This window comes from Carlito syrichta, unplaced genomic scaffold, assembly GCF_000164805.1.
Source record: "Carlito syrichta isolate Samal-C Ts95f unplaced genomic scaffold, Tarsius_syrichta-2.0.1 Scaffold314544, whole genome shotgun sequence".
NCBI classification, from domain to species: Eukaryota; Metazoa; Chordata; class Mammalia; order Primates; family Tarsiidae; genus Carlito; species Carlito syrichta.
In genome coordinates, this window is record NW_007258640.1 from 578,797 (window position 1) to 650,885 (window position 72,089).

General features: G+C 42.4%; 1 protein-coding gene across 1 annotated transcript; it reads left to right on the top strand.

Moving 5' to 3' along the window:
• Positions 1-5,597: 5,597 nt before the first annotated feature.
• Positions 5,598-27,367, top strand: APCDD1 (APC down-regulated 1). The gene is made up of 4 exons (XM_008071611.1): positions 5,598-5,780; positions 8,954-9,485; positions 22,927-23,248; positions 24,911-27,367. The coding sequence occupies exons 1-4, from the start codon at positions 5,701-5,703 to the stop codon at positions 25,357-25,359; spliced, it is 1,383 nt and encodes a 460-aa protein (XP_008069802.1). The 5' UTR covers positions 5,598-5,700; the 3' UTR covers positions 25,360-27,367.
• The last annotated feature ends 44,722 nt before the right edge of the window (positions 27,368-72,089 follow it).

Below are 72,089 nucleotides of genomic sequence, written 5' to 3' on the forward strand. Positions count from 1 at the left end.
GAACGTGCTGTGTCCTCTGCCTAGCCCACTTCTGTACAGTCTTCAAGGTATAGATGCCTGTCCATGAATCCCCCCCAAGGAAGAATTCAGACGCTGCTCCCTCTGTATAGAGTCTCTTTACAAGCCCATCTGGTTTCTCACTCAGTTGAAACTCGTGGGATATAATATTTGTAGCTGCTGTGCCTAAAACTGTACCCTGCCCTTCGGAGCCTTATTGATTGTTTGAATGACTTGCTAGTTCCAGTCCCAAAGTTGGAGCTGACATACTCCAGGAAATGCAGTGAAGGGGCGGGGAGGGGTGGCTGGGTTGACCAGAAATCTAAAGCTGGTCTCCTTGCAGGACACATGATGGCTGACCCTTGAGAAGGAAGCCTTGGGGCACACAAATATAGCTTAGATGCTTGGCCTCTGCTGCAGCTGAAATGGGTGCTTCTAGTGACTTTTTAATGCCCAGCCATTTGACAGAAGTAGTGCTCACAAGAAGGCCATCCACATTTGCCACATCTGACAAGCCAAGTAAATATCGGAGACGACATGGAGTGGTGGACTGAGGCCTAAGAGACAACATCTTCTGCTTTACAGCAACTTCTTTCACACGACCCATTTCATTTTGCTCCTTAAGAGTCATCAAAGTGGTGGGTATTTTGAAAGGAAAAGATACAAAGGGAATAAATACCAGTCTCATTTTTTTTCCATCCTAAAAGTGTAATACACCCTAGAGTATGAACCTAAATCTCCCTGTCCTTGGGGAACTGGGCCAGCAAGAGAGTTCCTCTCCATGTGGCTGCTCACGTGGGTGCTTTTGCTGCTCTGACAGCCTTGCCAGCTTCCTGAGCTTTGCTCATTGGCAAATAAGAGCCATAGCAACATGGATGGTATTGTCTCCAGAAACCCCAAGCAGTTTATGGGCAGTTTTTAAATTTTTTTCCTGTTTTCTAATGCCTTGAATATTGGAGTTTCTTGGATTTTATTTCTTCCACCGCTGGTTAAAAAGCATAACTGTAGGCTTCCTTCCGTGTGGCTCTAGTCTTATGAATGGCCCATACAAACGCTAACCACCTCTTCCTCTTCCTCTGCCTTTGAACTCCCAGTTTCCTTCCCAGAGCCCTCCTTCATCATCTACACCCTTGTCCTTTGACATTCATCCCAGGAAGACCTAAAGAGCCTTAAGGTAAAAACAAAAACAAAAACACATTATTCATGTTTATGCTTCAGGTGCCCCAAATATACAAAATAATAGTTAATAAGTCTTCATTAAACTGAGTAGAACTTGCCAACAACCAGAGTCTGGCACTCTGGGCCCCACGTTTCTGCATCAGAGTCATCCTTTAACTTTGCCTGGGAGCCCCTGTGTCTTTATATTATACTTTGCCCTCTCACTGCTCGGAGTGCCTTTATTTTAACTGTTCTGCTAGTTAGAAGGTTCTCTTTCAGGGTACTCTAAAAGCCTTGTTCTTATTTGAAATAAGAACAACTAACATGTAATGAAAGGCATGATGCTAAGCTGAGACCAACCTTGAGAAGTGAGTGATGCCATTATCCCCTCATTACAGATGAGTACAGTGAAGCTTGGAGAGGTTAAATAATATGTTTAAGGTCACATGCTAATAGTGTATTTTATCAATTGCATGATATCCATTTTTTTTTAATACACTAAGATCTTTGCAGTAGGTGTGCATCTCCCAGTCAATGGGGGTTCCAGTCCTGAGGGGTGACATTGCTTTGCCTGTGTGAGCCTGGACACAAATGCTCACTGACCTCATGCCACTTCCTTTATGTGTATCCTTGATACTCGCTTCTTGAGTTTAGTTGCAACGTGTTTGTTTTGAAATTCAAGAGGGTAAACGTTTAAGGCAGCATGCCTGTTTTTTTTTTTTTTCCTCCAACACTCATTTAGACATTTACGCTCTCATCACTGAAAAGAAAAAAAATCACTGTGGAAAACCAGACAGATCTCGTAGTAGAGCAGTGGAGTGTGAGTTTGACGTTAGTGAAGCAAACATTTATCGCTGGAAGAATAACTGCAATTCCATATTTTCTCACCCAGTATCAATTAACTACTTGGAAAGGGGAATACCCGCAAAAGGATGAGGCTGTGTTTGTGTTCTGTTGCTGAGATAACATGCAGAGCAAACGGATTAGTTGTCACACGTGAAGCAATGCCACAGAATGCAAGAGAAATTGCTAAATCTCTTTGAATAGATAAAAGAAATGTCAGGGCATTCAGAGGCTGCTGTGAGTGATTCATGGGTATCTCAGGACTGTTGTTAAGGCATTGTGTCATCGTTTAAATGCACGTGTTTTGTCATTGCTAATAAAATAATGATGCATCTTAACGATCATTGATGTCTTGGATTCTATGAAATCCTTCAAGTGGCTGATCAAGTTTCAAACCCAAGCAGGCTAGCTACAGAGATTTCATCCAATCCGTACAACTCCTGGCTTTTATTATCTCTACAGTAAAACACTTGCAGGGTATAAAGGGGCTTACACATCAAGTTTTAGAACCCAGCTTTGCCAATAGTGAGAGCATGAATTCTTTATTGAATGCTTAGAGTCCTCTTTAAAGCAGAATCTCCCCCAACTCTCAATACCCTGTGACTTTAGTTAAATCTATTTTAAGTTAGACACCTTATAATTGATTACACCATTGACACCAGACAGCAGATTGTACTATGTTCCTTTCTTCCATGCCTAACAGAGACATTAAGGAAAGACTTATGGTCACCAAGATAACTGCAATTTTGGGGGTTGGTGGAGATATTCTAGTTCAGAACTAACTGAGAGCGCCATGGGTGCCAGAAAAATGGTGATGAAAATCCTAAAATAGTGATAAATAATCAGAAGACACAGCGTGGATGTATGTCCACTACAAGGGTGCTAAAGTTCACCCTTGAATGTTTCTTTTTTTTTTTTTTTGAGTTGGAGTCTCACTCTGTCGCCCAGACTAGAGTGCAGTGGCCGCTCCAGGCAGCCTCGACCTGCTGGGCTCTGGCGATCCTTCCGCTTCAGCCTTCCAAGTAGCCGGAACTACAGGCATGCGCTACCACGGCCGGCTGATTTTTTGATTTATTGTAGAGATGAGGTCTCCGTGCCCAGGCGGATCTCGAACCCGCGGGCTCAGGCAATCCACTCACCTCAGCCTCCCAAAGGCGTGGGATTACAGGCTGAGCCACCGAGCCCAGCTCCTTGAATGTTTCATACTTTCTACCTGGCCCAGTGCCACAGCTGAACAGCTGAGGGGGCAGGGTCTTTACTACAAGGGGAGCTGATCTAAATGCTTGTGTTTTGTAAATAGGCTGGTTTTGAAAAGAGAAAGGGAAAGATGACAAGTGAGGCATGCTTGCTTCCTTCTCTGCGACTCTCACTGCTTCACCTGGGGAAGGTTGAGTGAGCAATGGGGAGGGAATGCCTAGGCACATCACATCACTCTCCTGGAGATCCCTTCTCCGGATAGAAATCAAGGCCTCAGGAAAAGAGGCTCTCAATAACCACAACCATGAATAAGGACACCACCAGCCATAAAGTTCATGTTTAGAGTTTCCCTCATTCTAGCTCAGGCCTGAATCAGTAGACTTGGCTATGTGAGGCAGTGGTGAGGCTGCACTTAATTTGAACACAGCACAGTCCTCTTTTGTCTAGAATTCCTTTTTACAATTTTCATTTAGTTGGATAGTACCCATAGGTACCTTGGCCTCATCAGTCTTCATAACATGAAAAATCTGCAAGAATGAGCAGAAGCTGTTGTTCTATCCCAAAGCCAGCATTTTACTTAGAAGAAAACTTGAAAGTGCAGATACGGAAGCTTCTCTCTTCTCAATACCAAGACTTTTCATCAGAAAAAAACGGTCGCCAGGCATGGTGGCTCAAGTCTGTAATCCCAGCACTTTGGGAGGCTGAGGCAAGAGGATTGCCTGAGCCCAGGGGTTCGAGACCAGCCTGGGCAAGTTGGCGAGACCTTGTTTCTATAATAAATCAAAAAAATTAGCCGGGCATGGTGGTGCATGCCTGTAGCTCCAGCTACTTGGAAGGCTGAGGCGGAAGGATCACCTGAGCCCAGCAGGTCGAGGCTGCTGTGAGTATGCCACTGCACTACAGCCTGCGCAACAGAGTGAGACTCCAACTCAAAAAAAGAAAAAAAGGTCAATCTTCTGAATATTTTGGCATGTGATGGCAAATATCTGAATATTTTACAGATATGAGTATTATCAACCTGCAAGTCTGAATTTATCCATGTAGCTTTGCATTATATTGCTTGTATGTCACTATATATTCTGGATCTAACTTTTCATTTTCAACTGATCTCTCATAACCCATGATTTCTCTCTGAAGTTATTCAAGTGTTGACTTAAAAATACATAATTACCGCCTTGTAAGTAGCACTCTACAGGTGCATTTTATTTTGTGTATTTTGAGTTATTAGAGAGATGAGGTCTCACCATGTTACCCAGGCTGGTCTCAAGCCTGTGGGCTCAGGCAGTCCTCTCACCTCCACCTCCCAAAGTACTGGGATTACAGGTGTGAGCCACCACATCCAGCTAATTTTGTGTGTTTTAAAAATATTTGTACATTTGTCTAACTAGTGTCCTTTTGTTACCACGGTGCTGAATACATAATAAATCCACTATAAAGACCTATCAATTGGTTAATCACTTCAGAACTGCAACTCAAAAGAGACAGTGGGCTTTCATTTGTTTTTATTGTTTTATTCTGAACATTAGACTGGTGGTAGTTTTGCATGGATAGATTTTGGCGAATCAGTTCTTGAACTGAAGATGAACTCAGGACTAGTATTCCCGTGCTCCTGGAAATAAAAATATGCAATCTTCTTATCATTATTCTTAATTGAAAAACCTATATTGTATGTTTAGCTTGTTTCTGGCTTTGTGGGGGCAAGTGGCTGGACTTGGAAGGTAATTGAGGAGAAAGGTCATGCTGTGGCCCCATGTAGGAGGGTGTAGGGCTTACACCCCGGTGAGCAGCACTGTAAGGGGCATCCATTTGAAGACAGAGAACCAGAAGGTGCATGACTTGGTGTGAGCAGTTCCCAGCAGGGAGTCTTCTTCCATCGCTGCCCAGGCTGCGTTTTCACTGAGGCTGGTTTCCTTCTTCTTTCCTTTCCTCCCCTCAATGTGTCATTGTGCATGTCCGCCCCTCCTGATGACACCTCTCCTTTCAACCCCACAACCTCCTCTTTGGTGATTCCAGAACATGTTCATTTCTGTCTTCCACAACAGCTGTGAAACTCACTTGCCTGCACGGCACAACCACTCATTCAGATGCACGACCTTCTTTGCTATTGTCGTAGATAGATGCGTGCATCTGAGCTCTGACTTTGCCAGGAACTAGCAAGTGACCTTAAGCGAGCTGTTTGTTATTTCTGGTACCTCAGTCTTCTCACCGGGGGAATGATCTCCAAGGTCACTTCTGACTTTGGGATGTGCATCCTATGAGAGCATGCACCATGATAAAACGTTGTGGAGTGAGCAAGCAGTCCCCACCTGCAGCCTCTCCCTCCCGCAGAGGCAGTTGTTCAGCCTGACTCATGTCTGCTGCCAGCTCTTCTTTTGGCTAACTCTCTACTTTTCTTTTTCAGGGCTGGGAGAAGGTTCTGCCCTCCTTCATCCAGACAGCAGATCCCATCCTAGGTCCTTAGAGAAAAGTGCTTGGAGGGCTTTCAAGGAGTCACAGTGTCATCACATGCTCAAACATCTGCACAATGGCGCGCGGATCACTGTGCAGATGCCGCCTACAATCGAGGGCCACTGGGTCTCTGCTGGGTAAGAGCAGCGAGGGTGGGAGGGGTCTGGGAGGGACAAGAGAGCAAACTGCTATGGAAGACCCATCTTATGGGTTCTCAGATGCATACAGACTTTATATAATCTACAGTGATTTCAGTGCTATCTAAATTCTAGCTAAGAACCAAGCCCTTCTTTGAAATTATGGTTAGTTAAGAAACAGAGCTAAGTACTGTAGAAATCTTACTCTAAAGCAGAGATTATATTGTACTCCTGTTAACCACACAGTATGAGTGAATAGATCCTTGTTTACTGAACTCTATGGGACCACTTGTGTATAAAAAGAAACCATTAGCAAGTGAAATTAAGAGTCTGTGTTTCACCAACCCTGAAACATGACTTGCAAGCTCCTTATGGCCTAAATATTCTAGCCATATTCTGGTAATTTAATATATGGCTTCAGGGTTCTAAAAGTAAGTTAAAAGCTACCTCTACTAGCCAGGGCGTAGAGCTTGGATTCTTTTCCATGCTGTGAAGCTGAGATTTATCCCAGTTTGAGCTCTGGCTTATCTTCCATTAGAGCTTTTAAAAATAGCCTAGAGGCAGATCTGTGATTTTTTTTTCTACCCATTAAATTGTTGAGAATTAACAAGACTAACTCTGGGATCTGATCACTTCTCCCTGTACACTATTCCTGGGATATGGATAGCAGCCTTCAAGTACCTTGGGGAGGGATCAAATGAACATGGAGAAGAGAAAAAAAGAAATTTTATAAGATGAGGAGGACTCAGAATTTTTTTTTCTAAAAATGAGATCTCTCAAAATAACCACATGATAAACAACTTGCATCAACAATCTTAATGGTATGTACTTTATAATTATTTATCATTTTATTCACCAAATATTTATTGAGTGCCTACTGTGTGCTAAGCACTATTTTAGATTTTGTGTATACAGCAGTGGGCAACACAGTCATGATGGCTATCTTCAGGGATTTTGCAAATAGACACACAGAGAAGTACCATGAGAGTTGGGGGGGTGGGCAACAGGTGCCAAAGGAGAATGCCAAAGGGCCCTATTTTAAGAGCAGGGTGGGGTCCAGAAAGTACCAAAGAAAGGGGCCCTTGACTTGAGGCACTGTTGGCTGTACAGATACTGTGAGAAGAGATTTCTATCAGAAGAACTGGCTAGATTGGAAGGCTGGCTGACCTAGAGCCCTGTGGTAGGGGCATGATAAACCAAGGAGAATAAGATAAGGCTGTGGGGGAGGGTGGGCCAGCGCTGAGAACACCTTGCAGACCAGGTCTTCTTCTGACCTAAAAACCTAGAAAGTCATTACAGAGTTTTCAGCAGTAGCCATGCTTAAAACATGATTCAACCTATGAAAGGTCACTCTGGCTAGTGTGTGGCAAATGGATTAAAGGAAAAGTGATTTGGGGATGATGAGTTAAAAGACCATTGCAACTGTTCTGGCTAGAGAGGATAGCAGCTTAGGTAAGAGGATTGCGGGGTGATTGAGAAGTGACGGGGCCTGAGAGCTGCCAGATATGGGAGGCAGAATAAACAGACTGTCGAGGCACAGATTAAAAATTAAAATAAGGGACTGTCTTTTCTAATCCTCAACTGACACGAATCACTCCTTACATTAAACTTTTCTTTCCTCAGGGGAGAGATCTGAGCTGTTTTTTCTTTTTTTCTTCTCAGATTATAGGTGCTCTGAGTACTGCTGAGTGCTCTACGTCCATAGGGTTTTACATGATATCAGTTGTCAAACTTTACCTGGCGACAGACACCCCTTTTAAATGATGCTTCTATTTCACCAATCTGTTAACCACAAAATTAAAGAATTAGCAATTTTAAGACCCATTAGTGTTTGGGATTTCAGCCCAACTGCTTGATTCAGCAATGCTATTTCAGCTGAAATCAGAATCTCTGTTCAGGTTATAGACGTGAGCAGGCTTAGAAAGCCAAAACTGATGAGCTGAAAGTCATGGCATAACTGAGACTAAGATCTAACAGAAGATTATTTGGTCAGTGCTTTAAGAACTTCCCCTGGAGCAGTCTCTGCTGGTTATATATGAATCGATGACAAGTAGAACAGTGTGAGAACGTCCCTGAATTAAAGTCCACTCCTACGGATTTTATCTGTAGAGTGAGTCTAGATGTTTCCACTTTGGGAATCTGGTATGGCTCTACTTACACATTGTCAACCAGCACAAACAAAAAGAACCCTTATTCCTTTTGTTGTGGTAGCTTTACTCTCGCTTAATTGCTCCTTTATTTTTCTGCTGGAGGGAAAATTAATTTTGAACGGACCCAAGGGTGAGTTTTCATTGGCTATTAGGGGACTAGATTTGGGTTCAGGATGATGGACATTTCACACCTGCTTACTGTAGACAAGGCCCATAAATTGAAAGTGTTCAGGAAGTCAACTGTTTCCAGATCAGCATAAGGGAACTTCTTTATAGGCCAGCACTACACTCTTCTTCCTTATCTAGAAAGAAGGATGTGTCTGTGTAAGTTAGGCCCACGGGTAGAGCTGGGGGCAGCAGGTATTTTCTCTCTTGGCCTATTCATGAAATGAATGGAGGATTTTCTGGTATAGAGTGATTAGGAGCGCAGCATTGGAGCCAGACTCCCTGGGTTTATGATGTGGCTCTGATACTTGCTGGTTTGGGCGCACACTCTAACCTTGTGCCTCTATTTCTCCATCTGTAAAAAGATAGGTTATAATAATACCTAATTCAATAATACCTAATTCCTAGGTTGCTGTGAAGAGTCAATGCGTTGGTTACAACAGTGTCTAGCCCATCATCAGCATTTTGTTATCATTTCTGCAATTTCTTTTTTTTTGAGTTGGAGTCTCACTCTTTCGCCCAGACTGGAGTGCAGTGGCCGCTCCCGGCCACCACAGCCTCGACCTGCTGGGCTCCGGCGATCCTTCCGCCTCAGCCTTCCGAGTAGCTGGAACTACAGGCGCGTGCTACCACGCCTGCCTAATTTTTTTTTTTTTTTATTGTAGAGATGAGGTCTCGCCAAGTTGCCCAGGCAGGTCTTCAACCCACGGGCTCAGGCAATCCACTCACCTTAGCCTCCCAAAGGCGCGGGATTATAGGCGGAGCCACCAAAATTCTGCAATTTCTTAACACGACGGTGAATCTTTTCCTCATGCCTTTGTGCTTAAAAAGGACTTTCCTTCCTTTTTTCTTCTTCAGCTGTGAAGTAAGGTCAGGCCCAGAGTTCATCACAAGGTCCTACAGATTCTACCACAATAACACCTTCAAGGCCTACCAGTTTTATTATGGCAGCAACCGGTGCACAAATCCCACCTACACACTCCTCGTCCGGGGCAAGATTCGCCTTCGCCAAGCCTCCTGGATCATCCGAGGGGGCACTGAAGCCGACTATCAGCTGCACAACGTCCAGGTTATCTGCCACACCGAAGTGGTGGCCGAGAGGCTCAGCCAGCTGGTGAACCGCACGTGCCCGGGCTTCCTCGCAGCTGGAAGCCCCTGGGTGCAGGATGTGGCCTATGACCTCTGGCGGGAGGAGAACGGCTGTGAGTGCACCAAAGCCGTGAACTTTGCCATGCACGAGCTCCAGCTCATCCGGGTAGAGAAGCAGTATCTTCACCACAACCTAGACCACCTGGTCGAGGAGCTCTTCCTCGGTGACATTCACACCGACGCCACCCAGAGAATGTTCTACCGGCCGTCCAGTTACCAGCCACCTCTGCAAAATGCCAAGGTACCCGTTTCCGCTGGCTTCCCTCAGAGCCCTGCCTTTTCTTCCTTATTCAGTTCATAAAGGCATAGCATGAGGGCCCGGGGGAACCCTGGAAGGGAGAATCCTGCGTCACCGAGAGGCAGGCCAAGGTGTGGCTGCTGCAGGGTGGGAGGAGATGTGGAACATGTAGCCAGTCAGGAGACCTGGGTCTGCCACCAACTTGCTCTGTGATGCGAGGACCCAGTTCTCCTGCTTGAAGTGGGTCATGGTATGGGGCCAGGGGATGGTGTTCCTGGAAAGTTCCGAAGGTTCCTTTGTGCTCTCACCTCCCAGGAACTTCTTCTGGGATTCTAAAATGAAGCACGAAGGAAGTGTGGAGAGGTCGAACCCACATAGGGAAGAGACACTGAACAATAGCAGCGGCCCCAGCCCTAGAGGAGGTGGGGAGGCCCAGGCAGGGGGAGGTGACAGTGGGATCTGCATGGAACATTGGAGTCCACAGAGGTCTTCCACCTGAGTCACTGCTCTCAGTCCTCACAACGCCCTGGGAAGGTACATATGGTGGTCCTGATCTTATTAGACAGAAGATGCAGCTGAAGTCCCAGGAGTTATGGCTTCTGCCAAGATCACATGGTCAGTGAGTTTCCGAACCAGACCATGAACCTGAAGCACTTTCCTCCAGACTCCATGTTCTTTCTCTTTTACAAAGAGAGATGTCAAGTCACTGGGATCAGAAAGGGAAGACTGAAGAGGACAGGAAACAATAAGCCATATAATGTTCCTTTCTTGAATGATATTCCAATAATTATATTTGGAATTCACAAGGCATTTCCTTCCCACAAGCTCAGAAAACGTGCCCTTGTGTAACTCATAGTCTCTACCGCAGAAGCCTGGGAAGCCAGAGGTGGGAGGGGTGGCGAGCTTTGGGTCAGGCCTCAGCTCAGAGCTGCAAACCCAGGCCTGCTGCGGGTGGTCAGGTGGTCGGGAAGCTTCCTCTGGAGTGTCTCCCCAGACATCCCAACTGGCTTTGCAGGACTCTCTCTAGAACTGTGGCTCTCTCAGTGCAGAGCACTGTTTCGTTTGGCGGGGCTTTGTTTTTTTAAACATCTTTTTTCTTAGTAGTCCTCTGAGCTTACTCATAGTGAGTCCAGATATCCCAGGGTACTTCGTGTGCCAAAGGCTACTCAGTGCTATCATTTTTATCTATGTTTTTGAGAGCTCATGTGATGAAAGTAGCCCTTATTATCATTATGAAATATCTGCTGAAGAAGCCCTCTTGGCAGAGGCCACTTCCTCTGGAAGCATCTTGTCAGGGATATGTCCCCAGACCCAGTGCTCCCTGTGGGTCTCCTGCTATGTGCTCTGCGGCCTGCTAGCAGGAATTGGTGCCACTGGGGTTTGTTCTAACACAGAACAGGAGCCTGGCTCATTTTGTTCTGCCTTGTGAGTTTTAAACATGATGAAGAGGTCGAGGCAAGTTAGGGTCGGTGGGGAGGGGCAGCCTCTGATGCTGGCACCTGTCTGGGACCCCAGAGAGTCTCATAGAATGGGTGACAGGGAAAGGAGCCCAAGGCGCTGCCCCTTCAGCATGAGGATTCTCCAGGACAGGCATCCAGAGGAGAATCTGCTCATCAGATTATACATGGATGAGAGTGGGACTCTGAGGCAGGCTTTAGCAGGTTTCTTGGGAAAATAGATAGGACTAATGGGCTTCCAATGACATTTTGGGACCTCTCCAGCTGGCAGCACCGAATCCTGTAGCTACATCACACTTTAACTTGGGATCCCTGGTTTAAGATAGGGGAGAGGAAATTTTCATACCTACCTGTGGCTTCCCCTGAGTCCAATCTAGCCGGCTTTCAACTGATCTCCAGTCGTGGGAGGTATGTACGAATGTCATGAATACAAATGATCCACAGACAGTCTGGAAACCTTATTAGCCGAGATCGTCCTCCCACCCCTGCCATCATCCCACCCTGAGCCTTTAGGGAGCTCTGATAAGTAGGCAGAGCCTCTCTCCTCTCCTGCTCATCCTCTGTTAGAGACACTTATGAGCAGCAAAGCACCAAAAGGTAGGGAGAGGCGAGTTGCGTCCTGAGGAGGCAGGTGCGGCAGGGGAATTTGCCATACTGGAGTCAGAACCCTGTTGTGGGCTCTGTACCTGAGCTTGGAGTGTTCTTGTGCCTGCGTGGGCTCTTTGATCTCCTAAGCTCTCTTTAGTACTGGGGGAATATTAACCATGACCACCTTTTTAATTTTCTTACCTGTCTCTTTACCTGCTACTTCCTGTTATTCTTCCTGCGGTGTGGTATGGAGGCCTCAAAGGTCAAGTCCACCTTCCTGTCACTCAGTAGATTCGCTCTCCCCCACCACTAGTCCAGGAGGAAAGACTCTTCATTCTGGTCAGTGCCTCTCACTAAACAGAACCTTTCTGTGGCTCGTGGACGGAAAATGTCTTGAAAGTGGATGTGATTACATGTTGGCATGGGCACGAAGGGTGGCAGTGGTAAAGCTGACCTTCTTAGAATTTTCTTAAACATTGTCTCGATAAATTGGCAAGAATATAGGCTTTGGAAATGGTAGCCAGTCCTGGAGTCTGATTCTTCTCTTGTCATCAGCAATATGGCATTGGCAGTTACCTGACCCCCTGGAGGCTTTGTTTTTCATTTCTGTAAAATGGTAAAAATGTAAGAATTGATGGGATGAATATGCAGAATGCTGTCTGGCATCTGTGTAGGGCCCCTCTCCAGAGCTCCTGTCCCCCTAGCCTGGAGGAAGTGGCCCTCCTGGGCTGATGGCTCAGAGAAGAAGGAGGGTGACAGTGATGATTGCCTAGGGAACATCAAAGTATTTTATGATGCCTAGCCATAAAACATTCCCTCTCATTTTCTCCTCCCTACTTTGCTGAGGCAGTTGTGGGAGCATTTACCAAGATACTTAAGAAGTAGACGCACCTGGCTCGGTGGCTCAGCCTGTAATCCCGCGCCTTTGGGAGGCTGAGGTGAGTGGATTGCCTGAGCCTGTGGGTTCGAGACCCGTCTGGGCAGCAAGACCTCATCTCTACAATAAATCAAAAAATCAACCGGGCGTGGTAGCACGTGCTTGTAATTCTGGCTACTTGGAAGGCTGAGGCGGAAGGATCGCTGGAGCCCAGCAGGTCGAGGCTGCGGGAGCGGCCACTGCACTCCAGTCTGGGCGACAGAGTGAGACTCCAACTCAAAAAAAAAAAAAAAAAGAAGTAGATGCCTTAAACCCTAGGCCTGATTTCCTGATTACAGAAAATTAAGGGTGGAGGGACTTTACAACCTTAGTTAGGTATTGTCTAGGACATACTGTTAAGTGTAATTAAAAAAAAAAGGAAGATACAAAATAGCATACATAATATGATACAATTTGTATAAAGCAGATAATGAAAGAAGCAGGAGAAAGATGAGTTTGTGGAAGAATCAGATTTTTTTTCTTTCTTTTTTTATTGTTATTTTTTGTTATAAAGATGGGTACATTTCAGGGTTAGGTATACAAATATGGATTATGCAGGTACTCTTGTTGATGAGGTATGCCCCTCCCTCCCCTAGCAGTTTCCCTCAACTGCCAATCCCACTCCCCCTTCCCTGACAGTTTCCCATTACTGCCTAACGCTTTCTTATAGTATGATAATTGTTCAAGGTCTGCTGATGAATGAGAATATATGGTACTCTATTCTTTGTTTATGAAAGGTGCTTAATGATCCCCTCTGAGGAAGAGAGCTATCTCGCTGGGATAGTCAGACAGGGACTTTTCACTTTTGATACCTCTTGGATTTTGTTCTGTGATCTTTTCTTAGCTAAACACAACTACCACACAACATTTAAATTAAAGAGAAAGAAGCCAGCGAGGACTCTGAGGCTCAGAGGAGTGCTGTGGCCACAGATGCAGAAGGCGGCCCAGCTGGGAGGAGGACCCAGGGCTTCCAGAGTCCACCTGGTGCCCTGCAGAGATGGCTGGGAGGTCAGCCGTAGGCCGAGTGGCTGTGGGAGCTGAAAGGGCCCATTATTCTCTTGTTGTCCTTCGCCTTGTACCTCTTGGCCTGCACAGTGCAGTGGAGTCTTCGGGAAGTTTTCAGATCCTTCCAGGACAGCCATGAAAAGGAATAAATGGACGTGGCTGCTGGTGTCTTTCCAGACTCTGGGCTGCAAAGCCCAGTGCTAGTGCCCCTGCAGGTTCTACAGTACAGATTGTCTGAGCCGCCTGCGGCTGCCCAGCCAACCAGAAGGAGGGTCGGGAGAGCGTCTTCAAAGACCGCACAGCCTGCCCAGGAGAGGCTGGTGCCCCCTTCCTTTGAACCCTTTGCTTTCCCTAATTGCTGGTCCATAGAGACCTGGCTGAAAATTAGCTTAAATGCTAAATTGACTTTAGAACCACGAGTCTCAGCCCCTCTAGAAACAGGACACCATGTAAAATAGAAACTTAAAGTCAACTTGTTTTTGTAAGCTTTAGGCAGCTTTGCTGTGAGGTTCAGAGTCCTTTGGCAAATAAATAATATTTGAAGAGATTCAGGTGTGCTGGGAGGGTTCTTTCAGAATGGAACTGGCTACTCTTCATTAAAAAAAAAAAAAAAAAAATCAAGACTGCCTAAAATAACCCCGAAATAAGATGCTTTGCCTGAATTGAGCTTAGCATCACGACAGCCATTACTTCTGCCTAGATTCTTTAGAATCGTGCAGTTGAAGGGGGTGGCGGCCATGTTCCATCTTTCGGGATGGAATCAAATGGTAATTAAAAACAAATGATTGCCAGGATCCTTAGAAATGCCAGTGCCTCCAGATCCAACTTGTAAGCAAATGGATTTGGTCTTTCTCCAAAATCCTGCCCTGATTGAACCACAGGGTCATAAATCAAAGGGGCTGTTGTAAGTGTTCTATCCCGGCACATATGCACCTGGGGAGCTACATGGGGAGGGGGGACAAGAACCAGGCTTTTCAGAAGTCCCGGAGCACTGCGAGACAAGAGGAACATGCCCGTGTGCTTGCTCTTTAATTTTGTAGGTGCCGCTGGTCCATAGCCCCATGTGTGTTTTGGAGGTAGCTCGTCTTTCAGAGGCTTTTTAGAGGATGTGGTCACTATGGGACTTCCTGAAATCTGTGACACTGAGAGATGCTGGGTCAGGTGGCCTTGGGCAGTGGGCTTTCCAGCTCAGCTGCAGGAGACAGCTCTTCAGCAGGGAGGGGCTTCTCCCTAGCGTGCTTTGGGCTTGAAGCCTGGGAGGGTGGGTGATGGGAGTCACGGAAGTGTGGACAGGGCCAGGTGCTGGCAGAAGAATTCCCCTCTCTTTCTGCCAGTGTGGATTTGCAGAGGTGATGGAAGATGGAGGAGGTGGTGGAGGATCAGAAGTTCAAGGAGTCATGGCTTAAAACAGTTTCAGAAGCCCGTCTTACGGGAAGGAGGATCCCAGAAGAACACTGACCACTCTTCAGAGCCAGGTGTTTCCTCTGAGGCAGCAAATGGTGCATATTCTACGGGAAAATGGAGCTGGTGATTTGGGCCATACGATGGGGTCTTGACCTTGAAAGGGTTGCTATTTGTGGACATTTTATTTCGGCAAAGGTTTAAAGTGTCACACGATTGCTAGCCTGCATGGCTGCTGGCATACGCTTTTATTTCAAAAACAGCTCCTGATATTTCTCGACTCTAAAATATGGCAGCAGATAAACAGGCATGCAAGGCTGCTTCATTTAAGGAGTTAGGGTACCAGGAAATATTTGTTGTCAAGGATAATGTAAGTGGTAAACAGGTCATCCCTTAAAAGGCAAGAAAGCTGAGAGGACACAAGGAAAGGCAGCAAAACAGGACATCTGCCATTTAAAAAGTATGCATGAAGTTCCTACTGCAAGAAGTGTTAGCTGAGCCCTGTAGGGAGAGAGAGGAGGAGAGTGGGCCAAGTCGGGGGAGGGGGTGTCCCTGCTGAATTTACAGCAGATTTAATTTATGGATTCAATTGTCTACTTCAGTTATTTAAATGAAACAAAAGGCAGAAGAGTAGAAGAAACAATGAAACAAGTAAAAACAAGTACGTGTTATCTTTGGAAACTATTCTTAAAGGCATTTCTCCTAAAGAACCAGCTTCTTATGGTCCTTTTTATCTAGCTGTTGGGTCTGTAGTCATATGCATTTGTAAGCAAGGTGAAGGCAAAATGACCTTTTGTGTGATCACTGGTTTCCTAAAACAGAAAAGGCCTTTGTGAGTGCACGTGTTAGATTCTAAACTTCTTAGAAAGTGCATTTCTAGATGTCAAATGTTGCTTCTGAGGACCTACCTGTGCCCCTTCTGAGCTCCAGGACACAGAAGCAGAAGAATGTGTGGTTGAGTTTGCACCCTTCATTTTCAGTAACCAGCAACAAACCCAGAGATTGGCAGTCCACTTTTCTCCCTGGTCCTCCTTGCCCAGGTCCCTTCCTGGATGGCTGTAATGGATCGAAGGTTGCTGTGCAGTGTCTACCCTAGGCTCTCTGAGTTCCCCTGTGCCCAGAACATGTGTCCACCTCTTGGCAGGGTGACCCGACTGCGCTGGGTAGGTGCATGTGGGGCTACACCTGCCTGCCCAGAGCAGGTGTCTCAGTCCATCCAAGCTGTTATAACAAAGCACCATGGACTGGGGCTCACAAACAACAGACACTTATTTCTCACAGTTCTCACCAAGATCACTGTGCCAGCGTGGTGGGATTCTGGTCAGGGCTCTCTTCCAGGCTGCTGACTGCCAACTTCTCACTGTGATGGGAAGACATCCAGAGAGTTCTTGTATCTCTTTCCGGCCCATTCAGGAGTGCTCCACCCTCACGACTTGTCACCTCCCAAAGGCCCCACCTCCTTCCTCCCTCACTTTGGGAGTTATGATGTCAATATATGAATTTTGAAGGGACACGAGTATTCAGTCCATTGTGGCAGGGTAGACACCAGCCAGCCTGGGCAGTCTGAACCTGAGACTATAGTTAAAGGGCACAATGTGTGTAGTCACAGCTCTTCACCCTACTTCTTTCTAAAGGTGAAACTATCACGATCCCTTTAAGTGGTCAAAAGGAGCCTGAATTCATAAGCTCCTAGAATCCCAGATCTGAAAAACACTCTGAGGTCCCTCCCACAAGGCAGAAGAGCGCTCATCATCTGTGATGAATGCCAGCTACTCTTCTCATGTCTTTAAATATGCAATGGCAACTTTCTCTCTGTCAGTCTGTCAGCCAGGAGCCCCTCTCATCTCCACTGCATACGTCAAGGAATGTCAAGGAAATATGCAAGAGAGAACCCTTTGGCCTTGTCCTCAAATAACTTACAATGCAGTGGAGAAGACTCGAGAAGGATGTAGCTGCAGGATTATCTACAGCAGAAATTTAATCAAACACAGGGCAGATTACAGTCATCATGAAAGCTTTTGACATGGGCCATTGACCACAGCAGCTTTCTCTCTGAGAAACATTAATGTGCTTTTTATCCCAGGGAACAAAACACCAGGAAAGGAAATTTCCATCATCTCTTCCCATTTCTCCTTCTCCTTGAACAAAACATTTAGCCCAATAAATGCTGCTTTTGAAGACTTGTGTTTTATTCAGAATGCTTCTCTAGTTGATCTATTCACAAGACCCTATCCAGTAATTTCTTCCATTCTGGGAAGACGGCAAAAACAAGCAGATACTGTCAGCAAATGTTGTAGACTCTCCAGAAATAAATATTGGCAGAGAACAGAAGAAAGCCTGGAGAATCCTCGTCAGTCATCGGCTGGAGAAGACCTTTTCCTGGGACTGGAGTCCTTGAGAGGGAGACATCTGTTCTTGGTAGCACCCCAGCCTGAGAGGCAGTTCAGGACCAGGGGGTAGCACTCAGCAAGTTCCCAAACCAAATGATGGTCCCGATTCTACTTTGGGTTTGTAAGGCTATCTGAGCCAAGTTATTCTCTCTCTCTTCGCTTTGGTTGCCTTATCTGAAAAACACCCCTGTGGTCTCCTTGGGAGATGGTGAAGCTTAAGGAGATGCTGTCCCTGAGGCCTCTAGATTCACATGCCCTGTGAATGCAAGCTGCAATTCTTCAACTTGTTACCAGGGAGCAGAGTAGGCAAAGCCCCACTCCTTGCCTAGAACATTGCTCACTTACAAAGTGTAAGGTTTACTTTTCATTTTTAGAATGAACTTGATTTTTTTTTCCCCTTTCAGAGGAGGGGATTGTATAGGGATCTGTTTTCTCCCCTCCCCGCCTCCTAATGACAGCTTTTTATAGTGCGTGTAAAGAATAGCAATGAGGAAACACTGGCCCCTCTGCCTTAACCTTCAGATCTTCTGTGTACAGAAACTCTGACTTTAAATAGCCCTTTCTGAGATTCAGGGGAAGGGAATGCTGTGGAAGCCAAGTCGGTGAGCCTGGGAAAAGATACTTCTCTAATGAGAGTCATGTATTGGAACATGGGTCCAAAATTTAAAAAAAAGAGGTAGTAATTTTATAAAGCTATTCCACAGTACAGATCGCTCTTCATGTTTAAAAACACCACACGTAATTCTCTTTTGATTTGTTCATCTTGAAAGGATACTATTTAAGAAAAGTATCTCAGGAAAGAAGAACTTTAGAGCCAATACAATCTTTAGGCTTTAATTTCTGCTTCTCCATCATTGTACCTGTAGGTCTCTTTAATTTTTACTCAAGCCAGAGATGGTAAGAATTAGGAGCACAAATAATATTTTTTAAAACCTGTCTACAAAGCAGTTAGGATGTGTCTCCTTATATAATCATGGCTAAAACTGTCCCCTTGTTGACAAGATCCTCAAAGATGCCAAAAATACTACTCTTGATTATGATAATTTTGGATTCTTAATGGCTGCTAAAGAGTTGTTTCAAAAAGTGGGCAAAGGGCTTGGGCAGACATTTCTCTAAAGATATGTAAATGGCCAACAAGCTCATGAAAAGATGTTCAACATCACTAATCATTAGAGAAATGTAAATCAAAAGCACAATAGGATACCAAGTATCAGGATGGCTGTTACCAAAAAAGAAAAAAGAAAAAAAGAAAATACCAAGTGTAGGTAGGGATGTGGAGAAATTGGAATTCTTATGCATTATTGATAGAAATGTAAAATGATGCAGCTATTGCATTAAATGGTATGGTAGTTCCTCAAAAAAAAAAAAAAAAAATTAGATGTAGAATTAAAGTATGATCCAGCTGTTCCACTTCTGGGTATTTACCCCAAAGAAATATGACTACACCCTTGGTCACAGCAGCATTATTCACAGTAGCCAAAGGTAGAAGCAACCTAAGTGCTTATCTACAGATAAATGGATACACAAAATATGAGTGTGTACATTTAGTGGAATATCATTTAGCCTTAAAAATGATAGAAATTCTGAGACATGCTACAACATGGATTAATCTTGAGGCACTTATGATAAGTGAAATAAGCCAGTCAAAAAAGGACAGATAGCATATGATTCCACTCATATGCAGTATCTAGAGCAGTCAAATCCATAGAGACAGAACCTGGAATAGTGGTTGCCAGGGGCTGGAGGAGGAAGAATGGGGAGTTAGTGTCTAATGGGTACAGAGATAATTTTACAAGATGAAAAGAGTTCTGAAGAGGAAGGTTGGTGATGGTTGCACCGTGGTGTGAATGCACTTAATGCCACTGAACTGCACACTTAAAAATGGATAAGATGGTAAATTCTACATACTCTATATATTCTCTCTCTCCCTCTCTCTCTCTATATAAATATAAATATAAATACATATATATATATATATAAAACCACAATACAACAAAAGGAACTAGTTAAGGAATTTGGCAACGCCAATACCTAAGATCAGGTCCTTCCCCCCCCAAACTGGCCTGCTTTTTCTCTGCTATAGAACAGAAACACTTCAACCCAGGACCATCATTCACCGGAAGTGACCAAGTTCAGCCAGATGCTCATCTCAGAGCTGTGGACCTCTACCCCATTGTTCTTGAAGAGAAGCACCTTGCAAATACCAAATGCTACCACTCTAGGTGCAGTGCCATTCTGGAACAGCACAAGTGACATCAGTGCTCACCTCCCCTGCTCCCTAACCTTTTCCCTGTCTGACCCAAAGAGCAGTTGATCCTTCATGGTATCCGAGCAGCATCGATTGCAAGAACTAAGATTCCTTCTTTTCCTTTCTTCTCCCCATTTCTGATAAGCTCTACTTGAGTCGATTCTGATATTTGAGGAAAAAAACACATCTTTTCAGGGGTTGAACTTCTCATCTCTTTAGAATGGCCAGAAGTGAAGGAGTCACAGTTAATGTTTTTGAAGTCCCACAATACAGCTGGCAGGCCAAGTTGTGGGGAATGGCATGAACGGGAGGTGGAGACTGTGTTTGGCATGGGTCAACAGGCCCCCACTCTAGGCCTTTGAGGATTCTCTGCCAAACAGGCAGGGCAGGCAGCTTGTATTGCTGCCAGCAGTGAGCTCCAAATGGGAGAGCAGAGAGAGAGAGAATATATAGAGTATGTAGAATTTACCATCCCTGTGCATCTCACCCTGACAGAACAAGTGCTCCTAGTGGCCTTGCCATGATTCCCGAATGTACTAGGCTGACTGCTGCCCTAAACTGGCTCCCTCAAAGCCTTAGTGTCTTTGTTAACAGACACCAGCTGGAGAACACCACTGTCCTGTCTGGAAAACCTTAGCAATCTGAATCCAGATTCTGGGCTGGTGTCATTCAGAGAGTGTACGGCTGGCTTCCGAGCCAGGACGGCCCAGCACTTACAGGGTTGGGTGCTGTGTGTGGGAGCCCCGACCTGGGCATGATGCATTGCATTAACTTTCCATCCTGGGTCTCAAATATCAGAATCTCCTTTTAGGGTGAAAAATTTATCTTTTCCCCATAGTAGTTCACTAAGGAAACATAACGGCAATGCTACGGGACTCACTGATGCTTTCTTTTAACTCAATTTGTGTCTTATTTGTACTAACATTCATTGGAAAGATAGCGGCACATCTGGTGACAGGCATTTATTTAGCCTTGAAACCAAGTAGATGCACTGAGTGGGAACCACCTTGAATTTCTTGCAGCAGTTATGCAAGTGAGTATAATAATTGCCATTGTATCAATGAGGAAGTTGAAATGGAGAGAAATGAATAACGTGCCCAAGGTCATCAGCTGTGAAGGACCTGGCCAGAGCCATCTCTTGTTTATGCCACAGTGAAGCACAGCTGGATCTCGCAGGGAGCTCTTCCCTGTCCCTTCCTCCTGTAGCTTGCAGAGGGCAGATCACCACTGGGCAGGGCCGTTCCTCCATGTGTCCCAGAGCCCTCTGTAGGAATCAGCAGGCTAACAAATGCCTTGGACCCCGGGGCAGAAAGGACTCTGCCTTCATCTCACTGCCGCAGCCATTTGATTCCATCCTCTACAAGCCGCAAACCATGTTAGCAAAGGAAACCTTCCCTCGCATGAATGGCGACTCCAGGTGCATCTAACGAGAGCAGCAGCTGAGCAAGTTAGCAAGCATCGAGTTCTTCTCAGAGGAGAAGAGTGCAGGGCATCAGCTGGAAAGCCCATTGCTCCTCCCACACCCTACCGTCTCCCAGAAAGGTGAGCATCTAGCCAAACAACGGCCTCAACAAAATCATATCCTGTAAACCCAAAGACCTTGGTGATTGAGATCTCTGACCTTAGAAAGCAAATGCTGGAGAACAAGCATGCGCCTGCCTGCCCAGACGCAGGGCAGGTGTGAGGCCAGCTTGGATATGGGTGTGGGGGGCTGGGGTGGCCCAGCTGTGTCCCGAACACTGAGTGATACCACTCTGCCTGCCCACACAACCTGATCGGATTGGCGTGCGCTTCTGGTGGTCTGTGTTCTGCTAGCCAGGCTGCCTTGCCCCCTGATGGGGGTGGAAAGTAGCAGAGAGTGGACTCCATGTACCGAGTGAGGCAGGCCCTGACTCAGAGGTGGCCTGTGACCTCTGTCAGACAGTGAGGTGATGGCACTGTGTCCAGGCATCCAGCGCTCTGACTTCCAGACTTAGGCTTTTGTGTCAGCCTAAAGCCCTCCAAGCGAACAGCTTGGACGAGGCCGACGTCTCTGGCATGTGTCCCCCTTACCAGACACCTTTCTACACCTTTCAGACCTTGACCCCGGCATGTCAGTGTTATAAAACACACTCAGCAAGAGAGGATCCCCTGAAAGACGGAGCCAGCTAACTTGCGCTAATTTTATAGCTTAAAACTGGGAAAGCATGAGCCCAGCTGAGAGTCCAGCGACCTTCCAGACCTGGAGGTGAGCAGAAACGGACATCAGATGACTGCGGCCCAGCGGCCTCTGCTCTTGCCATGCTCCCTTTGAAAGGACCCTGCCTTTACTAGACAACTCCCTTACGTTCACTGCTATCAGAGTGCTGGCCTTTTTTTTCTCTCTCTACTTGTACCTTGTAATTTTGTTATTGAAAATTTTTAATTTAAAAATACACATAATGTAAAATTTACCATTTTAACTGCTTTTTAGTGTACAGCTTTGTGGCATTGCGTACACTCACATTGTGCAGCCATCACCACCATCTACCTTTAGAACTTTTTCATGTTCCCAAACTGAAAACCATTCAACAATTACTCCTTGTCCCTTCCTCCAGTCCCTGGCAACCACCCTTCCATGTTCTGTCTCTACGACTGTAATCACTCTGGGTACCTCATATAATTGATGTCCTACAGTATTGTTTGGCTTATTTCATTTAACACAATGTCCTCACGGTTCATCTGTGTTACAGTGTGTGTCAGAATTTCCTTTCCAAGGCTGAATAATATTCCATTGTGTGGATATGCCACCATTAGTTTATCCATTCATTCATCAATGGACATTTGAGCTGTCTCCCCTCTTGGCTACTGTGAATAATGCTGCTGTGAACATGGGTGTGCAAATATCTGTTCCTGTCATGGCTTTCAGTTCTTTTGGGTATACAGTATTTCTAGAAGTGTACTACCTGGATCATGTGCTAATTCTGTCTAGTTTTTGGAGGAACCACCATTCTGTCTTCCATAAGGACTATACTGTTGTACATTTCCACCAGCAATACACAAGGGTTCCCTTTTCTTCACATCTTCACCAACTTGCTGTTTTCTGTGTTTTAGATAGTAGCCATCCTGGGGGTGTGGGGTGCTACTCTCATTTATTTGTGAAATCGTGTGGTCTGAAAACTTAATAGGAGTCTAATGAAAGTCCATATGATAGCTGAAATATTTGGTCAAGTCTATACTACTAGGCGAACACATGCATGCACTTGTGAGTTTGCACATACCCACACTCATACACGCATGCTGCACTCTCCTCTCTGTCTGTGGCTCTCGTTGCCTCTTGGATGTTCAGGTTATGAGTGACGGTGACCTGGGTGCTTGCCCACTCCCAGCCATGGGGGGACCCCAATTCAGGAAAGCAAGTATTCGCTGCTCTCTAGGGTAGACAGAGGCCTCTCTGAGTGTGTGTGTTTCTTGGCTTCAGAACCACGACCATGCCTGCATCGCCTGTCGGATCATCTACCGGTCAGATGAGCACCACCCTCCCATCCTGCCCCCAAAGGCTGACCTGACCATCGGCCTGCACGGGGAGTGGGTGAGCCAGCGCTGTGAGGTGCGCCCTGAAGTCCTCTTCCTCACCCGCCACTTCATCTTCCATGACAACAACAACACCTGGGAGGGGCACTACTACCACTATTCGGACCCCGTGTGCAAGCACCCCACCTTCTCCATCTACGCCCGGGGCCGCTACAGTCGTGGTGTTTTGTCCTCCCGGGTCATGGGAGGCACAGAGTTTGTGTTCAAAGGTAGGATGCCCTCCCCGAGTCCCAAGAATCTCAGTACAATGACCAGCGGGCAGCTCTGTGACATTTTTGTGGAGCAGAGCTGGAGAGAGGGGACCCCTCTTCTACTTGAGATGCTGGGGAAGAAATCAGGAAGTCATTTCTGCCTCGAGGCAGTCCTAGACAATGCCCTCTGAGTTTCCCCTGCTCAGAACAGGGCTAGGGTAGGTGACCTTGACATGCAGGCCCAGATGAGAAGTAGCCCATGCCGCCATGCACAGGCAGCTGTCAGGTGAGGCCCACAAAAGACATATGTTACTGCAAATGAAATCTCAAGTCTGGCTGGGTGCAGCACTTCGTGCCTGTGATCCCAGCTACTTGAGAGGCTGAGGCAGGAGCCCAAGAGGTGGAGGCTGCAGTGAGCTTTGATCACACCACTACATGCCAGCCTGGATGACAGAGCAAGACTTTATGTCTTAAAAAAAAGAAAGAAAGCAAGACTTTATGTCTTAAAAAAAAGAAAGAAAGAAATCTCAAGTCTGCGTCTTTCCTTTGTTACACTCAACAATCATGAATTGTGAGCTGCCCCTCTAATAACATCACACTTGCTTGCATGCCCAGTACTTTCTTGAGTGGGCAATCAAGGGGAGATGACAGTGACACCTCAGATACTTGGAGTTGTCATTTCCAGCCCTGAGTTTGCCTGCTCCTGAGAGGCTGTCACCTGCTTGCTGATGGGCGCATCCTTGGGGAGGTTCAGGCTAAACCAGGCAGTAAGGGATGAACCACACCAGGCTTCTATCAGCAAAGGAAGTCTTGTGGTCGTTATTTTAGAAGTTTTTCTTTTTTTTAAGGCTTGAGCATCTTTGTAAAATGATATTAGTCCTGTCACACTAAATAGAGAGAGATGGCCTAGACCTCGGACCCTAGGTGTAGCTTTTCCAGAATGGCATTCTGCAGCTCAGTCTGATTATTAGTAAATGTTTTCTATTAGCCCAGATAAATCCAAGAGTACCCTGGCCCTTTTTTAGGTTGCATGTTTTGCCCCAGGAACATGGGCCCTTTGAGTTTTTTCTGACTCCACCCCAAAGCTTATCATGTTATATGCAAAATGTAGTTCCCCGGGAGAACCTTCAAAAGCAGTTCTCTGCCATTGCTAGAATTTGTGTTTAATTTATTTACTCATATTTTTTTCTTGTTTGCAGCCTAACTTATTTTAGATGACTGATTTATGATACCTGTGTTTAGATGCCTGTACTAGTATGTGGGAATGCTAATGACAATAAATGTTTGGCACCAAACTTTTAGAAACCTCAAAACCTTTGCATAAAAACAAATTCCAGAAGTCTGTGTTACCAGATACACCTGGGAGTGCTCTGTGCGCTACTGTAGTTTTATTTCACACCCACAGGCATCAGCTGCAGTCTGATTTCTATAGCAAATGCAGTCCGTGCTTTCTGGCCACACCTGCAGCATCTCTGGTGTGCCTGCCACTCAGATCAGTATGAACTCTTCCCTCCTTAGAATTCGTTGATACCTACTTCAGTCCAATGGGTGGTCTGCAGGTGGGATTGTTTCTGGAAAAGAAAGCCCTGTGAGGTAACATGTGGCCAGTGTTTGCTGGGAAGGTTTCTGCCTCTCATGCCCACTCCCTAGAGTCACGGAGCTCTCTTCTCTTCTTCACAGTGAATCACATGAAGGTCACCCCCATGGATGCGGCCACAGCCTCGCTTCTCAATGTTTTCAATGGGAATGAGTGTGGGGCTGAGGGCTCCTGGCAGGTGGGCATCCAGCAGGATGTGACGCACACCAATGGCTGTGTGGCCCTGGGAATCAAACTACCTCACACAGAATATGAGATCTTCAAAATGGAGCAGGATGCCCGGGGGCGCTACCTGCTATTCAACGGCCAGAGGCCCAGCGATGGGTCCAGCCCAGACAGGCCGGAGAAGCGAGCCACATCCTACCAGATGCCCTTGGTCCAGTGTGCCTCCTCTTCGCCCAGGGCTGAAGACCTTGTAGAAGACAGCGGAAGCACCCTGTTTGGCCGGGCCCCTGGGAGGAGTGCCCAGGCCCTACTGCTTGCTGCGCTCGCCAGCCTGTTGACTCTACCGCAGTGGGACATCCTCAGATAGAAGTTGTTAGAAAGTTATATTTTTCCAAACCAAGATTCCTTTACCATTTACAGATGTTCTTTACCAAAAGAAAGGACACTTATTCTTTCGATGCACTTGAATGCCTGAGAACCGTCGTTCCTTTTCTCCTCTGTCTTCCTCCCAGCTCCCGAGTCATGAGCAGTGAGCGTTTGAAGTTTCTGCTTTGAACTCCGTCCAGCCTGATCCCTGGCCTGAGCAACTTCGCAAGAGCAATTGCACTTTAACACAGCAGAGGTTCAGGCTAGTGTGTTTGGTAGCAGGGATGAGAGCTAGGACCGCTTATTTTTTTCCTCTTAATTATTATTGTGTTTCTGAGTTGAACTTAGAAGAAACAGGTATCAAGCTACAAGTTTTCCTGCCATTTTACTGTGGTTGCATCCTGTCCTTTTTTGAAAGTGTTTGACTCTCTGAGTTTTATATGCTGGAACCCAGCGCAGAGTTGGTGTAGGGCTGTGATCAAGACACCTTTTGCTGAGATGCGGATGTAGATATGTACATACAAGAAGACACGGGGTCTCATAGAACCGCCTTCACAGCCTTTGGGCAAAAAAGGAGAGAAGCCGAGCTTTCATTTCAGAAATGTTGAATGGAAAAGTGTCTGCGATTAAAGTTTCTGAGTAATTTAAGCAATTTTTTTTTACATCAGTTGTTTCACCTTGTTGAGAGGGAGACGTATGTTGCATGCTGGTTTCTGCCGGCTGCAGGAGGCACGCCGCCTCCTTGCTCTTAGTAGACAGGGTGATTGGGAAGAGAGCAAAAGCAGTCCCACTACCAGACACACAGGGGCAGCGGCGCACAGCGGGAAGCAGTGTGCTAAATGCCACAAGAATGATAAGTGCCTGTTCCTTGCACTTTTCCTTTTCGTGGGGGACCCAACCCAAGACTTGGGTCACACTGTCTGTTTGGGAGCAGGTAGAGGGAGCTGCACTCTAGCATCCCTGTCACCTCCAAAGACCAGCAGGCAGAGCCAGAGCTTTGGCATGGCGGCTGGCTGCTCAGAGGGAGGGTGGCAGGATCATCCATCTCAGGAACTTGCTCCATCAGTTTTTGAGGTGGCATGCCGCTGAGGCATTGTGTTGTCATCTTATTGGATATACCTCAGTGTCTTTTCTGTCCCTGACATGGCTCTGCTTTCAGTGAGTCTCAGGGCACCCTCTGCAGTCTGCTTCTATCTTGCAGAAGTGGCAGAAGGGCACATGTGCCCATGTCTGCTCATTCTTTCGGGGTGTGATGGATGGTGCTGTCTAACACCAAGTGCTGTTGTTGTTACAGACTGATGAAGAGAAACAGGGAGGAACCTAAAGCCTAGATGGAACTAACCATGACTAAGATCAAGAGTCATCCTTGTAGTTAAGAATTAACTTTATGAAATGCTGTAGCATTCAGTGTGGTGTTAAATTATAACGATGGCATGGAGTACCAAAGTGCTTTATATTTAGATTCTATTTTGTGGTGCATACCGAGGGGGCTTATTCAAAACGAAAATACTAACTTAATGTCTGCTAAGTTTAATAAACAAAGATGTCAAAAATACTCTCACAAAATACATTCTATCTGTGGATCTATTTAATTAATACTGGTACTACCTTTAAAGGACAAAATAAAATCATGTGAAAAACTATATTCACTGCTAAAGCATGCATCAGTGATTTACCATAACTCAGTTTACAACCACTCCCCTAGACTTAGCTATTTGCACTTCTTAAAGTACACTACACACACATACACACACACATACAGAGATCCAAATATATAGGAATTAACAGGTACACAATGTATGATATGTATATATGTCTGAGGGTTGACATGAGATTCACGTGGTTACATCACTTGCTAATACAATATAAATTATTACAGAGAAGGGCCAATATAATTTATTCACAAGTCACTGACAAACTTAGATTTATCCCTGTTGCTATCCATCCATATACATTTTACTTTGCCTTGGTTGTGTCATGTCAGCACAAATAAAGTTCTCGAAAGTAAATTCCCATGTGTCCCATGATGAATTTCATGTTATGTGATTTCCCATCACTTTGAACAAACAGCCATCAGCCTCTAAGAGTCATTCAGATTTGAGAGTCAGAAATTTTAATTCAAGACCCAGATGTTATTTCTGAGGAATGGATGACTGATCCTAGAATTTTCCATGACAAACTTAAAATACTCCATATTCTGCAGTCCAGTGCTGGCAACTCTCCCTTAAGTTAGTAGCAGGTGGTTCCACTTGGAAATACTAGGTGGAGAAGGTCATGCACAATCAAGGAGGGCTTTTTAGACCCTCTGGCCTGCTAGAACTCGGCTTCCTCTCCCACTAGGTAGTAGGCCGATAAGGGTCAGTATCAGAAAGTTGTTCTTTGGGCAACAATAAAATTTGGGTGTAATCTAGACTTCACACTCCATAAAACCCAAGTTGATCCTGGGCTCAAAAAGGAAATTCTAGAGTTCCAACTCCACCTGGTACAGAACAAAAGGTCAGTTTGCTCAGACATGACATGCCCATCCCATGTGGAAGAGCAGTGGCATACACCGTACCCAGATCTGTGACCTCCAGGTGATGTCCTGATGGTCCACAGCAGTTGTCCATCCTGTGGCAGGGCTCACCACGACAGGCCCCTGTTAGGGAGGCTGGCAGTGCAGCATTTCCTCATCAGGGCCTCACACACCTGTGGGAGCGACTAGACCGTAAGGCTCATGGTTTCGGGTTGAAGGAAAAGCTTTAATGATAATACAAGAGCCATTCTCTACTAACTCTTTAAATATACTCTGAAAACAAGGATGATGTTCTCAGCAGTGCACACAAACGTGGCAATGTTATGTTTAAAATGGTACCCCTGATCCCTATAAGAAACAATGAGATACAGAAGCAGATGAGGCGCTGCAGAGCACTTTCCTCAGAAAATGCTGAGGGGCCTGGGGCGAGGTTCTGGAGAGGGACAGGTGGGGAGAAGGAGAGAGCGGTCCATTCACATGCAGAGACCTTCCCTACCCCACACAGACTTCTCTGGCCTTCTCAAGACCGCTGAAATTTTGTGAGTCCAAACTGCCTTCATATGGAAATACCTGCATCAATAGCAAAGGGGGGGAGGGCATCAACAAGGGTAACTGAACGGTGAATATTTGTGTACCTAACCCTGAATTGTACCCCACAATTAAAAAAAAAAAAAAAAAAAGCAAAGAGAGACAGTTTGAGTAAAGGTTTCTCATTGATTTCTAGATGTGTGAGAAAATACATAAACATTCTCTTACCAGTAAGGTCACCGCATGCCCTAAAAGACGAATTGAATTCCTCAAATCCCTATGGTGATCCAATAGTGATAAACAATTCAGATAAACAATCTCTGAATATAAAATTGTGCCCAGGCTTAATCACAATTCTCATTTCTCTGGTGTTTTAAGGAAGGAAAAAAAAATCAAGGAAGTGTGGTCTCCAACTTTTCCATTGACTGAGATGTGATTAGATTGACATATTGCACTTAATATAGTCACACCCAATCAAGGGAGACCTAACAAGCAGCATGCCCCCCAAGGGATGAAGCTGGATGCAATCCTTTATTCCATTGCTCCCTTGCTCTTGAAAGCAGGTGGGTTCCGTTTGTTCTCCTTGTTTCTGATCTCTTGCATCGCCACCTCTGCTGCCTACACCCTCTGAAACACCACCTGAGCAATCTCTCCTCTCTTCGTTTAATGAATCTCATGCAGCTGTTACTTTGGAATTCAGAGGTGCAAGAGAGTTTGGGGCACAAGAGCTGCAAACAGCCTTGACCTCTGAAGCTCTGTTGACCACCATGCTAGCTCCGTCTCCCTAACCTGGAGAAGAAGTTGGCACTTTGGCCAGCCTCTATGGAGCTGCTCCAGCCTTCTTATTTCTCATTAAGTTGCTTTCTCTCTAGCGAAATTAAAGGCAGAGGGGGATTTCCCAGAAGATTGGAAATTGTATTTTCCAAACACTTTAGGCATTTGAGGCTTGGTCTTCTTTCTGCAGCTGATAAGGCATCATACCTGTAGCAGTTAGGAGGCTTTGGCCTTCAGAAAATCAGGGCTATAGTAAATAAGTAAGGGACACTATACATTAAGAGGGCTCATGTACAGAATATCTTCCTGCCTCTTAAGTAAACAGTCCAGGTTCTCACAGGCTAGGACCAAGGTAATACGTCTGCCCTGGGATCTGTTTGCTCAGATTGAAATATTAAGATATCTGTTATATGTTGAAGCTTTATCCTCCAACTTACTTGGGAAACGAAACTATATTATATCTCTGTTCCAACGTTACTTATATGAAAGAAAATAATTAATTAGCTTCTTAGTATCCTTAACTCCTAGCTCCTGAGTAGAGCTCTTAAAAAGTTCCTTGAGCCGGGCTCGGTGGCTCAGCCTGTAATCCCGCGCCTTTGGGAGGCTGAGGTGAGTGGATTGCCTGAGCCCGTGGGCTCGAGACCCCCCTGGGCAGCAAGACCTCATCTCTACAATAAATCAAAAAAAAGAAAAAAAAAATTAGCCGGGCATGGTAGCGCACGCCTGTAGTTCCAGCTACTTGGAAGGCTGAGGTGGAAGGATCGTCGGAGCCCAGCAAGTCGAGGCTGCGGTGGCTGGGAGTGGCCACTGCACTCCAGTCTGGGCGACAGAGTGAGACTCCAACTCAAAAAACAAAACAAAAACAAAAACAAACCAAACAAACAAACAAAAGTTCCTTGAAAGGGCCCACAGTCCTACGGGTTCTAAAGAAGATATTAGAAGCAGGCAGCTTAGCAGGTCAAATAGGGCATAAGGCAATCTGTGAAACAGAACTGTAATGAGACCACTCTTCTCCGACCTCACTGCCTTGCTACACCTGACTCCTGTAAAAAAAACCCTTAGTAAAACCTCAGGCTGTTTGCCTTAAGAGTCCTTTGCACATAATTTAGAACGCGTTCTCCTTCTAATGTCAAATGGAGAGTGTAGCGCTGCAAAAACTAGAGCCTGTAGGAAAGCGGTGGTACCCTTTCCAGAGTTCTCTGCCATGTATGTAGGAAGAGAAGCTCTCTGGCGTTCATGTAGGAAGGGAAGCAACCAGTATCCAACCTCCCGTTTAGACCTTTATCAATTTTCAGTGTGAAGATCTTTTCATTTTGCGGTTGTACACGTGGTTTATCAAAGTACAGAACAATTCTTCTTCCTACATGTTCTGGATTACCTTGCCCAAGGAATTTGACCACTGTTAAAATGTTCATTCAAATAAGCCTAGTGAATAGGGCATTGAATTGCTGGGAGACATCAACCAACTCTAGAGTAGCTGACAAGGTATTATCGGTCTCATGTTATAGATGATAAAAGTGGTGCTCCCTGAGATTGAGTTATGGAGCCAATGAGCTTTGACTTAACTCTTCTTTCTTTTCCCCAGAATTTTAGCTTGACTTTCTCAACAACAGCAATAACAACAACCATTTTTTGGGAATGCACACTGGATATAGGGCATCGTACTTGATTCCTTACATAAATGTCTTGTTTAATTTTCACAGCAACCTAGCATGGTACCTCACAGTTTTGAATTCTTACCAAAAAAAAATCTAGTTATGCTTTTCAGTGTGTTCATTCTAACTCCCTGAAAACAATCATCTTTTTTTTAAGGCCTTCATCACTGCCTCCTCTATAATATGTGGACCCAGACGAGCTCACAAAGCGCATGGTCTAGTTTCTGACTTGGGATCAGAGAATGCAGAAATTAGTGTAGCATCAGTCTCTGCTTTTAAGTTTGAGAATGGAATTTACCAATCCCACTCCCTTCATCTAGGCTGAGGAAAGCAAGGAATCACTTTCTTCCCAGAAACCATACAGGCAGAACAGTGGGTGTCCTCTTCACAAGAGTGTGACTTCAACTTCCAAACCATCATCAGGCTTTAGAGACCTTCAGTTCCTCAGCCAGTCCAAAAATGATTCCTTCCAGACTTTTCCTGGTCCAAAGTCCCCAGGCCAGTGAGAGAAGGCACCTTCAAGGTGAGTTCTTGCACATGTGAGCACACACTTGACGTTTCTCTTTCAAGTGACAAATAGTTGAACATCTCAGGTCAAGCCAGAGAGATATCTAATGCTCTCAATTAACCTCCTTTGAAGACATACATTGGAATATGAGGGCTCCTCTGTGTGGAAGTGTGTACTCTTTGGTGTCTGCACTCTTTCAGGCCACCAGTATACTTTAGTGCAGCAGTCCCCAACCTTTTTGGCATGAGGGACCAGTTTTGCGGAAGACAATTTTTCCATGGACAGGGTGCAGGGCAGAGGGTAGGTGTAGTCAAACCTCACTGCTAATGTTAATCTGTATTTGCAGCTGCTCCCTGGCACTAGCATCACTGCCTCGGGTCCACCTCAGATCATCAAGCATTACATTCTCATAAGGAGTGCGCAATCTAGATCTCTGGCATGTGCAGTTCAAGATAGGGTTCATGCTCCTATGAGAATCTAATACTGCTGCTGATCTGACAGGAGGCAGAGCTCCACATGCCCTCTGCTTACCTGCTGCTGTGTGGCCAGGTCCCAACACGCCACGGACCAGTACCAATCCGCAGCTCAGGTGTTGTAAACCCCTGCTTTAGTGAGTTGTTCTAGTACACAGTTTTCCTGGTGACCCCAGCCTGTCCCATCTTCCAGGTAAGTCCACACTCCTGTATGGCTAATAAAATAATCTATTGCCCAGTCAATCACTCATTGGAAGTCCACAGCTTCTGCCAACATTTACATCTAAGCCTCTGTTTTAGCGAGTTGTTCTAATACACAATTTTCTTCTTAACTCTGGCTTGTCCCATCTTCCAGGTAAGGCCACACTTGTGTATGACTATTAAAATAATCTGTTGCTGGGATTGGCAGTTGAGGGAAACTGCCAGAGGAGGGAGGGGCGCATCTCATCCACAAGGGTACCTGCATAATGAACATTCGTATACCTAACCCTGGATTGTACCGCACATCTTTAAAATTAAAAAAAAAAAAAGAGAAAAATAAAATAAATAAATCTATTGCCCAATCACTCATTGGAAGTCCCTACCTTCTCCCAACAATTACACCCAAGTCAAGTGTCCAGCCATCACTTCCACCTGTGAGGTGGTGGTATCAGCCAGGCCATAATCTGGTCATTTCAGCTATGCAGGTATATCTACCTTTTGAGAATGAAGTGTTCACAAGGGGAGGCCATGCTCAGCAGAACAGGCTCAGAGGCAGCTCCAGGAGAAGCTCTCCATAGTAAGTTGTGTGGGATAATTTCCACAGGTCCCTGCATATCCCTTCTACTCCTCTCACTACCCTCCTTCCTCACACAGGCTGCAGCGGTGGGTTCCCTTGCCTTTTGGCTTCCCTTTGGATTCAGCTAAGCGAGTATAGGTGGGTGATCCTGGGGCAGGAGGTGAGGAGTCAGGGTACTTACTCCGCTGACTCTCTACTTGGTGGGTCACTGTAGATTGACTGCCAGAGGCATGGCTCCAGCAGACAGCCCTCTGTAAATGATCACCCCATATGGGTTGCAGTAGCTATTCCCTACCAATTCCCCTACAGGCCCAGGATATAATGATTCTGTTCTGTTGCTAGCCCTGGATGACTATACTAGCTCTAGTTGACTTTCTTGAATTTTTGGCATATTCTTTTGCAAATAACCTTCATTTCCCCCTCTCAATGATGGGCTTTTGAGTTTGACTTTTCTCTCTTTGTGGCATATCTGATTTTATTGAAGGGAATAAGCAAATAGGAGCTTGAAATGTTTTTTTTTTTTAGCTGATTCTGTAGGTGGTTCAACTTTGCTGCAACCTTTTTAAGAAGGGGCTTCATTTTTTTTTATTGAGTTGGAGTTTCACTCTGTCGCCCAGACTGGAGTGCAGTGGCCGCTCCCGGTCACCGCAGCCTCGACCTGCTGGGCTCCGGCGATCCTTCCGCCTGAGCCTTCCAAGTAGCCGGAATTACAGTCATGCGCTACCACGCCCAGCTGATTTTTTTGATTTATTGTAGAGATGAGGTCTTGCTGCCCAGGGGGGTCTCGAACCCGCGGGCTCAGGCAATCCACTCACCTCAGCCTCCCAAAGGCACGGGATTATAGGCTGAGCCACCGAGCCCACCTGGGGCTTCATTTTATAAGCAGCAAAATCCTTCTTTAGCTGACACAATCCTCTGGTGTATTTCCATACATGTCACCTCTCACACACTTACAGATCCCATTAACAAGTGGACAGGTTAGCCACTGAACCAGGAGTATGGACAATAGGGAAGGGGAGACACTAAGCAAGAGGCTGAGGCCTGGCTCGGTGGCTCAACCTGTAATCCCAGCACTTTGGGAGGCTGAGGCGAGTGGATTGCCCGAGCCCCACGGGTTCGAGACCCACCTGGGCAACTTGGCGAGACCTCGTCTCTACAATAAATCAAAAATTAGCTGGGTGTGGCAGCACCCATCTGTAGTTTCGGCTACTTGGAAAGCTGAGGTGGAAGGATCGCCGGAGCCCAGCAGGTCGAGATCGCGGTGACTGGGAGTGCGCCACTGCACTTCAGTCTGAGTGACAGAGTAAGACTCCAACTCAAAAAAAAGTAAAAATAAAAATAAGAGGCTGATCTACTCAGATTTTATGTGCACATGCTAGAGAAAATACTTTCTGTATTACACAAACTTTACTCTCCATTCTGAACCGCGGGATACATATTTGTCTGACAATTAGTTCAGATCAAATTCCATATTTTTCCTCAAGCTATTTTCTATTTGTCTCCATTTTCTTTTCGTCTTCCTATAAATGACTTACAGAGTCACTATGACTTTGAGCTAGTTATACACTTATTTTCTATATGAAAAGTCCAATGACAAGACATGCAGTGTGTTAAAAAATATATATTGCAGCAAGAACATTTAATATGAGATCTTTTAACAGATTTTAAGTACACAATGCCATGTTGTTAACCATAGGCACAATGTTGTACAGCAGATCCCTGGAACTTACTTGTCTCGTCTGAGACTTTATACCTGTTGAATAGTGACTTTATTTTTCCTTCCCCTAGTCCCTGGATGCCACCACTTTACCCTGTTTCTAAGTAGAATAACACAGTATTTGTTCTTCTTTGAGTGGCTTGTTTCACTTCATGTCCTTAAGGTTAATTCATATTGTTGTGTATTGCAGGAGTTCCTTCATTTTTAAGACTTAAAAAAAGAATTCCATTGTATGTATGTCACATTTTCTTTATCCATTCATCCACTGATGGGCACTTAGGCTGATTCCCTATCTTGGCAATTGTGAATAATGCTTCATTAAACATGGGAATGCAAACATCGCTTCAAAATCTTACTTTCAGTTCCTTTGGGCATATATCCAGTAGAAGGATTTCTGGATCATATGCTAGTTCTATATTTAATTTTTTGAAGAAATTTCATACTGTTTTTCATAGTGCCTGCACTGTTTTACCTTCTCACCAGCAATATTCAAGTGTTACAATTTCTTCACATCCTCCACTGCACTTGTTATCTAGATCTATTTATAATGGCTTTTCTAACAGATGTAAGATAATATCTCATTGTGGTTTTGATTTGCATGTCCCTGATAATAGTGATATTTGAGCATCTTTTTATGTTTCGGTTGGCTATTAGTATGTCCTTTTGGAGGAATGTTTTATTAAAGTACTTTATCCAGTTTTAATTTTTTTTTTTGCTATTGAGTTGTAAAAGTTCCTTATATATTTTTGACATTGACCTTTTATCAGATATGTGGTTTGTAAATATTTTCTCCCCTTATATAGATTGGTTTTTCATTGTAGGAATAAATTTAACTAAGGAGGTGAATGACTTGTACACTGAAAACTATAAAACATTGATGAAATAAATTAAAGAAGAGACAACTAAGTAGAAAAAGATCACTTATTTATGGAACAAAATGCTTAATATTGTTAAAATGTCCATACTACCCAAAGTGATCTACAGATTCACTGCAATGCCCATCAAAATCCCAATGACATTTTTCACATACATAGAAAAAAACAAACCTAAAATTCATATGAAAGGACTCGAAGTAGACAAAACAATCGTAAAAGAACAAAACAAGCCAACAACAACAACAAAAAACAAAGCTGGCGGCATCACTTTTTCTGATTTCAAAATATATAAAAAGCTTCAGTAAGCAAAATACTATGGTACTGGCATAAAGACAGACATATAGACCAGTGAAGGAGAGTAGAGAGTCCGTGTCGTCAACCACTCTTTCCCCAAGAATACACATGGGAAAAGGGTAATCTCATCAACAGATAGTTTTGGAAAAACTGGATATGCACACGCAAAAGAATAAAACAGGATCCATATCTCACACCATACAAAAATGAACTCAAGATGTATGAAAGACTATAATGTATGACTCAAATTGTAAAACTCATGGAAGAAAACACAGAGGAAACATTCACGACACTGGTTTTGATAACAATTTTATGGTTATAACACCCAAAGCACCAGCAGCAAAAGCAAAAATAAACAAGTGCAACCACCTTACACTAAAAAGCTTTTGCACAGGAAAGAAAAAAAGTGAGCAGAGTGAAGAGACAGCCAATAAAATGGAAGAAAATGTTTGCTAACCATACATTTGATAAAATGCAATATTCAAAATATATAAGGAACTCCTCCAACTCACTAGCTCACAAAACAAGACGAACAAAAAACGCAAAATAATTCTATTTAAAAGAACGGGCAATGGACTTTATAGACATTTCTCCCAAACATATATTACATGTATATTGTTTCTTCCTTGACTATTACTTTTTACCATGGAAACCACATAATGAGGTAACAGACGGATTTCATAAACATGCAAGTTCAGACTTCATGAAAGGTTTGGTCAAAGATGAATATCTCTGATTTCCAAATATAAATAATTTCTTTAGCCCCCAAAACAAATTCCCTAGTATGATAAAATGCATTCTCTCAAGAACCTTCTTTGAATGTGTTCCAGCACAAATGTCTATCCACATTATTCATAGCAAATTCTAGCCAACCTTTGCATTTCCTTATTAGTTTGAAACTAAATGGCAGGAAACACCCAGGGGCACCAGTAACACTTCAGAATTTTGTGCCAATTTAAAACTGGGTAGACCGTACTGTGAAACTAGTTTCTTAATACTTTGAAAAATTCCATTGAAATGAGAGATAACAAACTTGAAAGGCAAGTACTTTTTGCATCAATAAATAAAACATCAAAGTGATTATTGAGCCAAAGATCCAAAGAAGTCAAGTGCAATTTTCGGTATAATAAAGGACTGAATATGAATTCATATGACCCGCCTGGTTTAAAAAATAACAATACTTTCTATTTCTGGAGCAGTCTTTCTCCTAGGGAATGATGTAGGCACTAATATCACTTTACTAGGCCCAATTTTTCACTTGTGCTTTGTTTCTGAACTTTTCCCCAGACAACAGAGGGCCAGTAAGTTAACTTTTCAGGTTCAATTCACTTGAAAAACATCAGGCTATTAGAGGAAATGGTGGTGATAAAAACAATTAGAAACCAATAGGAACTCTAGAAACCGCAAACTCTTGTGACAATACATAAATTTGAGAATGTGATTTCTTTTACCTTCAGCTGATCCTGCTGATAATTCATAAGAAAGCCGGAAAAGTCAGACACTGCCCTGGAATCTGCTTTCTCTGTTCTCTGTTTTCTCTGAACAGATTGGGAGGAATTGCAATCATCTTCCTTTAGGACTTCCAGGGATGCCTTGGCTCTGCAGTGCTCTCTGCTTTTGGCGTTCTTGGATATGAGGGGGAAGAATACAGGATTTGGAGCCAAGCATTCCTGTGTTTGATTCCTATTCGCCCACGGTGCCCTTGTCCCCACTGTGTCATTCCTTCAACTTCTCTGTACTCAGCTTCCTCACTTGTATGATGAGAACCATAACCCAGCAGACTAGAAGCCGGATCTGCACTGAGGGACTTCTGGACTCATGGACTCTCTGGTTGCCTTTGATAAATGACTGACTGTTGTGCTTGACCTGGGTGAACAACTTGTTCCTCGCAGTGCAGACCTTGGACCAGAGCATTGCAGCACCTTAGAGTTTGTTAGAAAGACTCAATTCCAGGTTCATTCCAAATCTGCGGAACCAGAATCTGCATTTCATCTCTGGGGGATCCCTGTGCAGATGAAAGCTGGAGAGACAGGACTTGACTTTACAGCAGGCTTGGCATTTCTGCTGCTATCCAGTTGAGCTGTGTGCTCTTTCATAGTAAATCATCTTAATTCTCAAACTTATGGATGCTTTCTATTCTTTTTGTTATAATTAAATAACAATTTTAAAGTTGATTTTTAATGGGAAGAAGAAATTAATACATAAAATAATTATCAAAAGTTGTAAAAAGAGAGTTGCTGTCTCCATGACACCCAAGGTGAATGGAAAAGATGATATAAAAAGTGACTTTAAATACTACTGTGAGTGAAGTATACATAGGCCAACTGCAGGCTACTGACCAGGACGGAGAGACATAAAAATACACAAGGAATCTGAACACTAGTAAGTTCACAAGTGTCTGTAAGTTCTACCTTCTTGTTAAAGAAACTCAAACTGGAAATCGTTGGCCATGTGTTACAAGTGAAACGGATGTGAGAAACGGGTGCACCTATGGGCAAAACAATGGTCCTGGACCTGGTCTGTTATGACAAGGCTGATGAATTAGTGTATGTTTACATTTTGAATGAATGTAAAATATTTAAGGTATATTTGGATTTTTTGTGACATTGTCACTTTAACTCAGATTTTGTCTTAGCTGACCAACTATTATTCCCTAGGGCATGCCGGTGGACCTCCCTGCAGAATTTTTATAAAGTTTAGGGATAATGAGTGTGCATGGTACGGCGTAGTCCTCAAGAAACGACATCTCTGAGAGGGTGATGTCATGCTGGGTATCATTGTGTTTCTTGTAACTTGGATTTCTCTCTTCCCCCTGAGGCATTTTGCCTTAGGGACTATTACATATATGACATTGAAAAAGGCACTGTGAAAAATACGAAGAGCTAGATATACTGACTCCAGCTTCAAAGAGGCTGCAATTGAATGTTGATGGTAAGATAACAAAACCTAATTATTTAAGGTATTATGATGTCTGTGTATTTTGACCGTTACTCATATTCAGAAAAATTTGACACAGTCAGGTGTAGATAATGTTTGTAAATAACCATTGGATGTTTATAAAAATGTTTATAAGAACAGTTTTTTTATTGTGCTAAAATCACATAACATAAAATTCACCATTTTAGCCATCTTAAAGTGGCATTTAGCATTAACAACCTTAGGCAACACTCGCCATTATCTAGTTTCAGAACATTTGTATCACTCTGAAAGAAACTCCCCTTGCCCCTTCCCTCAGCCCAAGGCAACCACTAATCTTTCTGTCTCTCTGGATTGCCTGCTGTGGATATTTCATTTGAGTGAAATCATATATCACGTCACTTTTTCTGTCTAACTTTTTCACTAAGCATAATGTTTCTAGATTCATCCATGTAGTAGATGTGTCCTTTTAACGACTGCATAGTCTTCCACTGTATGAACAACCACATTTGTTTTACCCGTTCATCAGTTGATGGGCATCTGGGTGGTTTGCGTCTTTTGGCTATTGCAAGTAGTGCTATGACATTCATATGCAAGTTTTTGATTGAGCGCTTGTTATGGTTCTTTTGTTATCTATAACCTGGGAGTGGAGTTGCTAGGTCCAGAGGAGCTCTATGTTAAATTTGTCGAGGAACAGCCAAATGGCGAAGCTGCACCATTTTACATTCTCACTAGCAGTGCATGAGGACTTCCGTTTCTCTAAATCCTTATCAACACTTGCTATTCTCGGATTTTTGTTTTTGCTTTGTTCTGTTTTAATAGCCATCCTCATGGACGTGAAGTGGTATCTCCTTGCAGTTTTGATCTGCATTATGTTCAATAGCACTAGTGCTATTGAACATATTTTTATGTGCTTATTGGCCATTTGTTTATCTTCTTTGGAGATAGATCTATTCCAGTTCTTTATCCATTATTTAAATTAGGTTGGTTTTTAGTGGTTGAGTTGTAAGGTTCTTTGTGTATTCTGTATCCTTGATCCTTATCAGACATATCAGACATATGGTTTGCAGGTATTTTCTCTCATTCTGTGAGTTTTTGTCCCTTTCTTGATCATATCCTTTAATGCTTGTAAGTTTTTCATTTTGATGAAGTCCAATTTATCTGGATTTTGCTGTTGTTGCTTGTACATTTGAGAGTATATGTAAGAAACCGCTGCCAAATCCAAAGTCCTAAAGATTTACCCCATCTTTTCTTCTGAGAGTTTATTATTTTAGCTCTTTCATCTGAACATTTGATACCTTTTAAATTGCTTGCTGTTTATGTGCGATAAAAGTCCATCATCTTTATTTTTTATGTGAATATTTAATGATCTCAGCACTATTTGTGGAAGAAACTATTCTTTTCCTATTAAATGATCTTGGCACATTTGTTGAAATCAAGTGACAATAGATGTATGGGTTTATTTCTGAAGTCTTAACTATATTCCACGATCTATAAGTGCATGATCTCATCTATACCTTTATTTATGGTATGTCCTTAGTATAGTACCATACTGTTTTGATTACTGTAGCTTTGTAGTAAGTTTTAAAATTGGGACATGTGTTCCCTCCAACTTTGTTCTCCTTATTACATTTTTGTTTTGGCTATTTGGGATCCCCTACAATTTCATATGAACTTCAGGTTTGGTTTTTCTGTTTTTGCAAAAGAAAAAAAAAGAGCCTATTGGGATTTTATAGGGATTGCATATACTCTATATATCAATTTGGGGAGAATTGTAATCTTAAGAATATAAAGTTTTTCAATTCATAAATGCAAGATGTATTCTATTATTTATGCCCTCTTTAATTTCTTTCAACAATGTTTTATAGTTTTTTTAAAACCTTCTTGGTTAAGTTTATTCTGAACTATTTTATTATTTTAAATGCTATTATAAATGGAATTGTTTTCTTAATATTCCTTTCAGATTGTTCATTACCAGTGTACAGAAACATAACTGACTCATATGTGTCTTCTGTCCTGCAACTTGCGAATTCACTAGCTCTAATAATTTTTATGAAGAGTCTTGAGTATATTTTACATATAAGATCTTGTCACCTGGCCGGGCTCGGTGGCTCAGCCTGTAATCCCAGCGCTTTGGGAAGCCGCGGTGAGTGGATTGCCTGAGCCCGCGGGTTCGAGACTCACCCGGGCAACTTGGTGAGACCTCATCTCTACAATAAATCAAAAATTAGCGTGGTAGCATGCATGCCTGTAATTCCAGCTACCTGGAAGGCTGAGGCAGAAGGATCGCCGGAGCCCAGCAGGTCGAGGCTGCAGTGGTTGGGAATGGCCACTGCACTCCAGTCTGGGTGACAGAGTGAGACTCCAACTCAAAAAAAAAAAAAAGATTCTGTCACCTAAGAATAATGAAAGTTTTATTTCTTCCTTTATAATTTGGATGTCTTATATTTCTTTTTCTTGCTTAATTGCCATGGATTAAACATTCAGCAGAATGTTGAATATAAATGACAAAAGTAGAAATCCTTGTCTTGTTCTTGATTATAGCAAGAATGTTTTCAGTTTTTTACCATTGAGCATGATGTTAGCTGTAAGGTATTTCATAAATGTCCTTTATCATTTTGAGGAAGTTTCCTTTTTTTCTTATTTCACTGATTTTTTTTTTATATTTATGAGAGGGTGCTGGGTTTTCTCCAATGCCTTTTCTGCTTCAATTAAGATGACCATATGAGGTTTTTTTTCCCTTTGTTTTATTAAATGTCTTACATTTACTGACTTTATTATGTTGAAACGCCTTTGCATTTGGGGATAAATTTCACTTAGTCAAGATGGATATTTTGTTTAAAATGCTGCTGGATTGAATTTGCTGGTTTTTGTTGTTGTTGTTGTTATTATTTGGGATTTTTTGCTCCTGTATTTGTAAGGGATCTGTATAATTTCCTTATCTTGTAATATCTCTGTAGGGCTTTGGTATTAAGGTAATGTGGGCCTCATAGAATGAGTTAATAAGGTCTCTTTCTACTTTTTGTAGAGTTTGAGAAGATTTTGCTTAAATTATTCTTTATATGTTTGGTAGAATTCACCAATGAAGTAATCTGATTCTGGACTTTTCTTGTGATTATTGATTGTTTCCTTTATTTGTTTTAGATCTGTTGAGATTTTCTGTTTCTCCTTGAGTTCTTTTTGATAGGTTTGTTGTTTCTAGAAATTTGTTCATTTTATCTAGGTTTTCTCATTTGTTGGTATACAATTTTTCATAGTATTGTCTTATAATCTTTTTTGTTTCTGGGAGTTTGGTATGTTCATTTCTGATATTCGTAATTTGAATCTGCTCTCTTCTCAGTTTGTCGATTTTGTTGGTCTTGTATAATAACTAACTGTGCTTTTGTTTATTAAATGTCTATTTTCTATTTCATCCTTATTATTTAGTTCCTTCTGATAGCTTTGCATTTATTTTGCTTTCCTAAAAGTATACAGTCAGTTTACTGATTTTAGATTTTCTTTTCTGTTTAATATAGCCATTAACATCTATAGATTTCCCACTGAGGACTGCTTTTGCTGCCTTATAAAAGTGTTAGTATGTTGTGTTTTGTTTTCATCTGTCTCAAAGTATTTTCTTATTTTCTCCTGAAATTTCTTCTTTGATTCATTGATTACTCAAGTATGAATTTTTTAGTTTTCCTTCATTATTGATTTCCAGTTTCATTCCATTATAATCAGAGAATATAACATGTACGATTTCAAACTTTTAAAAACATATTGAAACTTGTTTGTGGCCTAATGTATGCATCCTGAAGAATGTTCCAGGTGTACTTGAGAAAAATTCATACTCTATTGCTATTGGGTAGAGTTTATCCAAATTTTAATGGGATCATTTGTTTTTTCTTGCTGATTTGTTTGAGTTCTTTGTAGATTCTGAATATCAGTCCTTTGTCTGATGTATAGTTTTTGATATCATCTCCCGTTCTGTAGGTTGCCTATTTGCTCTATCGATTATTTCTTTTGCTGTGCAGAAGATTTTTAGTTGAATTAAGTCCCATTTATTTCTTTTTGTTGCATTTGCTTTTGGGGTTTTAGCTTTAAATTATTTGCCTAGGCTGATGCCCAGAAAAATATTTCCTAGGTTTTCTTCTAGGATTTTTATGATTTTAGGTCTGACATTTAAGTTTTTAATCCATCTTGAGTTAATTTTTGTATATGGGAGAGATAGGAGGATCAAGTTTTGTTTTTCCTGCATGTGGTTAACCCATTTTCCCAGCACCATTTGTTGAAAAGGGTGTCCTTTCCCCAATGTATGTTTTTGTCTGCTTTGTTAAAGAACAGTTGGTTGTAGATATTTGAGCTTATTTCTGGATACTCTGTTTTGTTCCATTGGTCCATGTATCTGCTCTTGTACCAGCACCATGCTGTTTTGGTTACTACAGCATTGGAGTATAATTTGAAGTCAGGTAATGTGGTGTCAAAATTAAGCTTTCTTAATTTTGCTTAGGATTGCTTTGGCTATTCTAGCTTCTTTGGTTCCATATGAATTTTAGGATTGCTTTTTCTATTCTGTGAAAAATAACATTGGTAGTTTAACAGGGATTGCATTGAATCTGTAGATTACTTTGGGTCATTTTTTAAAATGTTGGGTAACCTCCTCAGGTTCCCTCCCACTGTGGGAGCTTTTCTGTCCTCTCAATAAATCCTACTTTTTAAAAAAATGTTGATTCTTCCGATCCATGTGTATAGGATGTTTCTCCATTTGTTTGTGTCCTCTACAATTTCTTTCATCGAATTTTGTAGTTCTCCTTATAGAGATCTTTCAACTCCTTGGTAAATATATTCCTAGGTATCTTAGGTTTTTGTAAATGGAATTGAGTTTTTGATTTGATTTTCAGCTTGGTCACTACTGGTGTATAATAGTACTACTGATTTGTATGTGTTGATTTTGTATTCTGAAACTTTACTGAATTTATTTATCAAGTTCAGGAGTCTTTTGGAGCAGTCTTTAGGATCCTCTAGGTATAAGATAATATCATTGGCATACAGAGGTAGTTTTATTTTTTTCTTTTTCAATTTGGATACATTTTATTTCTTTTTCTTGCCAGATTGCTCTGGCTGGGACTTCAAGTACTATATTGAATAGTAGTGGTGAAAGTGGTCATCTTTACCTTATTCCAGTTCTGAGGAAGAATGCATTCAACTTTTCTCCATTTAGAATGACACTGGCTGTGGATTTGTCATATATGACTTTTATTATTTTGAGGAATGTTCCATATATGCCTATTTTGCTGAGGTTTTTTTTTATTATGAAAGGATGCTGGATTTTATCAAACGCTTTCTCTGCATCTATGAAAATGATCAGATGAGTTTTGTTTTTAATTCTGTTTATGTAGTGGATGATGTTTATTGACTTTTGTATGTTGAACCATCCCTGCATCTCTGGGGTAAAATCCACTCAGTTGTGGTGGATCATTATTATTATTTTTTTCATGTGCTGCTGAACTTGGTTTGCTAATATTTTGTTGAAGATTTTCATGTCTGTGTTCATAAGGAATATTGGTCTGTAGTTTTCTTTCTTTCTTTCTTTCTTTTTTTTTTTTGCTGTATCCTTTCCTAGTTTGGGTATCAGAGTGATGCTGGCTTCATAGAATGAGTTAGGGAGGATTCCCTCCTCTTCAATCTTGTGGAATAAGTTCAGTAAAATTTGTACCAGTTCTTCTTTGAAAATCTGGTAGAATTCACCTGGGAGTCCATCTGGTCCTGGACTTTTTTTTGGTGGAAGACTTTTCATTACTGTTTCAAACTTGCTACTTACTATTGATCTATTCAGGTTTCTATTTCTTCCTGATGCAAGGTTGGGGGATTGTAAATTTCCAAGAATTTATCCATTTCCTCTACATTGTCAGTTTGTTTGCATAGAGATATTCATAATAGTCTCTTTTTGATTTTCATTGCATCAGTTGTAATGTCTCCATTTTCATTTCTAATTCAGCTAATTAAAATCTTTCCTCTTCATTTCTTAATTAATCTAGTTGGTGGCCTATCAATTTTGTTTATCTTTTCAAAGAACATACTTTTTGTTTCATTAATCCTTTATATTTTTCATGTCAATTGCATTTAATCCTGCTCTAATTTTGTTATTTATTTTCTTCTGCTAGCTTTGGATTTGGTTTGTTCATGTTTTTCTAGTCCCTTGAGGTGTGACATTAGGTTGTAAATAGACAGTCTTTCAGACTTATTAATGTAGGCCTTAAGTGTTATAAATTTTCCTCTGAACACAGCTTTGGCTGTGTCTCTGAAGTTTTGATAACTTGTTTCATTGTTGTCATTAATTTTGAAGAATTTTAAAATTTCCATCTTGATTGAATTGTTGACCTGAGGATCATTCAGGAGCAGATTAACTTCCCTGTTTTTGTTTAATTTCATGAGTTCTTCTTGGAGTTAATTTCTAGTTTTATTTCACTGTGGTCTGAGAAGTTGGTTGGTATGATTTTTATTTTTTGAATTTATTGAGACTTGATTGGTGGCCTATCATATGGTCTATCTTGGCGAATGTTCCATGTAATATGAGAAATACGCATATTCTATAGTTTTGGGGTGGAATGTTCTGTAGATGTCTGTTGGAGCAAATTTGCTCTAGGGTCCAGTTTAATTTTTTTAATTTTTATTCTTTATTTTTTAAATGTGAAATGCAATTCAGGATAAGGTAGATAAGTGGTCATCACACAGGTAAAGTTTGGGCCACTTTGGTCCCCACTTTGCCAGGCTTGAGAGCAGGTACCCTTATTGATGTTATGTACCCCCTCAACTCCCTCCCCTGGCAGCATCCTGCTACTGCCAAACGCTTTCTTATAGTATTATGATAAACGTTCAGGGGCCACTTATGAGTGAGAATATGTGGTGCTCAGTTCATTTCTTTGATAGATCACCGAGTATGCTAGACTCTAAATCCATCCAAGTTGCTGCAAAGTCCATAATTTTATTCTTCTTTATGACTGCACAATATTCCATTGTGTATATGTACCACATTTTTTCATCCAGTCCACTTTCATTGGGCAGCACGGTTGGTTCTATATTTTTGCTTTTGTGAATGGTGCTGCAACGAACCTGAGTACGCAGGTATCATTTTTATAGAATGATTTACAGTATGATTTGAGTTCTTCCAGATATATTCCCAAAAGGGGGATTGCTGGGTCATATGGAAGGTTGAGTTTTAGATCTTTTAGGAATCGCCACACTGTTTTCCACAGAGGTTGTACAGTTTACATTCTCACCAACAGTGCAGAAATATTTCCTTTCCCCCGCATCGTCTCCAGCATCTGTTGTTTTTTGAGTTATTAAAGGTGACTATCCTGACTGGAATTAGGTGGTATCTCAGTGTGGTTTTAATTTGCATTTCCTTGATGATTAGTGAGGCTGAGCATTTTTTCGTGTGTCTGATGGCTGCTCATATGTATTCTTTTGAGAAGTGTCTATTCATGTCATTTGCCCACTTTTTAATGGAGCTGTTTATTTTTTTCCTTGCAGCACATTTGAGTTCTTTATAAATCCTGGATGTTAGGTTTTTGTCAGATATACAGTTGGCAAATATTTTTTCCCATTCTGTGGGCTGTCTCCCTGCTTTCTTGATGGTTTCTTTTGCTTTGCAGAAGCTTGTCAGTTTGACGATGTCCCACTTGTCTATCTCATCTCTTGTGGAATGGTCATTTTGAGTTTTGATCAGAAATTGGTTACCTATTCCAATTTCTGTAAGGGTATCACCTGGGTTTTCTAAGATTCTTATAGTTTGAGGTTTTATGTTTAGGTCTTTGACCCATTTGGAGTTTATTTTTGTGTATGGTGATAGGTAGGGATCCTGTTTCAATATTCTGCATGTGGTCAGCCAGTTTTCCCAGCACCATTTACTGAATAGGTTCTCCTCTCTCCAGTAGTTGTTGGTGGAGGCTTTGTTGAAGATGAACTTGTAGAGAAATTGAGATTTTGCTTCCAGAATCTCTATCCTGCTCCCTTGGTCTATATTTCTGTTCTTGTACCAAAACTGGGCTGTTTTGATTATTGTGGTAAATTTCAAAATCTGAAGTGTTATACCTCCCATTTTGTTTTTTTTGCTAAGAACTGTTTTGGCTATTCGTGATCTTTTATGTTTCCATATGAATTTCTGTATTGTCATTTCCAGGTCTGAGAAGAATGATGCTGGTAATTTAATGGGTATTGTGTTAAATCTGTAGATTACCTTTGGTAGGATGAACATCTTAACCATGTTGATTCTTCCTATCCATGAGCATGGAATATTTTTCCATTTGTTTGTGTCTTCTTGAATTCCTTTGAGAGGTGGTTAGTAGTTTTCATTGTAAAGGTCTTTCACTTCTCTGGTTAGAAAGATGTCGAGGTATTTCATTTTTTGTGTGGCTATTGTGAATGGCTTGTGCTTTTTATTTGGTTCTCTGCCTGTTTGTTTTTGGTGTATAAGAATGTGACTGTCTTTTGCACATTTATTTTTTACCTTGAGACTTTGCCAAAGTCCTTTATCAGAGCAAGGAGATTTTTGATAGATTCTCTTAGGTTTTCAAGGTATAGGATCATATCATCAGCAAAGAGTATAACTTAACTTCCTCTTTTCCTATTTGGATACCCCTGATTTCCTTCTCTTGTCTAATTGCTCTAGCTAGGAATTCCAATACTACATTGAACAGGAGGGGTGAGAGTAGGCAGCCTTGTCTTTCTAGGCTCCAGTTTAACACCTATGTCTCTTTGTTGACTTTCTGCCTTGATGATTTATCTATTGCTGTTAGTGAAGTGTTGATGTGTCCCAATATTATTGTATTGCTGTCTGTATCTTTTTTTTAGTTCTAGTAGAATTTGTTATATAAAGCTGGGGGCTCTTGTGTTAGGCACATATATATTTTTAATTGTTATTTCTTTGCATAAATTGTTATTTTAATCTCCTTGGATTGATCCTTTTATTATTATACAATAACCATCATTGTCTTTTCTAACGCTTGTTCATTTAAAGTCTATGTTATCTGTTATGAGAATGGCTACTCCTGCTCATTTTTTGTTTCTATTTGAATGGAATATTTTTCCTCCACCTTTACACCTTGAGTCTATAGGAGTCTTAATGTGTTAAGAGGGTCTCTTGGAAGCAGGAGATATTTGGGTTGTGGCTTTTTTTTTTCTTTTATGGGGGACCTGTTTGTCAGTGTATATCTTTTTAGTAGGGACATTGAGATCATTTACCTTCAGAGTTAATAATGATATGTAAGGTATTCTTCCATTTATTGTACTGGTTTTATTTGTTTATTTGTTTGTTTTCGCTATTGTGTTGGTGTTCCATAAGGCCTGTGTGCTTCATAATTTCCAGCGTTTTTCTATTGGTGTTTTTTAATCTTTTGTTTCAGTGTTTAGAACTCCTTTGAGTATTTCTCATAGAGCTTGTCTAGTGGTGACAAATTCCCTCAGCATTTGCTTGTCTGAGAATGACTTCATTTCTCCTTCATTTATGAAACCTATTTTTGTGGGGTACAAAATCCTTGGCTGGTGGTCATTCTGTTAAAAGAGATTCAAGATAGAAATTTAATCCCTTCTGGCTTGTAGGATTTCTTTTGAGAAGTCTACTGTTTGTCTGATATTTTTCTCTCTGTAAGTTATTTGATGTTTTTGTCTTACTGCTCTTAAAATTCTGTCCTTCACATTAACTTTGCATAACCAGATGATTATTTGCCTTGGGGATGAACTTTTTGCAATGAATCTTCTGGGAGATCTTTGGGCTCTTGTATCTGGATTTTTAAATTTACAGCAAGTCCAGGGACGTTTTCCTCCATTATTTCCTCAAATTGGTTTTTAAACTTGTTGCTTTTTCTTCTTTCTCAGGAAAATCTATGATTCTCAGGTTTGGACATTTTACATAATCCCAAATTTCTTGGAAATTTTGTTCTGTTCTCTTAATTACTTTTTCTTTATTCTTTGCTTGGGTTAATTCAAAATTGTCTACAAATTTTGAGATCCTTTCTTTTGCTTGCTGTAGTCTACTGTTAAAACTTTCCACTGCATTTTATTCTTCCTTCAATGATTCTTTCATTTCTAGAATTTCAACTTGGTATTTTTTAAGGTGTCTATCTCTTTGGAGAATTTTTCATCCACGTCTTCAATACTTTAAAAAAAAATTTTATGCTTGTTTTCAATTTTTTTTATCTTAAAGTTCATTGATCAATTTTATAATCAACCTTTTGAATTTTATGTGTGGAATTTCAAAGACTTCATTTTGGTTAGGGTCTATTGCTGAAGAGTTAGTGTGGTCTTTTGAAGGTGTTGGAGAACTCTGTTTTTTCATATTCTTAGAATTATTTCTCTGGTTCCTTCTCATTTGAGTAGACAATGTCTTCTTATATGAAGTTGGCAGGGGGCTGACTTAGGCACTACAGTACTCCCTGGGTTGTATGTAGTCTTGGTGTGGTGAGTTTCTCAATTGCTAGTTGTGGCAGTCCTATACTGGGAACTTGCACTGGCTCATGGTGTTCTGAGTGACCAGAGTGGCTTGGAAAGTGGTGTTGGCTGGGGTCTAGAATCAGGCCTTCCCCATGACTGAGATATTATATCAGATATGATGTGCTTTGCTATTTACCTCCAGTCAGGAGGTGGTGCTTGTAGAAGAAAGTCAGCTGCAATAGCGGTTGTGTGGTTTCTCCTTGGCGAGTGTTGCTCTAAGTGCCCAGTCAACCTTGACAGAATGCAGGGCTCTGGGGATTACCCAAGCTCTCTGTCTGTTTTGAGCCTTTGAGGGAAGTTTTGGAGGAAAGAAGCTCAAACACCTCACAAGTTTGCCCTCTTGTCTAACCCACTGGGGATTAGGAGGGGGTCCCAGGTCACTGGTGTAATACTGCTGTGCAGGGTAGGCACAAAAGAGTTTACATGAAGAGTGATAGGTTACGATGACAATGAGTCCCACCTGACTCCCACCTTAGCCTCAGGCAGTTTGCCTTACAAATGTCAAAGTACAGCCAGTCTCAGGGTCTCAGGTATTCTCAAGATAGCCTACTCTAGCTAGGAACTGTCTGCCACCATGGAGTATATCCTTGGGGTCTGTACCTTCCCAGGCTGCTGTCTCCTCCCAGACTGGTCAAAAAGCAGCTTCACAAGGGTTGATCCACAAGTTTCTGGGATATGGTGACTGGATCTGCACCATTCCATGTGGGTTATGACAGAGCATGGCTGGGGATAAGGCAGTTTTCTGTGAGGATCTGGAGTCCCTCAAGGCTCAGTGGGCCCTCCAAGTTCATGGGAGTATCACAGATGTCTTGAATTACCCTCACTCACCTTCCTCACTGTGTCTGGAGGCTGCCAGTGGTCGGTGGTGATCCAAGTGAGAGTCTGGCTAGTTCTAGCCCAGGTCGATGGATTTTTCTCTTCTTTGCAGTATGTGGCTAATAACACTTTTTTGATCAGTTATGGGACAAACTGATGGTCCTGTTCCTTTCTGGGTGCTGAGGAAACTCTATCCTGATTTACGTTTGTAGGAGAAACTCGCTCTTGTTGCTGAATGGCAACCATCTTAATCCAATCCCCGAGTGTTCTATATATGTCTGTTAGGTCTGGTTGGTTTATAGTGCTGTTCAAGTTGTCTGTCTCTTCATTGATCTTCTATCTAGTTGTTCGATCCATTATTGAAAGATGAGATTGAAATTTCCAACTGTTATAGAACTATCTATTTCTCCCTTTAGTTTTGTCAATGTTGGCATCAGATATTTCAGAGCTCTGATGTTAAGTACATATATGCTTATGATTATGATATCATTATAGTTTGATCCTTTATCATTTTGTGATGTTCTTCTTTGTCTCTTGTAACAATTTTTATTTAAAGTCTATTTTGCCTTATGTTAGTTTAGAATGCACATCTCAGCTCTCTTTTGGTTGGTATTTTCTTGAAATATCTTTTCTCATCCTTTCACTTTGAATCTAAATGTTTCTTTTTATCTAAAGTGAATATCTGTAGAGCACACAATAGAAGCATGTCTCTTTATCCACGTGTCAGACTCAGACTTTTAATTAGGAAGTTTGGTTCATTTACTTTAAAAGTGATTACTAATAAGGAATAACTTCCTTATGCTGCTTTAAAATTTGTTTTTTATATGTCTTTGTTGTTGTTCCTCAATTCCTCTATTTCTGTCTTCTTTTATGTTTGATTTTTTTTAGCGAGTGCCATTTGGATTTCCTTCTTATTCTCCTTTCTGCTCATTTTTAAATTTGCTTTCCTAGTGGTTACTCCGAGGCTTACAACTAACATTTTAAAATTTGTAACAATCTAGCTTGATTTAATATTTAAGTTAGCTTCAATAGCATACAAAACTCTGCATCCATATTGCTCTGTTGCTTCCCACCATGTTATTAATGTCACAGATGTACATCTTTATACATTGTGAGCCTATAAAACCAAATTTAAAATTCTTGTTTTATGCATTTGTGTTTTAGATTATACAGGAAAAAAGAGGCATCACAAGTAGAGAGATACAGTACTGGATTCTATATGTACCTATGTAGTTAACGTTACTGGTTTTCATTAGTTTTTCACAGGGCTTCCAGTTACTGTCTAGTGTCCTTTCATTTCAGCCTGAAGGACTTGGGTTAGAATTTTTGTAGGGTAGGCAGGTCTACTAGTCATCAAGCTGAACTCCATCAGCCTTGTTTATCCTAGGGATGTCTTAATTTCTCCTGTATTTTGAAAGATGGTTTGACCAATTTATAATTTTTGATTGACAGATTTTTTTTCCCCGGCACTTTAAATCTGTCATTAAACTGTCTTCTAACCTACATGGTTTCTAATGCAAAATAAGTTGATAATCTAAATGAAGATCCATTATATGTGACTAGTTACTTCTCTTTTGCTTCTTTTGATATTCTTTCTTTGTCTCAGGTTTTCAAAATTTGATAATATCTCAATGTAGATCTCTCAGCATATTCTACTTGAAGTTCATGGAACTTGCTGGATATGTAAATTCATGTTTCATCATATTTGGGGAGTTTATTATTATTATTTCTTCAAATATTCTTTTGTTTTGTTTTGTTTTGTTTTTTTGAGTTGGAGTCTCACTCTGTTACCCAGACTGAAGTACAGTGGCCGCTCCCAGCCACCACAGCCTCGACCTGCTGGGCTCCGGTGATCCTTCCGCCTCAGCCTTCCAAGTAGCTGGAACTACAGGAGCGCGCTACCACGCCCGGCTAATTTTTGATTTATTGTAGAGATGAGGTCTCGCTAAGTTGCCCAGGTGGGTCTCGAACCCACGGGCTCAGGCAATCCACTCATCTCAGCCTCCCAAAGCACGGGATTATAGGCTGAGCCACCAAGCCCAGCTCAAATATTTTGTACGTTCCTTTCTCTTTCTTCTCCCCTCAAATATTCTTTCTGACTCTTTTTCTTCTCCCCTTTTGGGACTTCCATTATACAAATGGTGGTATGTTGATATGTGTCTCAACATGCCAACTTATTATTTTGCTGCAATATATTTTTCTTTTTGCTCCTCAAAGTGGATGATTCTAACTGACATATCTTCAAAAACACTGATTTTTTTTTCTTCTGCCATCTCAAATATGTTGTTGAACTGTTCTGGTGAATTTTTCATTTTCCTTACTGTATTTTTCAACTTCAGTATTTCTGTTTTTTAAAATTACTTTCCTTTCTTTCTTTCTTTCTTTCTCTCTCTCTCTCTCTCTTTCTTTCTTTCGTTGGAGTCTCACTCTGTCGCCCAGACTGGAGTGCAGTGGCGTGCTTCTGGCCACCGCAGCGTCATCCTGCTGGGCTCTGACCACCTTCTGCCTCAGCCTTCCAAGTAGCCAGAACTCCTGGCGCACACTACCACACCTGGCTAATTTTTGATTTATTGTAGAGATGAGGTCTCACCAAGTTGCCCGGGCAGGTATTGAATCTGCGGGCTCAGGCAATCCACTAACCTCAGCCTCCCAAAGTGCTGGGCTTACAGGCTGAGCCATTGAGCCCAGCCACTTTTATTTCTTTATTGATATTTTATTCAGTGAGCTATTCCCCTGGTTTCTTTTAGGTCTTAGAGATTTCAAGACTGTTAATTCAAAGTTCAATGTTGGCCTTTCCTTAGGAGCAGTTTCTATTATTTTTTGTTGTTGTTTTCTTGTGAATGGGCCCTACTTTCTTGTTTCTTTGAATGCCATATAATTTTTGTTTCAAGTTAGATATTTTGAGTATTATAATTTGATAGCCCTAAATATAAGATTTGCAACCTTACCCAGAGTTGTTGTTACTGCATATTATGGGTTAGAGTGGTTTGTTTGGTGACAAACTCTTATAATTTTCCAAACTATTTTTGAAAAGAATGCACTTTGTTGTTGTTGTTGCACACAGTCACTGAAGTCTCTGTTTCACTAGCTTAGCTATTAGCTAATGATTTCCTTATTTCCCTAGATCTAAACAAACAAACAAACAAATAGCAACTCTCCTGGGTTTTCAGATTGTCTTTATTGGGGCACTCATTCCATGTTTAACTAGGCTGTTCACAACTCTGCCTTAGTCTTCTCTTCCTGTATGCACAAGCGTAAAGGCTAGTGAGAAATGAAAGCCTAAGGGTCTTCTCATGTCTTTTCTGAACATAGTTCCTGTTTCGGGTGTGAATGTAGCTTCTAGATTCCTTGGTATACATGGAAGCTTTTCAAAGCCCCTTTTTCCTTGTGTATCTCCTTCTCCAACTACTTCTTTTCCAGTTTTTTAAAAAATCTGTCAGCTACTTGCTGTTTAGTGGTTGCTGATAGCCTATTTGCCTTTAATTGCATTTGACAAATGCTGCCTAAGAAGCCACCCACCACTTAGAAAACTAACAAATGTTTGCCCCACTGGTCAATCCCTCAGGAAGCCATCAGACAGGTCAATGCACACAAACACAGTTTTCCAAGAGTGAAGTCCACACCGCTCTCTCCAGCCCCAGCAAGCTACACCATGAATACAGGCCCTGTATTCATGGCTGCTGCCATACTGCAGATTGGAGGATCATGGACAGGTAAGTCAAAATGCCAGCACAATCCTTTAGCAAATTTAAGCAGCTCCTTGCTTCCTTAAGCATTCCCCTGTTATAAGTTTTTCATTAGATTACAAAGTTCTGAAAAAGTTAATCCTAACAAATTTTTCTGACTTCATTGTTGCTTTAGTGGAGGAAGCTGTTTTTGGAGTTCTGTATTCTACTGTTTTCAGTCACAGAATAGTGTTTTAGCCTAAACTTGTCTAGAACTGTCATTCCAATTTTGTATTTAATGGCACAGTTTATTCTGATACTAGAAAAAAATCTCTGATGTAGAATCTATCCTGTGATGAAAACCCAAGTCCTTGCTAAATCTCTAAACTAAATTTTGTTTGCCTATTTTTATGATAAGCACCAAAGTATGGTCTACTCCATATTTTTTTTAATCCTTGATTGACTCAAAATAAAATCTGCTTATTTATTTACCACATCTTAAAAACTCAAATCTTTATTTTTTCTAATATATTTTAGAATATGTTTCTTTAAAATAATATTGTTTACAAACAGCAAACTGGAGACTAATACTGTTTTACTGTGTTCCATTTCTCTGAAAATACTCAAGAACAACTGTTGGGAATAGGAACTTGACTCTTTATAAGTGTTGGATTATTTTTGGCACATTTGGGGAAACCTGTCACATCATAACCTTGCCCCATAATCTATGATTCTACAACCTCATTACCAGGTACTATGGTAAAATAAAAGCAACTTTCATGCAAAATTCTGCTGCACATACCAATGTCTCTTAACAAACATGTGCAAAACAGTTATTCAACCTGTTTTGTAAGGTCCATGAAGTCCCAGCATTGTTTTCATGCGAATTATATGGCCTAACTGCTTTTATACTGGGAGTCGTGCTAAGATTTATTGGCATGTGCAGGTGCTATGATTTGGATGTTTGTCCCTACCAAACCTCATGTGGAAATTTGATACACAATGTTGGAGATAGAGCCTAATGGAAGGTGTTTGGTCATGGAGGTGGAACCTTCATAAATAGATTAATGCCTTCCTTTGAGGGTGATTGTGTTCATGCTCTATTAGTTTCCATAAAATCTGGTTGTTAAAAAAAGGCTGACACCTCCCTGCCCACCTTGCTTCCTCTTTTGCCATGTGATGTCTGCATACACCAGCTTCCCTTTGCTTTTACCATGATAGAAGTAGCCTGAGACCCTCACCATGTGCCCAGTCTTCCAGCCAGTTGAATCCTGAGCCATATGAGCCTTTTTTCTTTATAAATTACCCCAGTCTTGGGTCTTTCTTTATAGCAATACAAAGGGCTAAAACAACAGGTTAGCCAATTCTAGATGGTGTGACTTAAATCAATTATTCTAAAGTTCAAATGTCTGTTTAGCAGTTATTCACTAATTTTTACCTGTTCAGCATTAAGTGAGCTAACCAATGAGGCTAACTCCTTCCACTAGTTAAAAACAGAAAATATGTTGCATCAAACAGAGGATTTTACACTCAAGAAAACCTTTGACTTTATCTAGTGCTGTCCCATACCATATGCGGTGATTCCTTCAAGACTGTAATTGATGGAAGATGTCCAGCATCTGCTTGAACATTTCCAGATACCTTACTCAGCTTTCCAGGGCATCTCATTCCATTTTTGGAAGACTTGTCATTTTTAAGAAGTTATTTCTTATATTGGGCTGAAATCTTTCACCAAAAGTAGAAGTTCTGTCAGAATACGTTAATCTCAGCTTTGCAGACACCGCCACCTTGAGCCATTTCCCATCAGCCATGGCCAACCCCACTGTGTTCTTCGACATCGCAGTTAATGGTGAGCCCTTGGGCTGCATCTCCTTCGAGCTGTTTGCAGACAAAGTTCCAAAGACAGCAGAAAACTTTCGTGCTCTGAGCACTGGAGAGAAAGGATTCGGTTATAAGGGTTCCTGCTTTCACAGAATTATTCCAGGATTTATGTGCCAGAGTGGTGACTTTACATGCCATAATGGCACTGGCAGCAAGTCCATCTATGGGGAGAAATCTGATGATGAGAACTTCATCTTGAGGCATACAGCTCCCGGCATCTTGTCCATGGCAAATGCTGGACCCAACACAAACGGTTCCCAGTTTTTCACCAGCACTACTAAGACTGAATGGTTGGATGGCAAGCATGTGGTTTTTGGCAAGGTGAAAGTTGTGCAACCCATGGAGGGTTTTGGGTCCAAGCACGGCAAGACCAGCAAGAAGATCACCATTGCTGACTGTGGACAACTCTAATAAATTTGACTTATTTTATCTTAAATTATCCTATTCCAGATTGGGGTAATTTATAAAGAGGAGAGCACCCCCTCCATCCCATTTGCTCACAGTATCACTATAATCTTTGTGCTCTCGCTACAATTCTTTGGGTTCCATATTTTCCTTATTCCCTTCCATGTCTGGTTGGATTGCAGAGAAATAAAAACTAAATAACAAACAAACAAAAAAAGAATACATTAATCTCTGTCTTTATTTAGGGAGCTTCCAAAGATCTGTTCTTCTTAATTCTGCTCTTTTGAAAGTTCCCTCACACTCTCCTAGTACCACCTGGATGCCAGTGCTTCTAGTCACTCTTCCCTTCTTGCTCCTGGGGCAAAACTCTAGCTTGACAAATTAACTTTTCTCTGGAAGTGCTGAATAAACCATAATAGATGTAGATGGACCAATGAAAATAATAGTGATCTCACTACTTCCCTTATCCTGTTTGGTGCCATAAATAAATTATAGTTTTTAAAATAAGACTTGCATTCATTTTGGAGTTGATGTCCTTAAATATTTGGAAGCTAAAGTTGTACCCTTTATGCTACATGATGCAGAAATACAAGGATTCAATAAACCGTTAGTATAAGATCTAATGAAATGCGAAGGTTTTTTCCAAATAAATTGCCTGTGTATGTACTTGTTTTGTCTATTTGGAAGTTATTGCAGTGCAACATCACTTTATCCTCCTCTACCTGGCACCTAAGGTATGAATAATATGTAATTCACAAAATAACAGATAATGCATTAAGGTACTTGTTTAAAAATTTTATCTTTGACAAATTCAGTGCTTATCAAAGCTCTCAGAAGATACTTAACTGCAATGGAAGAACCAGATTTCGTCTGCAGGGCAAGATGTTAGAGTATGTCAAAGGAGTTGTAGAAACCAGGACCAGCTCTTGAAGAACCATAAACTTATATGTTGATTATCGTCATGCTTATTGTTTGTGCTTTTAAATGGTTGATTCATGTTCTTGGCTTTGATCTTATTGCATTAGTTTATATTGCATGGTTAAATTGTTTGAGTTCTTTAATTTGTAATCAGCATTTCTTTATTTGCTTTATTTATGGTCCACTTTATTCCAAAAATAATTCAAGGCAGCTTACGGAAATACCGACCATTCAACAAGACCAAATAGAATATAAAAATAGCTGAGTACATCTGGACAACCAGAATGCAGGGCTATGAAAATAAGAACAATCCAGATGTGGCCTTGGTATACTTAGGATGTGCTGTCAAATCTTAAATCCTAGCTAGAGGTGAGCCATATTTAGTGTCAGACTTTCTAGAAGCTAAAGTGGTAACATGGCTTAAAATTTCAAATGGCTTGAACAAGCTAATTGCTCAGAAAAAAAGCACAATTGTTTCTGACAGCAGAGAGAAATTTCTCCTTTAGGGGAAACTTACTCAATAAAGAGGAATCCATTTGTTTATCCCTCAGTGTGATACACTCATTTTAGTCAGAAATATGAAAGCCAGATAATCTTTGCAGGTTACCTACTGCCCTGGAGGCTATTTAGTGTATTTTTTAGAAGATGGAATAAGAGTACCACTGCTACATTCCATAGGTCTTCTCCACATTTTGTCCAAGCATGGAAGTTTTTGGTTGAAGTTACATACCCTGGCCCATCTGAAATTAGCTTTCACCGTTCTAAGAATCTTTGGAAAACAATCTCTTATTTGTGTGTGCCTTTGATGTGTGGTTTTTATGTTGAATTACTGTGTTAAACACAGTGGTCTTCCTTCACAGGGCTTTGTACAGCACAATTTGACTTGCATACTTCAGTTAAATCTAATTAAGAAAATTAACTGAAGGAACTTCCCATAAAAGTGAGATGTTATTATGTGCTAATGAAAGGCAGATTGATGAAGAAAGTCTCCTAGTTACACAAGCCATAAACTTGAGGTCTCATTCCCATCAAAGGGTCCTAACTGTCTGTTCCAAGAGCTTTCGTGTAATTATGGTATGCTATTATTAGGTGTCAATAAATCTCCAAAGGATGCAGATTGCATGCAGAGAGTATGTTCTGCTGGATAGTCGATGTGATGATTTTTGTTAGACTTGTCCAATTTTAAAACTCTCCATTGTTCTGCTGCTTTATAGCAATACCATTTATGGTGCAACCTCTGTGTGGAAGTGTCCTTGATTTAAAAACGTATCCCAGGCTACACTATTGTAGAAGGAGAGGGGATGGGGTGGCCATGAAGGAGTTTATCTCACTGCTCTTACCCCTGGAGGGTCTTGATGTGGTTAGCCTCACAGGTCTGTTTCTCCACGGAAGTCAGTCATGTCAGCTGCTCTCACCCTCAACATTGTGAGATGTGGGAAGTCATAGTTTTCCAGGTCCCTCCTGCCTCGCCAGTTTACCTGTGATCAATGGCAGTGGACCCCAGTGGAGTGGCTTCATTAAGAGTCAAGTGGATCACAGCATTAGGAACACTAAGGAGAAGAATTCGTATTCACTTGGTCATATATCACTCCCTTGTGCTTCCCAGAAAGTGGTTATCTCCCACATGAGAGACCGTCAGATGCTGTTCCTGCCTAATTTCTCTCTTTTTCCTCAGTTCTCCCTTATCTTCTTGCAGAGAAATTTTCCCAAGTCCTTAATCAAGGCCAACTTCTCCTCTGGGAAATAAATCCCTGATTTCCCTAAGAGGGGTGTGTGTGTGTGTGTGTGTGTGTGTGTGTGTGTGTGTGTGTGTGTGTGTGTGTGTGTGTGTGTCTGTGAGTGTCTGTGCATATTTCTGCATGTGTCTGCGTGTCTCTGCTTCTGTCTGTATGTTTGTCTGTGTGTTTCTCTGTGTGTGTGAGTATCTGCGCATGTTTCTGCTGGTGTCTGTATGTGTCTTTCTGTGTATGAGTGTCTGCATGTGTCTGTATTTGAGTGTCTGTGGTGTGATTGTGTCTGTGAATGTCCCTGTGTGTGTGTGTGTGTGTCTGTCTGTGTGTGTTGGGCAGGTGTTTCCTCTGGGTCTTTTCCCTTGTCTTACACACTAGCGTCTGGGGCTTTGTTGGGAGGCTCCTTCTTTGTTGGGTCACAGCCGTGCTCCCAAAGAGGAGGAGGTGGGCTGTAGCCTTATAAATGAGTTCAAAAGAGCATCCTCCACGTTTCTGTCAGCTCTCACACCAGCATGAGCTGAGACCAATTATGCCCCAACAAGATGAATACTATTTCCTTTCTTTCCTTTTCTTAAATTATAATTTTAAGAAGCACTTGACCCTTCCCTGAATTGCCTACAAAGCAAGAGTGAACACCAAATATTCTTTAAAAAAATTTCCAACTATGTCCCTTCCTTCATTCTCTTCTCCCTACAAAAGAATTTTCCCAGTTCATCTTTATATAACCTCAATAGCCACCCATAAATAACCATCATTCAAAATGGATCATGCTTAAGAGCAACCTCCAAATGTGAAAAATACTAGAGTTACCTGAATATATATTTCCATCTAGTTCTTATATTATTCATTCTCAATATTTTTGCCAACTTTTCAGGCTTGGAGATGCACCCCGTAACATGCCAATGAAACATCACTTAGTTGCTAAGCACCGTGCCGAGTGCTCCTTTGGGGAAAGCTCTGTGCTTGTTGCTCATACATTTGCACTCATACCACAAGTGCAGGTGTCTTCTTGGGCACCAGGGAACCAGACTCTGGACAGCTCATTTCCACCAGTGAGTCTTCCCTTAGAATCTCATCTTCCCAGCTTTTCCGTGAGCTCTTTGGCATCCTACTTATGTCCAGGCTTCTCTAATGCACCCCAAACCTCGCTCCTTGGTGAGTTCAGTCTCCTTGGTAGCACTTTCCATATTTATAATTTTTTTTTTTTGAGTTGGAGTCTCACTCCATCACCCAGCCTGGAGTGCAGTGGCACGCTCATGGCTACCCCAGCATTGACCTACTGAGCTCTGGTGATCTTCTGCCTCAGCCTTTCAAGTAGCCAGAACTACAGGTGCACGCTACAACATCCGGCCGATTTTTGATTTATTGTAGCGATGAGGGCTTGCCAAGTTGCCCGGGCTAGTCTTGAACCCACAGGCTCAGGTAATACACTCGCCTCGGCCTCCTAAAGTGCTGGGATGAGCCTGGCCCCCATATTTATAAGTTTTAAAAACATGATTTACTATTCATCTCTTTTGCCAAAAAGTGGAATCCTTGAGGGAAGGGACTGTGCCCGACTTGTCCCTGCTGGTGCTCTTGGCAGATCTCAATACGTTACACAAGGAATACTTTTGGAAAAGCATGTTCTGATGAGTAAACACTGAATGTGTCATCTGGTTCCCCTAACAGCCTTAAAGCCTGGCTTTATTAAAAATTTCTCCAGGCAGAATTCAAAGTCACAGAATGTTACAAAATTTGAACAGAGAGTAAACAGATTTTACCATAGCTCTGGAAATAAAATTAGCAGAACTTTAGCTTCAAAAACTCTTGTGACTCTATTCAAAATATTCAATTCTGTATAAAGTGGACCTTAAACAACTACCATAATACTATAAGAAAAGGATTTTCGGTAGCAGGAAACTACGGGGTGGGGGGGCAGGGAGATGGGATTAACGGTAGTTGAAGCTGGGCTCGGTGGCTCAGCCTGTAATCCTGTGCCTTGGGAGGCTGAGGTGAGTGGATTGTCTGAGCCCGCGGGTTCGAGACCCACCTGGGCAACTTGGCGAGATTTCATCTCTACAATAAATAAAAAATCAGCTGGGCGTGGTAGCGCGCGCCTGTAATTCGGCGACTTGGAAGGCTGAGGCGGAAGGATCGCCAGAGCCCAGCAGGTCGAGGCTGTGGTGGCTGGGAGCGGCCACTGCACTCCAGTCTGGGTGACAGAGTGAGACTCCAATTCAAAAAAATAAAAAAAAAAAAATAATGGTAGTTGATATCTGCCTAGGGAAGGGGAGGCACACCTCATCAACAAGGGTACCCGCACGATGAATGTTTGTGTACTTAACCCTTAATTGTACCCCACAATTTAAAAATTTAAAAAATTAAAAAAACATAAAGACTGTTTTCCTAATATGAATGTTACTCTAATTCTCATTCTAAAACTATTGTCAAGAGCAAAGTTAATTGTAAATGTGCTTCTGTGCAAATATAACTAATAAATTAATAAATAAAATTTAAAAATCCAATGCTTGCCTAAGAATTAGAAATTGAATTCCTTACTCAGGATGCAGAAAAAGGAATCTCATCTGGGACAACTCCATACAGATAGTCTAGCAACAAGTGGGACAATCTATGTATTTTCTGTTCAATGCCTAAACAGTGAAGTCGCTCAAGCTGCTGGTACTGTGAGCATCAAAAGACAGATGGGCCCCTTCCCAGAAGGTCGCTCACACTGACCAGTGCCTAGCACTGGTCTCTGGGAGCTTAGGGCACTGACTTGGCCTGCCTGATATGGAAGCCAGTGCTGGGTGGGCGGCCACCCTAACAGTAATGGCTTCTAACGACTACCGAAGAGTCTTCATGAATTGATAAAGGAGAGTTCACATTGCTAAGACCTGCTGTTTTCATAAATTTGTATTTTTAATAAATAAGATGTAGAAAATGATTATCACAAAATGATTTGGGTCTAAACTCAAAGTTATCTGCTGGTGAATGCTTATCAAAATTATAGGTCTGGTGTTACATGGAAAGATCAAAACCATAAAATTAACTTTCTTCAGTGGTAAAGGCCACAGTTTACAGAAAAGCTCTGCCACGAAAGCTTGAGGATCGCTTGGAGTGTCATCTTGTACCATGAGAGAGGAACTTTACTCTGTCCCTCTGTAGAATCAGTTCTGAACCCCAGAGATGAAGGAAGTTCAAGTAAGTCATCATTAAGGTAGAAACTCCTCCTAAAAATGTCTGCAAACACTACATCTTCATTATAATCTCACATGGCTGTCAGGTTGACTCCTACACAGCCCACTGGGTGAAAGTTGTCAGTTCACTCATTCTATCCCAAGAGCAATAGTGGGTGGGTGACAGAAAATCGACCTAGGACAATGAGAAGCTGTGCAGAGTGTCCTTCTAAATGAAGTGGGGCCAGTAGGGAGAACAGTAGTGAGTTGAAGCCTGTCCATCAGGACAGTGCAAGAAACCTGGGCCTGGAACATACCTGTAAGAATGCTGGGAATGTGGGCTTGGGCTCAGAAGGAGGAATTGAAAATGTGAGTCAGAAGAGTGACAGGGGAGACACCTGGAATGTGGAAAACAGGAGAATGAAGCAGGTGCTTGGCTTATAAGTGGAATTTGAGAAGGTCATCATGGCTCCTTGGGAGTCCTAAGCTGTTCTTTGGAAATAAAGACAGTTTGAAGCATCAGCAGAAGAACTGAACTGCCTGGTCCCAGCTTTTCTAGGACACACATGAGTCCCGTCTGGAAGTCACCCTCCTCCCTCACTTTGCTTTCTTACTTTTTGCTTTTAGCCAACCCTCCTTTTGTTCAAACAGGCCCAGAGAACTGATGGGGAAAGCACCTCATTCAAAGTCATTTGTCCTGGTCCTGGCAACTTGGATTGATCTTAAGATTCCCAGGTTAGACCCAGAGGCAGATCATGAGAAACAGAAGTCGTTTAGCAAAAGATCCCCCCAGCCCCTTCAAGCTAGCATTTTCTGCTTCCATCACCTTTGGGCTGTGTCATCCTGGCTCCATCCCCTACCCTTCCCAAAGCATCATACCATGAACCGTCAGAGCAGCAAGGGGGCAGCACACAAGGGTTGGGTACCCAGCCTGCTGGAGTTGGCACATTTTCTTCCATCAGTGGAGAATGACTGAAACAGGGAGGGAGTGTGACCATATGGTGACATTTGTGCTTTCAGAAGGTTGTGCTGCAGAGGGGATGATGGATTCAAATGGAGGCAGGAAGATTCATCGGTAAGAGCAGGTTGACCAGCGGGCCAGGCAATAGAAGGGTCCATTTACTGCAGGGAAGGAGAAGCAGTGGGCTGACACAGGAGAGATAAAGGAATCTTGGTATTCTGAGTTCTGTAAGTTCATCACATTGCGGATACTTCATTTCCAGTGTCCTAACGTTTTCAGGAGGTCTATGATCATCATTAGAAGTGTCCCCTAAATATCTGTGCCCAGTAGGTAAGGGCATAGGGACCATGGGGCCATAGGGACCATGAGTGCTTGAGAGTTGATCTTTCTGATGATCTCTCAGCTCCTCCATGTAGCCTGCTATCAAGATCTCCTAAGCGGCCATGCCTTCTTGAAACCTGGTTGTGTTTAGCTGCCAGTTGAGGTTGGGTAGTCAGGGAGATTTACAAGAGAAAAAAAGAAAGACAACATGGAACTGCGATGTCCCTGGAATGCAGGGACAGCACGTTGCCTTCACAGAGAGAGCACATGTGAGTGGTAGAGCCGGCACTGGCCAGGCTTAGTGGCTCTCCTGCACCTGACTGGCTTAGGCCAGGAAGGATTTGCAACCTCGAAGTCCATGGAGTTCCACTAAGTCAGCTGCAAGGGATTTCAGTGTCCTCTGTGAGCTTGGAAAGGATTCTCTGCCCACATTTTCACCAAACAGTCTTATGGAAAGATACTAAAAACAACAGTAATGATGATGGGTGCTGTTTACTGAGTGTTCACTGTGTGCCAGTGCTGGGCTAGCTGCCTTGGAGGTATTATTTGTAAAATTAACTATAGCTCCACAAGATAGAGATTTAATATGTTTATCTACTGCTGCCTAACAAACGATCCCAAAGCTCAGTAGATTAAAACAATAATGTGTTGTTGTATCTCATGACAGTGTGGGTGGGGAATCCAGAGGAGCACAGTTAGAGGAGTGCCACTTAGCTTCATGATGTCTGGGGCCTTAGCTGGCTGGGGCTGGGAAAGGTAGGGTAGCTGGGCATCTCCCTTGCTCCACACACAGACCTCCACCTGGGTAACTTGAGCTTCCTCACAACATAGTGACCTCAGGGTAGTCGCACCGTTCAGGGATCCAACAGCATGTGTTTCATGTTTGGAGAGACAGGAAGTGGGATCTGCCTGTGCCCTAAAACCTGGGCCCTGTGATTGGCACAGCATTGCTTCCTATGTTCTATGGGTCAAGGCAGTCATAAAAGCTACCTGGATTCAAGAGGAGGGGATGTAGATTCCACCTCTCAATGGAAGAGGAATCAGTGATTGGGCTGCCATTTTTAATCTACCACATTATTATTTTTCCTGTTTTATGGAAATGGAAACTGAAGCTCAAAGAAGCCAATAATTTATGTCTTATTGGAAATACAGCTGAGGTTTGAAGGTATGACTAAATATTTTCTCTTTGGAGCACACAATTTTGCTGTTTCCAAATATGGAAAATCAGTCAAGCCTTGTTGAGTACAAACTAGTTGTCTGATGGGATTTAGAACAAAGCATGGCAATTATTTTCTCACCTACTCTCTATACTTGGTGTCACTAAGAGTCGCAGTCCAATATGCAACTATAGAATCTAATACTTCTCTTCAGTTTAAGAGGCTGTTTAAGGCTAAAAAACGGAAACAAAAAAAAATGAGAGAGAGAGAGAGAGAGAGAGAGAGAGAGAGGAGAGAGAGAGAGAGAGAGAGAGAGAAATACAAGTGAATAAAAGAAATTTAAATGAGAAATACCTGACTCAGGGTAGATTTATTTCCCCGTAGGATAGAAATATATTTATATTATGAAATAAGCTGGAATCCAATGGGAACCCCTTGTTATTATTAGATTTCCTCTTGAGAAGGATTTATAAATGAAAACACAACTTTCTATTTTAGCATTTTGTTTTTCAGGGAAGAAAAACCATTTGCAAAAACAAATATAAAAGGAAAAACTTATCCTTTTCAGGCACTTGTTTATTTTCTCATTTGCCAGGCTAAAACCGTCTTCTTTCATCTCTGATTTTGTTAGGGGCTAGAGAAAAGAGGGTTTTTGTTTTTGTTTTTGTTTTTTCTCTTTCTCCAAATCTGGAAGATCTCTTTTCATTTGTGGGCAACGCCAAATTGTTCCTTATCCACAACAGCATTTCTGAATCCACACTCTCCCTGGCCATAGCAGTGGGCCAAGAGCTCCACGCAGTGGGAACTAGGAAAAGACAGGGCGAAGGGGTCAAGCCGGGTGACTACTGCAGTGTTGCCTGCCATCCGGTGGTCCCACGAGAGGCCGAAGCCTGGGGTCCCACTGTGTGCCTACCAGCATGTGGCTCCATGCTCTGATGCCATCTTACATCTCTTTCCCAGCATGTGTCCCACGATCATGTCACGATTCTCTCTCCTCCGCACCACACAGCTCTTGAGAAAAAGGATCCTGCTGCTACTTTCACAACTCAAATACGCTTCGTGGGCTTCGGGAGCCTCATGTTTGATTATATTTTGTGTGATGTCCTAGACCAAAAGCTGAAAGTACTTTTACAGCTTCTTTATTAACATGCATTCATTTCTAATTACCCAGGTAGAGGGAAATTGCAAGAGATATTTTCCTGAAGGTTTTTAAACTTAATTAACCTTTGCATAATTTTAGTTCAGTGGTGACAAAGGGAGTCACGTGCTGGCTCTTGGCTCTCTCACTTTTCCTGCAGCCACACTGCCTCCCAGCTGTCCCCTGGAAAGGACCAGGCATGCACATAATCTATCTTGCCCTGTTTGTCCAGATAGCCCAGGACTTAGGCCACCACCCCCTTCAGGTTTGTTTTCAATTGTCACCTGCTCAGTGAGGAAACCCACCCCACACTCACACATGCACTGTCCCATCCTCACTTCCTGCTTTATTGTCACCAAAGAGTGGGGCCCTTCTGGCACTCTGGTTATGCTGGCTGACATAGCCAGTTTCCTGCTTGTCTCCCCTCCCCCGCCTGCATCCCCTCTGCTAGAATGTCAGTCCCTGAGCCCCAGGTGGCATTCTGTCTGCTGTGTTCAAGGCTGTCTTCCAGAGCAGGGAGTGGTGCGTGTCACAGTAAAGCTGCTCTACACATACCTGGTGAATGAATAGCATCATCCCAGTCCAGCTTTTCATAACTGACAGTTCCAAAGTGTGCAATCCTTGAGGAATTTTTCATTTGGAAGTTATTTTAAAAATTTTGTGAATGAAATTAGGCATGAGTAATAATGTATGTTGTGTTATTTCAAATTCGCCTGATTTCTAGTTGCACAAAATACAACCACATGAATATATTCTCCTTATAAGAAAATAGCCACAATTAAGGCTGAGGTTCTCTTCACAGGTATGTATGTGGGAGTTTTTTTTTTAAAGAGAACATTTACAGAATGGAACCAGACTCTCTGAAAGTAGTCTCATGACACCTACAGTAGGATCCCACGAAGCCAATTCAGTAAGTTGTTTTTATCTTTTATTCTAAGATAACTAGCAAAGGAAGCTCCGTGTCTCTCTTTCTTTTTAAAAATAACACCCTTCAACGCAATTGTGTTCATTAAAGTGGATGTAACAGAGATCTGTTATTAAACATTTTGAATATTTCATCTCTTTCCAACTTTATTGTGCTTGGGCAAAGCTACTTAACTCTGTATACAAAACAGTGAGAGAGATCACTTTTATGTGGAAAGTTCATTTGTGGATGTGAAGCATTGCCAGGATCTGATTCTGTAATCCCAAGCAGCAAGAACCCCTTTTGCTCAGATGCCATGTGCTTTGGGGAGACATAAGCACGTGGTGCCACCGTGCGTTGGCCGAGGGCGCTGCAGGCTACAGCCAAGGGGTTGGGCCACAGGACGTCTCCCCTGCTAATGCATCCACAAGCTGCTTTCTCAGAGGAATATGCCTAATATATCTGCTAGGATGTTGCTTTCTCAACCGTCGACAACTTGCTTCAGTTGAACCTAATGAACTCCTGACTGTAATTTTCCAATTATTATTCACATTTCAAAATAAGTATATAGTAAAGTACCAGGTATGTAACCAATGAAACTGTGAACGTATTTCTTTGAAAAGACAAAATGATGAGCTTCACAGCAACTTGGATAGACTTAGAGTCGATGATACTCAGTGATCTATCACAGAAACATAGAACGGAGTATGTTCTTACTCATAAATGGACCTTGAACAATCATTGTAATACTATAAGATAAGGATTGTCAGTAGTGGGAAATTGCCACGGGGGAGGGGGAAGCGAGATTGGCAGTAGTGGGATTCTACCAGGGGAGGGGAGGGGACACCTCATCCACAAGGGTACCTGCATAACTAACACTTGTATATTTAACCCTGAATTATATCCCACATCTTTAAAAGAAAAAAAATTTTTAAAAAGAGAAGACTTGAAAAATCTATAATTGGCCTAAGCTGAGATGTTGCATGAGTTATTATACCTCTACAAAACAGAGATCATTCTCAGTCAATTATGGTGAGCCAAGTACAGATTTAAGAGTCAGATGGTTCTGGGTTCATCTTCCCATTTACTGTCTATGTGATCTTAGGAAAGTTACTTAGCGTCTCTGAGCTTCAGTCTTCTCATATGTAAAATGGGATAAATACAGTGTTTCTAAATCACTGAGTAGAATTGCTGGCAAATGGTTACCAAGAACCCAGGGCTTAGTGGAGGTCTTAGCTGCCAGTCCCCATCAGGTGCCTTGAGGGTCAGACAAGCTCCACGGTACAGATTCCACTCCTGGCACCTTCGGCACTCATTCCCTCCCCACTGAGGCAGGGATGACTGTGGCCTGGCTGCGTTGGAAGCTATGCTATGGTTAGGTGACACCGGTCTATGCTGTCCTTGAGGACTGGCACCTGTGGGTATGGCCCCGATAGTCTTTTTGCCTATTCCTACATTCAGTCTCTTGTTCTGATTTTTTGAAATTCATTTGAGTATAAGAACAGGCCGGGCTCGGTGGCTCAGTCTGTAATCCCAGCACTTTGGGAGGCCGAGGTGAGTGGATTACCTGAGCCCATGGGTTCGAGACACGCCCAGGCAACTTGGCAAGACCTTGTCTCTACAATAAATCAAAATTTAACCGGTTATGGTAGCACACACCTGTAGTTTCAGCTACTTGGAAGGTTGAGGAGGAAGGATTGCTGGAGCCCAGCAGGTTGAGGCTGTGGTGGCTGGGAGTGTGCCACTGCACTCCAGTCTGGGTGACAGAGGAGACTCCAACTCAAAAAAGAAAGAAAGAAAGAAAATAAGAATTTAGATTTTAAGTGGAGATTCCGTGAAAGATTAGAGCAGGAGAGACTGAAGGAAATGTGGAGGAAACCCAGGAAATAGAAGCAGATGACAAGTCAAAGAAATCACCTTGGAGAAGGCTATGGCCAGGCACTAGAGAAAATACCCTCTGAATGTCCAAATGCTTCTTCCCCTTTTCCCATAATGACACAGGAATTTCAGCGACACTGACCAGGTTCTGCTCTGGACTCACCACTGTACGAGGTTCCCAAGATAGAAGGCTGGTGCAGTCACAGACTATGGTGACTCAGACCACTGGCTCGGGACAGGGAGATGCAGTTGGTTCTGGGCGCTTTTTGGAGGAAGAGTTGAGAGAATTTCCTACAGATTGCATGTGGTGTGTGAGAGAAAGTGAGCAGACGAGGATGACGCCAAGAGTCTGGGCCAGGAGAAAGGTGAACCCTTCATACCACGCCGTGCACCAACGTGGGCAGGACTGAGGAAGAATAGGTGAGGGGAACGTCAGCCGTGCAGATGTGGGCAGGTCATGTCTGAGGTTTTGGCTTTCAGCGTGGAGTTGCTGAGTAGGCACTGGACACACAAATGTGGAGAAAGAATTCTCCATCTTAATCTCTGAGGACTAAACCTGACTTTTTTCCCTCTTATCAAGTTCCTGATAAAAAGGCTTGTGTAGTCACTCCTGATAAGGACTCACCAGATGGGGATTTATTACCCTATTACCCTGTGTAGTAAGGTTTGTTTTCTAACCTGACTCTGGCATAACATCACATAACAAATAAAGAAGGAAATCAAAGTATTTTGTGGCCTTGCAAAGCCTTCTACTGGGGACTCCCATACTCCGGGAACCTTAGGGGACACTTACCTAGCTTCTCTGAAGTCTGCCAGGCATAAACCTTCATCTAAATGTCGGTAGACCTGGCAATGTTTTTTTTTTCCAGCCCTCTTATCTCACTAAAACATCTCCTCTAGGCTGAGAAGGATCGCTGGAGCCCAGCAGGTCGAGGCTGCGGTGGCCAGGAGCGGCCACTGCACTCCAGTCTGAGCGACAGAGTGAGACTCCAACTCAAAAAAAAAAAAAAATCTCCTCTACTGATTTCCAAAATTCCTTAGCTAGGAACCACAAATTACCAGTCAAGAAATATTTGAATCCACCTATGACCTACAAGCCCCCACTTGTAAATGTCTGTTGTTACTAGGTCAAACTAATAAAAATCTCACATGTATCGATTTATGGTTTCTTGTAACTTCTGTCTTTTTTTTTTTTTTTTGAGTTGGAGTCTCACTTTGTTGCCCAGGCTGGAGTGCAGTGGCACGCTCATGACCACCCCAGTGTCGACCTGCTGGGCTCTGGCAGTCCCTCCGTCTCAGCCTACCAAGTAGCCGGAACTACAGGCGCGCACTACCACACTCGGCTAATTTTTTATTTATTGTAGGGACGAAGCCTCCACAAGTTGCTCAGGCTAGTCTCCAACCTGTGGGCTCAGGCAAGCCATTTGCCTTGGCCTCCCAAAGTGCTTGGCTTACAGGCTGAACTACTAAGCCTGGGCAACTTCTGCCTTTCTTTCTTTTTTTTTGTTTTGAGTTGGAGTCTCACTCTGTCACCCAGACTGGAGTGCAGTGGCCGCTCCCGGCCACCGCAGCCTCGACCTGCTGGGCTCCAGCAATCCTTCCACCTCAGCCTTCCAAGTAGCCAGAATTACATGTGCTATCACACCCGGCTGATTTTTTTGATTTATTGTAGAGATGAGGTCTTGCTGCCCAGGCGGGTCTCGAACCTGTGGGCTCAGGCAATCCACTCACCTCAGCCTCCCAAAGGCGCGGGATTACAGGCTGAGCCACCGAGTCCGGCTCAACTTCTGCCTTTCTAAAGTGTATATAACCGAGCCACTGTTCAACCACAGTGGGCACATGTTCTCAGGATCTCCTGAGGTTGGGTGTTCCTAGCCTTTGGTCCTCAAGTTTGGTTGAGAAAATACGATCTTAAAATACTTTACAGAGTTTGGCATCTTTTCAACAAAATCTCATAGAGATTCAGGAGTAAATTTTTAAATCAATGTATTCATTAATACTTAACAAAAAAAATACAGATCATAATGGTGTTTATGAGTTTTATCCAGACAAAAGTCAAGAACAATTTTCTAAAATCCTACCAGTGAGAGGAACCCATAAAATGATAACAGAACTGGTTCCAAAAGTTTATTTGTAAATGTTTAATTTATAACTCATATTTCCCAGAGTCATGGTTTTCTGACTCATGGCTCAACTCTTGGCCAGGTCTCCGAATTGTAGCCAATGCATAAGCTAACAGTATATTTAAAAAAACAAAACAAAAGGATAAAATAACACTGTCAAGTGCTAGCAATGAAACAAGCAAAGCTTAATGATATAGGAGCTCTCATGCTTTCACATTTACGATTTGAGGGCTTAAAGGCAACTCATTTGACTCTCTTCCCAAGCAATGACAGTGACCTCTTTTTTTCTCTGAACATTTGGCTGAGGAAGGTAGGTCCTGGAATTCTGCATCCTGGCAGCAGATGAGGCTAAAGGAAGGAAGTAGATTTGTGTAGACAAGGGAACCTGGGGACCCAGGCTCAAAAAACTCTCTCAGATTTAAGCCCATCAGTTAGAGAATACTTGGAGTCAGCATACTCTGTTTTAAACCTCATTCACAGTTTTATGTAAATCTTTTTAGTCACACCCAAGATAAGTAGAGTGCTTGGGAATGTGCATTTTTATTGAGGCAGGATAAAGAAAAGGAATTATCAGAATTAGTGGAAAGGGTCGGCTCAGACAGGGTCACTTAGGCCAGCACCTTGCCTGTGGGGGAGAGGAGGGAACACCTTCTGTGAAAAGAAGCCCAGGAGAGGAGGTGAGAGAGGTGGGTTGCAGTCACAGAGACAAGTTTTGCTTAACCTCTGGTGGTAGCTGTTGTGATACCTAGAATTACTTTTATGAGTCACCAATGCTGGAGTTATGCCATCGTATCTAGCTTGGACAACGGCACATCTCAGTCTATTATCATTGGTTCCAAACCTTCCAGTCTTAGTGCTTCCAAACTAGTTTCTCAGTTTAAATACGTCTGTTGAAGTCCTACCTCAATCTTAAGATAGAAAGAAAAAGGGAAAGGAAGAAAGTGGGGGTATCTGTGCCACGGCTTTACTGTTCCCATGCTTCCTCCTCATGTCGCCTTACGGTGAATGCAAGTTAGCACAAACTTAACCACAGCATCCTTGTTTTAGAAAGTCAAGTAACTGATAATCACTTAAATGCCAAGGGGCTGTCATGGCCTTCCTTTTCTCTTTTCTTTGTTAATGCTGAAATTGAATTAGGCTGAATATCGCATCCTCTCATCCATTACAAATTCAGTGAGAGCAGACATTGTGCCTTTTGCTCAAGTTGCATGTGGGTGCACAGGCCCGGTGTCTTGTGCAGAGTAGATGCTCAGTAAGTAATAATTTAATAGTGAATGAATGAACAAAGGAAAATGAGGAGGAGGCAAAAGATTTTTGGTCTAGATCCCTCAGATCTAGGCACTTTTGATGGTTTTAGAGGGTGATAGCTTTAGATGGTTAGTAAGTCTAACTTTACTAAAAAACATAAGGTTTGCCACTCGCATCAGTACTTATACTTAGTTATCCTAGAGTTGGTGCGAACTTGAAGTCATGACCACAATATATATATATTTTTTTTGAGTTGGAGTCTCACTCTGTCGCCCAGACTGGAGTGCAGTGGCTGCTCCCGGCCACCGCAGCCTCGCATGCTGGGCTCCGGTGATCCTTCTGCCTCAGCCTTCCGAGTAGCCGAATTACAGGCATGCGTTACCATGCCTGGCTGATTTTTTTTTTTATTTATTATAGAGATGAGGTCTCGCTGCCCAGGTGGGTCTCGAACCCACGGGCTCAGGCAATCCACTCACCTCAGCCTCCCAAAGGCGTGGGATTACAGGCTGAGCCACCGAGCCCGGCTATGACCACAATATTTTATAACTCTTCTATTTTTCCACCTTTTGAAACTGAACGTGCTTTATGGCTTGCTTGGATCAATAAAACGTGGCAGAAGTATTCTTTAGCTGGTGCCTAGGCCTTAAGAAGCCTGTAGTTTCCACTTTCACCCTCCTGTAAATAGAAGAAAGCCCAGCTAGATAATCAAATGATGAAAGGTCTTGTGTGTGGGTAGTACCTTTACTAATTTTAAATAAGGAAACGGGGATAGACAGAGATGTCCAGGCCAGTCCTCTTGGAAAAGAAGGCAAAATATTGATTGGCAAATGTAAGTGGATTGGTAGATAGGGTGGTGAGGCCAAATGGAAGAACTCTTCTCATTGTTATTTTCTATTAAATAAGAAGTGAGAGTTGGCAGGCAGGCAGAGAG

Coding starts and splice junctions, on each gene's coding strand:
- APCDD1 (XM_008071611.1), top strand. CDS start 5,701: ATGCTCAAACATCTGCACAATGGCGCGCGGATCACTGTGCAGATGCCG. Junction 9,486..22,926: donor CACCTCTGCAAAATGCCAAG/GTACCCGTTTCC, acceptor TCTTGGCTTCAG/AACCACGACCATGCCTGCAT. Junction 23,249..24,910: donor CACAGAGTTTGTGTTCAAAG/GTAGGATGCCCT, acceptor TCTTCTTCACAG/TGAATCACATGAAGGTCACC.